The 63,775-nt window shown below is 47.9% G+C and overlaps 2 protein-coding genes and 1 pseudogene across 3 annotated transcripts; 2 read left to right on the forward strand and 1 right to left on the reverse strand.

Moving 5' to 3' along the window:
- Positions 1 to 962: 962 nt before the first annotated feature.
- REEP6 (receptor accessory protein 6) lies at positions 963 to 21,859 on the reverse strand. 2 transcript variants are annotated; one of them, XM_084826160.1, is made up of 6 exons: positions 21,679 to 21,859; positions 13,504 to 13,597; positions 13,161 to 13,223; positions 11,286 to 11,424; positions 9,721 to 9,889; positions 4,159 to 5,730 (listed from the first exon to the last, which is right to left on the reverse strand). In XM_084826160.1, the coding sequence occupies exons 1-6, from the start codon at positions 21,791 to 21,793 to the stop codon at positions 5,708 to 5,710; spliced, it is 603 nt and encodes a 200-aa protein (XP_084682286.1). In that variant the 5' UTR covers positions 21,794 to 21,859; the 3' UTR covers positions 4,159 to 5,707. The 2 variants fall into 2 exon arrangements, with proteins under 2 accessions (XP_084682287.1, XP_084682286.1); XM_084826161.1 differs by lacking the exon at positions 13,161 to 13,223 and having other exon boundaries at positions 963 to 5,730.
- A 4,897-nt stretch (positions 21,860 to 26,756) lies between these two features.
- On the forward strand, positions 26,757 to 53,935 carry PCSK4 (proprotein convertase subtilisin/kexin type 4). The gene is made up of 15 exons (XM_084826162.1): positions 26,757 to 27,124; positions 33,436 to 33,540; positions 35,583 to 35,678; positions 36,103 to 36,231; positions 36,847 to 36,923; positions 38,828 to 38,916; positions 39,482 to 39,654; positions 41,759 to 41,971; positions 45,580 to 45,680; positions 47,627 to 47,730; positions 48,726 to 48,843; positions 50,202 to 50,384; positions 51,404 to 51,528; positions 52,219 to 52,338; positions 53,309 to 53,935. Exons 1-15 carry the CDS (start codon positions 26,948 to 26,950, stop codon positions 53,794 to 53,796), a joined length of 2,298 nt encoding a protein of 765 aa, XP_084682288.1. The 5' UTR covers positions 26,757 to 26,947; the 3' UTR covers positions 53,797 to 53,935.
- Positions 38,551 to 38,648, forward strand: LOC146333559 (U2 spliceosomal RNA; annotated as a pseudogene).
- Positions 53,936 to 63,775: the final 9,840 nt, after the last annotated feature.

The following is a 63,775-nucleotide window of genomic DNA, read 5'->3' on the forward strand; positions in this document are numbered from 1 at the left end:
CTGCCCTCCGCTCCAACCCCAAAACAAAGAGTGCAATCCCATGCATGTTTAGACAGGGAAAAGTCCTAAAACTCCCAGCATGCCCCAACCTGGCTGGGGCATGCTGGGAGTTTTAGGACTTTTCCCTGTCTAAACATGCATGGGATTGCACCCTAAACCTCCTTTCTGAGGTAGTGGGGGTTGGCGTTGGCCCTATTAACTGTGGATGTTCCGAGAAGCAATTAAGTGTACAATTGGCTCCCCCTCAAGCCCCCTTGCCACACCCTGCCCCAGCTGTCTAACTTGACTGCTTTCCAGTGTATAAGACCCTGTGGGAGACGTCCTTTGGGGAAAACACATACCCAGTGCAGCGGCACTAATGGGATGTGATCGCCCCTCAGCTGACCCACTCCGCCAGGGCTGCCTTGTGTCCACACACCCCCCCTGCGCCCGTTCCATGCTCAGCATCTCAGTGCATCTGGTGCCAGAGTCCCAAGCTTGTCAAGGCCTTGCCAGGCGACCCAGGGAGTGGGGCTCCATGCCGTGTCCAGTTCTGCAGCTGCCCTCCCTTCGTAATAAGAGCTTTAATTAGGTCAAAGCTTGCCTTTCCTTCACGCCCGAACACATCTGCTTGGAACCGAGCCCACCCACAAACACCCCACCCCACCCACCCAAAATGCTGGGCCAAAAGATGGGGGTCTCCTCCTAAGCCTATGGGAAAGAGTGGCTGGGTGACCAGCCAGATGGGCGATTAATAAATTTAATAATAATAAATAAATAAATAATAAAAGGGCTGTAGTTCAGTGGCAGAGCACCTGCAGATGGGCCTGGGCTCGAATTCAGGTTCGAAGGGTCAGGTAGCAGGCAACGGGACAGACTCTTTCTCTGCCCCAAACCCTGCCAGTTAAAATAAATAACACTGGGGTCAACTGGGCCAACGGCTCCAGCTACCCAGTCTAAATCAGCCCCAGATACAGAACCATGAGTACTGAAAACTTGCTTTATTTGTTCATAATAGTAATCAGAGGAGGAGTAGCGGGTGCAGCAAAGGTAAACAAGTATCTTTTAAAGAAAGAGGGGCTATAGAGGGTCCTAACACTCAGTAAATCAATGTACTTAAGGTTACATTTTAAGAGAGAATGCAAGAGGCATGTTGCTTTAGATTTTATGTTCCAAGGAGGATGGTATATATTAATTGGTAAAACTGCCAAACTAATGGGACCAGGTTTGAACACCAGCTGGAAAGAAACCTTTTCCAAAGAAGGGCCTCCCTTGTACTCCTGTGAGTAAACCAAGGAACTCCTAGGGGGCTGACCCTGGCTTGCGCTGAGTACTTGGTCCCAGAGAGAACACTTGTCTCCGAGTTGCCACTCATTTGAGTGGCAACAAGATTCCGCTTGCCCTTAGCCTTCCCTTGAGGTAGCCCCTTCCCTGGAGCAGAATCAAACAGGAAATTTGTATTTGTGGATGGCCAGGTAGGGGAAAGACCCCTGCCCAAGGTCCCAAGGAGATACTGCCAATCGGAGAAAACACCGGGCTGGACAAACCAAAGCGCTGGTTCCTTTTAAAGCCACTGCATGCGTTCCTTTCCTGCTCAGGCCCCTTTCTCGCCAATCCTCCTTCGCCACCCATTGTGGCCGGATACATTTGAAATCGACAACAGGTTGGAAATTGACTTGATTCACCCATTCCTAGTTCCTGGCCTGCTCTGAACCGGAGGCGCCAAGATGCCTGCTTCCACCAAGCCAGATGCTCAAAAGTCAGGGCTTAGCAACATCACAAGGCCAGGCAGTACAGTCATCAGGGCCAGTAGCTCTCAAAAGTCCAAACTCTCATGCTTTGGGTTGGGTCTGGGCAGCAAAGGGGGAGCACTAGAGATGCAAAGGCTGGGAAACGTTATGCGGCGACCGGCTGCACCTGCAGCTGGAGGAGAGACCCTGAGACGGCTGGACATAATCAACTGGGAGTTCAGGAGTGGAAGTCGGGCCACCCCACCAGCCCTGCTGAAGGACTTAACTTTTTCCTTTTCCCTCCCCATTCCTCTTTCCTTGTGTGTCATGTCTTTTTAGACTATAAGTCTGTGAATGGCGACTGTCTTGTTTTACTGATTACACATAAGCCGCTCCTGGAGACTTTTGGGTAAAAAACTGTAAATAAATAAAACAAATAAAAGCAGCCTTTGATATGATCCAGCACAACTTTTCTCGTGTTCTTCTCTTAGACCAATCCCTCTTCTAACCTCCTTGCTTCTTTTGCATGCCCTGAACCAATAGCAGCCAGATATCCTCCTGAGGGGCCAGTCCCTCTGGCTCACCTGCCTGCCCGTCACAATGGCTGACAGGAGAATTATGCCCGCCCCAGCCACCACTATACCCCTAGGTACAATATTGCTTTTATTCAATTTCTCCCTGTCTCCGTCCTTTCCCTTCCTTCCAAAGAGACTCTTTCCATCCCTATTTGATCTTATTTTATTCTATTTCTTTCTTTATCTCTCTCTTCCTTCCTTCCGTTCTATCTCCTTCCTTCCTTCCTTCCTTCCTTCCTTCCTTCCTTCCTTCCTTCGAGACTCTTTCCATCTTTATTTGATCTTATTTTATACGATTTCTTTCTTTATCTTCCTTCCTTCCTTCCTTCCTTCCTTCCTTCCTTCCTTCCTTCCTTCCAAGAAATTCTTTCTGTCTTTATAGGATGTTGTATAATCCCAGGTGATTTAAAAATAAAAAAAAACATTAATTCTATAAGGTTATTAAATAACTCTTTTAAATAGCAGCAACCACAGACTGGAACTGACAGTCCAAAACCAAATGTGTGAAGATCACAAGCCCAGGGACGATGCTGAAAGCTATCCAGAACATCTGACATCCATGTGTGTGTGTTTTTAAAAACTCGCTGGAATTATCTCGTGGCATTTTGAAGTGGTTGACTTTCGCCGCACATCTTTTTCAAAGGGGAGGCTCAGGAGAGAAGTTCAAGAGGGGAGACTTTCCGGGATCCAGCAGAAAGTGCAAATTTCCCATCACTGCACCCCCACCCCAAGGAGCTGCGGCTGGTTACGCCATCCCAAAGAACCCATTAAAATCCAACAAGCGGCTTCTGTCAATATCCTGATCGAAACTGCCTCTTATATCTGAGGATTACTATATGCTGAGATGAACTGTGGCCAGTTCTTACATTGCCTTCTCAAGACAGGCCTACACACACCCATCGGGAGATACACAAGACAAGCGTTAAGCTGCTACAGCACAAAGATTTGGATTGTTGTCGGCCTGCTACTGCCCCTACGACCACCACCACCGCCCAGGAACTGCTCTGCAAACTTCCAGATTCACCATACAAAATGACACGCAGCTCTACCTCTCGTTTAAATCTTCACCAAGGTTGGCCATAGAATCCCTGTCCAAATGTCTGGAGACGGTGAGTGGCTGGATGGGGAGGAATAGGCTGAAGCTGAACCCTGACAAGACCGAGGTACTTTTGGTGGGAGACAAGAGGAGGCTGGGGGATGTTGACCTGGTGTTGAATGGGGTACGGCTACCCTTGAAAGACCAGGTCCGCAGCCTGGGGGTCATTTTGGACTCCCAGCTGTCCATGGAGGCTCAGGTGTCAGCTGTGAGCCGGACAGCGCTGTATCAACTCCATCTGATACGGCGGCTGCGCCCCTTCCTTCCCGACCATCTGCTCCCATCGGTAGTACATGCCCTGGTCTCCTCTCGTTTAGACTACTGTAATGCGCTCTACGTGGGGTTACCCTTGAAGACGGTTCGGAAGCTGCAGCTGGTACAGAACGCAGTGGCTCGCCTGATTAAAGGCAGCCGCCGGCGAGATCACATCACTCCAGTGCTGAAGGAGTTGCACTGGTTACCAGTTGTTTTCCGGGCCAAATTCAAGGTGTTGGTTTTGACCTTTAAAACCCTATATGGTTCCGGCCCAGCCTATCTTAAGGAGCGCCTCCAGCAGCACCAGACAGGCCGCTTAACAAGATCAGCCTCGGATGACCTTCTCTCTGTCCCATCAGCCAGGACAGCTAGACTGGTGGGGACGAGGGAGAGGGCCTTTTCTGTGGTGGCCCCCACTCTGTGGAACTCCCTCCCTAGGGAACTTCACATGCCCCCTCTTTAATGAGCTTCTGCCGTGCATTAAAAACGCTGTTGTTCAGGCAGGCATTTGGGATGGGTTAGGGTATTTTAGAAAATGTTTTTATTGTAGAATTTTATTGTTTTAAACTGTTTTTATTGTATGTTGCACATTGCCCAGAGTGGCTGGGTGACCAGCCAGATGGGCAATTAATAAATTTAATAATAAAAAACCCCTTCAATGTAACTGACACCTATACCCCCCTTCCCCAACCTGGTGCCCTCCAGATGTTTTGAACTACAACTCCCAGAATTCCTGACCATTGGCCATGCTGGCTGGAGGCTGATGGGAGTTGAAATCCAAAACATCTGGAGGGTAACAGGGTACAGGAGGCTGACTTCCACCCTTTAAGGTCATTCCTTCACTGGCCAGCTTCTGAAGCAGCAATCACCCTTCCAAGTTAAGATACAGGACGGTGGAAGCAGGACTCTCTCTACTCCTGACTGCATTTTCAGAGACCTAGAACGGGGTCTGGTTTTGTGCCATGGAGAGAGGATTAATCCCAACCCCAAGCAGAACAGCTGGGGGAAGAGGACAAGTTCTCGTTAACTTTTCACTTCCCATGGGAAAGTTGTAATATTTACAGGCATGATTTGGGGCGACTACAACTTCCATCACCACGACCATCGGTCCTGCTAGCTGGGGCTGATGGGAACTGCACTCCAAAAGGCCTGGAGGGCACCATGTTGGGAAAGGAATCCATTTGGCCCATTTGTACACCTATGTATCTTTCACCTATCAGCCGTTCAGAATTTCAGCTAACACCTTAGGGAAAGACAGTTCAAGGGAGTTTGAACAGACCTCCACCCCTTGCCCCCCGGGAACAGACAGTTCACTTGAATGTAAAAAATACGGACAGAAGAAGGAACGTGGATCAACTCAAAATAGCCAAATGGGAAAACAGGACAGACGTTAGAGGTCAATGCTTTGTCTCTTCCTTTAACCCCGCTTCTTTTTTGGGGGAAAGCATTCGAACTCTTCTACAGTCGGCGTTATCGAGCACTGTGGTCTAACCAAACTGTTTGTTCCTTAAACATAAAAAGATTCCATCGCCCTAGGCAGACTTTTACGGAGGGAACCGAATGCACCATTTGGAGCAATTTTCTCTCTTTTAAAAAGGCACACACATCAACACCTGCCCCCCCCCAAATATTTGTGTAGCTTTACCCTTACAAGTTGCACCCAGTATTCTTAACTGGTATTAACTGATATTGTGAGCTGCAACTGTGAACCGATTGAGGAGCTTTACTTCTTTTCAGATACAAAAAGCCAGTTATAGGAGACAAAGGTTCGGAAGTGGTGGGTGGGTGCTGCCCCTGCAGGACAGAAGCCCCAAATGCAAGATCTGGGGTTCCCTGCTGGAACACAGAAATAACACAAGGCCCTCGCAGGTTATTAGCAAATAGGCAACTAAATTACCGGGAGGGCTGGGAGCCAAACAAAAGTGGTGTGTTCTATGATAGGCGTGCAAAAAAAAGTCTCTCCGAAGCCTCCAGCTTGTGGTGGAAAAATGATAATCCAGAATGCGGGTTCTCTTTTTATTTATTTTCTCAGGAGTTAAAACGGCGGTTGCTCAGTCCTTGGTCTGTAGGGCTCATTTCATGGCTTCTGTGGATGCTGCAAAAACCAAGAGAAGGACGTTACATTAAAGGCGGGTGACAAAAAGGGTCACTCTCCTTCAGCAAAACTAGCTCAGAACGGGGCGAGGGTTTTCGTGCCCAACTGAGAGCCACGGAGCAGGATTTTCCGCCGTTGCACAGAGACAGTAAAAATAGGTTCTTTGCCCCCCAGGAAATCCCAGCTGAGGTCTTTGATTGGCAGGGAAGAGGGACGTCAGCCTAAGCTACTTAGAGCCAAAGTTAGAGAAGTATTAAGCTGGATCTCAACGGGGCTAACAGCTGGACTTGCCTGCTTGGGGAGAAGTGATTTTCTGTTGCCAGGTATGCAGAGGGTTTTAAGATCCATGTTTGCACCTGTCTGAGACACTCCAGATTGGGGAAGGGGCATAGCTGAGTGGCAGAGTACCTGTTTTGCATGGAGAAGGTTGTGGGTTCGAATCCCAGCACCTTTAGGGATGGGAAAGGCCTTAGTCTGAAATCCTGGAGAGGCACTACCAGTAAATATAGAGGTCCCCAAACTTTTTGGGTCATGGGCGCATTTGGAATTTTGAGAGAGTGTTGCAGGCACTTTCATAAAATGGATACCACAGGGATGGGGCTTGCTCCTGCATAAAATGGCTGCTATGGTGGACACGGCTGGTCACAAGATACCCACTTCCCCGAAGGCATGCTGGCAAGGCTAAAAGAAACATAACTCGCCCAAGAACCTAAGTACAAGGCAGAGATGGGGGTCTGAGCTCCAAAACTCAAAAGCGCTCATTTGAACCCAAGTAAAAAACATGCTGGAAGGCAGCCTTTCACTTTGGAGCAGGCCAACCTCCCAGTTTTTAAAAAACAAACACCTTAAGAAATAAAATAAAAATCAGAAGAGGAAGGGAACCTGGCGGGCACCAAGAAAGATCTCCATAAGCATCAAATTGAAGACCCCAGAATGGACCCATGCTTTAATTCTGTGTAAGGCAGCTCCCTATGTTCCTAGTTAAATCAACCCTTTCTTAAGATCCATGAGGACTGGAAGCTTACTTCATTCAGTGTCAAGATGCCAAGCTAGATGCGGCCATTGAGCTGATTTGGCACAAGGATGGGCTTGTTGGATACTGCAACTTTGGGAATGTGCAACTTTGGAAAAAGGAGCCCCGAACACACAGACAGCCAATGGTGCAGCTAGGTAATTTTAGTTGGCCATGTGCATGACCTCAGTTGTGAAGCATCCACCTAAAATGCCTCTCCCCCCATCCGGCCGTCAATCCATGCTTTAAAACTGCTTCTTCATGCCTGATAAGTTAGAACAAGACCATTTTCCAATCCTGATTGAAATCATCATCATCTGAGATGTACAGTTTTGTCTTTTAAACTCACTTAAATCATAGCACCATCGTGACTATGGGAATAAAATGTAACCTGCTTCTGTTGCTTCCCCCCCCACCCCAATTATCCCTTGGGTAAATAAGTCCACAAAACTTATTCGCCCCCATGCCTACTTGTGCATTTTAATACCCAGGGGCCAGGGAAGACCCATTTTCCAGTTTAGAGATCTTCTGTGCCCAGAGGGGAAGCATTTACTAGCAGCAACCAGGTGGCTGGCTACATACAAACCGGTTTTTCTCTCCCGGTGACACTCAAATTCACACAGGGGAGGACGGACCTTTGTTAGGAAAATGCATCTTGGGTTTCAGAGATCTGCATGGCTCAATGCTTGATCTGGGAGCCAGCCACCAAGCCCAGGAAGGTTCTTTGGTTGCTGGATACTTTATCCCTGGAACCCTATGGACATTTCAGATTGCAATTCCCAGTGTCCATGGCCATTGGCCAGGCTATCTGGGGCTGATGGGAGTTGAAGTCCAAGCCATCTGGAGGGCACCAGGTCAGGGAGAAGGCTGCTTTATCCCATCAAGATACCGTAATTGGTAGGTCTAGCAAGTTTCTCTCCCCTGCTCCATAGTCCCATAGTCATGTATTATAATTCAATTTGATGCAGACGGAAAGTGTGCTCTACGGTTAATGAATCCAACTTTTAAAAGCATTTGAAGGCTAAACAAATAAAGGGAATTGTCATATACTGAGCCAGACCTTGGTCCACTGAGCTTATTACCTGCACTGGCCATCAGCGGTTCTGCAGGGTTTCAAAGGGGGGTCTTTCCCCAGCCCTACCTGGAGATGGTGATAGATCTAGCCCTGATCTATGGCCCTTCCCTGAGCAAAGGTGCAAAAGCAGGAGAGCATCCAAATTAGACCCGCGAATAGAAGAGAAATGTCTCAGGATGCTGAACAAAGATTTTACTTGTTTAAAAGCCCAACGGATTTCAGCCTCTTTGTATTTCAAGGCCTTCTTCAGGGGGTTGTAAAAACACCTGCAGAAATCTTTCTAATAAATATCTGCTACTAAAATTCACTGGCGACTCAGAAAAGCATTCAGAAGGCTGCAGTTTACATTCTATCTGTCAGATAAGCTTTTCTGCAGATGTTTTCATAACCCCTTGAAAGCCTTGAAATACAAAGAGGCCGAAATGCGTTGGTCTTTTTAAAAACAACACACAAATACAATCTTTGTTGTTGTTGTTGTTCAGTCGTGTCCGACTCTTCGTGACCCCATGGACCAGAGCACACCAGGCCTTCCTGTCCTGCGCTCTCTCCCGGAGCGTGCTCAAGTCCATATTCATTGCGTCGGTGATGCTATCCAGCCATCTCATCCTCTGCTGTCCCCTTCTCCTTTTGCCTTCAGTCTTTCCCAGCATCAGGGTCTTTTCCAGGGAGTTTAGCATAATGAGGCCTTCCCTGAACATCATCTGTATGATGCTAAATTTCACAGATCTCAGGTTCTCTTTATGAAATTGATGGGCAGTGGGTTCAGGTGCTGCTCTTGGCTACGTCAGACACGGCACACACCGCTTGGACAGCCGAAATAGAAGGAACAACAATATCTGTGTCTTCTCAACCAAAATGATACTAGCTGCATCCTATGCTCCATTCTATCTGATAGTGTTACCCTATAATGTAAACTGCCCAGAGGAGATCTGTTATCGGTCAGTATAGAACTGTAGTAAATAGGATGACCCTTGAATTTTACATGTTCGGGGTGCCCTCTGCAGTTTTTGGGCTGGGCTATGCTAAACCCAACTATTTCCTTCACAGGGGAAGAGAAGGGGGTTACATACAGATGAGCAGAGTTGCAGTTGGAAGCCAAATGCAGATGAGGTCAGCTGTTGGCCAGAGACTGAAGAACTGAGGGAATGAAGGACAGAAGGAAGGGAGAGGAAAAATGAGAAAGATACAGAAGAAATAGTAAGTAGACTGCTGAGAAGAAAAAGAAACCAAACACCTTGGATCTTGCGAAGCACAAGAACAGCCAAAGAGAGAAAACCCCAGTTTTGAGGATGGTAGAGGAACGTATGTTTCAGGTGTCACACTGACCAATTCCCTCATATCAAGGGTGGGGAACCTCAGGCTTGGGGGGCCAAATCCAGCCCTTCGAGGTTTGCCAGATGGCCCCGGCCCCTAGCCCCACCCCCTTTCTTCCAGCCACCAATTGCTTGGTGGTTTCCTGGCTTTTGTGTAGTTGAAAGCCCTCTCCTATGGCTTCGTTACTGGCTAAAGGGCCTAAAGGCCTCTCGTTACTAAAGGCCTCTCCTATGGTTTCTTTACTGGCTAGAACATGCTGGTGTTCTTGGCCCCACCCCTTTTGCCTTTGGCCATGCCCACTGCTGAAATGCGGCCCCTGAGAGCTTCTCCAAAACTGACTTTGGCCCGTGGGCTGAACGGGGTTTGTCACCCCTGACCTAGAGGGGCGTAAAAGTTGCCCACTCCTTGCACTGGGCGCCGCATGGACATTGCTCCTGGGTTGCGCCATCTTGGGGTGGGGGGAGGCGGGAGCCCTGCGGGGTCCCTCACAAATGTTGCAGGCATGGCTGTGGCAGCTCAGCCATGTGCCACCAGACGATTGTGTTCACCAGCCACTCAGCGTGGCAAAAACTGTCCCATCCCGGCCTACCTTCCTTGGATGCCATCGAAGCCACGCCGATGGCTCGGCCGCCCAGGTCGTTCAGGACGCTGTCCACAGCCTGGTGGTGCTTGAGGAACCAGGGGCGGATGAAGCTGTGGTAGAGAACCTGGGAACCGTTCCACGAGATGGGAGCCATGCACCACACCAAGAAGATACACTGGGGAGGGTGGGAAACGTTGCCAATTGGGGTTAGTGTCAATGATGGAATCTTGAGGACTACTACCTTGACCAATTCCAGGACCTCACCAGTAAGACACGCTAATTAGAACAGCTGGATTTGGTCCTTCCCTTCCACAACTGGCACTCAAGAGGTAAGACTGCCACTGTCTCAGGCAGCTCCGTTTACAATCGCCATTGGGAGGATTTGCTCTCCGTACAAACACACATCGAGTTTCCATCCTGCAGACGCCCACTCCACTCTAAAACTGCCCACGCCTCTTCTTTTTTTTAAGGGATATGTATTTATTTTTATTATAACATGTATAAGGAAATATAATCAATGCTATAAACAAGGAGTCTTGCGGAACCTAAAAGACTAACACATTTCTTTATTCTGGCTTGAGCTTTCATGGATATTGACTGTAATGTTGCCCTCAAATTGGCCAGTCTATATACATGTGTGGTGGTGGAGGTGAGACGTAAATCAGGAATGTAAGCCCCAGTACAGCCCCTGCCCCCACCCCCAAAATACAGGGGGGTACCCAATGTTTTGCTTTTAAATATTTTTTTTTGTCTGGACAAGATACAGAGTGCCCCAAGGGGAAAATTAGCTTGCTTGCAAACAATTTTGATCCTTTCAGTGGTCCTTAGCACCTTTTGTTTTTAATGTTACTATTTTTTCCTGGTTTTGCCACCCATGGGGGTGGGACACAGCCTGCGGGAAAGGGCTGGCGGGGGGGGGGGGCAAAAATGGTCCCTGGCCCTCCTGAAGTTGCTCACCCCTGATGGAAACAATGATGTCAGAAGAGACTGAATCACTGTTTCAGTAATTTCACTGCTCCACTATTCACTGTTCACTGTTCCACCTCGCATTTAATTTATTAATGAGACTTCTATACCACTTAACATAATAAAATCCCTAAGCTGTATATAGATCGGCCCATTTGAGATGGATACGTCCTGCATCTGATGAAGCGTCCAGTGTGTACGAAAGCTGATGCCAGAAGAAAGAAATTTCTTCGTCTTTACAGTGTCACAAGAACCTTTGTTCTTTTGGCTACAACAGACGAACACGACTGCTCCCCTTCTGGGAAATATAAAGAATATAACATTCATACCACAAGAACCCCGGTAAGCGTCTACATTATCTACGAACGACTACTGCAGAATATCATTCCGAACAGGTAGCTAGTATGTCAGGCGAGTGAAGAAACAAACAGAACAATTATGCAGTTTATCAGAAAGGGGCAGTATTCACAGCTTTGTCAGATTGCAACAAGGAAAAGGTTTTATATCGATCAAGATCCATGCTGATGAAGTCAGTCAAAAGGCGCCAGGCAAGAGAAGAGGAAGCAGTCTACTGTCTCCTCTTCCTTTTTTTTTTTTTTTTTTACCTTGCCAGCATAATAGAAAGGGCACCAGAAGAGGAAGGTGTCGGAGAAGAACTCGGTAACACTGAAGAAGCCATAGACGACCCAGTAAGTTAACCAGGTGGTGTCGTCTTCTTTGTTGGAGCTCTCGATGGCTTTGATGCTGAAAGGGGGGGTGGGGGGACAGGGAGAAGGCAACAGCACAAGTCAGCCAGGCCACGGACAACCCCTCCCTCTCAACTACACTGTATTTTAAAATTTTGCTGGGTGCAGGGAAATCTTTGCTACGGTTTAGTCCGGCATCAAGAAAGCGGTCTCTGCAGGGGTGTCGTGGAGGCAGGGCTCGCAGGACCGCAATGCCGGGACATTTTCATTAGCAGGGCCACAACGGCATCTGCCACCCCCTTTCGACTTTGTTCCCTCGGAGCTCAGCTGCAATTCCCACGGTAGCTGGGAAGAAAATGGATTTTCCTGGAAGCAAGATGTTGCTCTCTGTTTTGATGCAGTATGGAGGTGGCTTGGTCTTGAATGGGCCATTCAGACCCATCTGCTTTACACAAGACCTGCTCCTGGTGGAGATGAAAATGGCTAGGGCTGGTTTGCTGATACGGATCAATACACCAAGAAGCACCGCCCACACACTCCCCACCCATCCCATCTCAACAGTGACACCATATCCTTACCTGGCTGGAGTTAGACCATATCCCCGTTGCACTCCTAATTATAATTGTCAACTGCTAAGAAATGTAGAGTCCCCTGTCCACAGCGGGATTTGCCCAAAGTCGCTTGGCTCCACCCGGAGACCCAGAGAGCCCCACCCCCAGATGCATGGAGCCCTGCCCCCCAGAACCAGGATGCCCTGTAACTTCACTCCCACATCCTAAAACAGCCTTCCCCAACCTGGCGCCCTCCAGATGGGTTGGACTACAACTCCTATGATCCCCAGGCAGCATGGCCAATGGGTGATGTTGCTTAACTTCAACAACGGGCTGAACAAGCGGAGATTAAATCCAGAAAAGGCAGGTGTTGTTGATCAGGAGAAATTCTGGCTTGGGGACTGAGATTCAACCTGTCCTGGGTGGGACTGCGCTCCCCCTACAAGATCAGGTTTGTAGACTGGGAGTGCTCCTGCATCCAGTGCTGTCCCTGAGTGTCTGATCTGGCTACAGTTGTCTTGGTGAGATCACTGTTGGACTACTGCAAGGTGTTCTATGTGGGGCTACCCTTGGAGAGCGTCTGGAAGCTTCAATTAGTGCGAAATGAGGCCGCTAACTGGCACACAGTATCAAGATCATAACATCCAAATACTGACAGATTGCCACTGTTTGTTAATTGTTCTCTGGGTTCAATTCAAGGTTTTGATTTGAACCTTTAAAGCTCTCAGCAGCTGAGGGCCTAGCTATCTCAGCAAGCGCCTATGTTGTTAGGATCCTGCTAGTTGCTAAGTTCAGCAGGAGAGGCCCTTTTGCGGACACTCCCACTTGCAGAGACCCGGTTGTGGGGCACGCAGGAAAGGGCTTTCTCCTGTGTCACCCCTGAACTCTGGAGCAGTTCTCTTTCTGCATCCAGGAAGGGTGTAAAGACACATCTTTTTAACCCTGCTTTTAAAAGCGCTGTTACAGTTTTAAATTTTTTTTTTCAAAATGTTTAAATTTTTATTCTATTATGGTTTTTATATTTTGAATATTTTGTAAACCACCTTGGTTAGTCCCAGAAAAATGGTATAGAAATATGATAAATCAACCAATAATAAACCAGTCAATCTGCCAATGGAGAGCCAGCGTGGTAGTGGTTAGAGTGTTGGACTGGGAGTTGGGAGATCCGGATTGTAGTCCCCACTCAGCCACGAAGCTCGCTGGGTGACTCTGGACCAGTCCCTGACCTCTCAGCCTAACCTACCTCACAGGGTTGTTGTGAGGATGAAATGGAGAGGAGGAGGGCCGAGTTAGCTGCCTTGGGTCCCTGGCGAGAGGAAAAAAATGCAGGATGTAAATGTAATAAATGATCAACATCATCTCACCCCCTGCCTCTCAGTACTATTGATTACTTTGGGAAGCCACGTCTGGAGCACGACCCACGTGCAACCTAACACAGCCCATCCCTACCACAGCTTCTTCCAACCTAGACGTGTTGGCTGACAATTCCCATTATCCTCAGCCAGCATGGACATGGAGGGCAGCAGGTTGGGAGAAGCTGTCCCAGGGGCAAAAAACATGCCTAGCTCTTGAAATGGGATACTTACGAGGCGTACGCTGGATAAATGAAGCCAATGAGATTACAAAGCAAGGAGGCACCGTATCCAAACATCAGGTAGAGCATCAGGGAAGTGATGGAACCTGGACACAGGGCAAAGCCAGACAAATGGTGAATGGGTACAAGTGTCCAAACCAGAGCTAACAGTCATTCTGTAATGTAGTGGGGTCGTTTTTAAATCAAGGTTGAGCACAGCCTGGAGAGGTGACATCAGTGTGGAATCTGTTGCTTTTGTTTGTCTTGAGGCCAGAACCACTTGCAAGATCTTTAATCTGACCAGGGTTTACTTAACTGTATCTTCACTTTCAAGAATGGAAGTGGCCTTGGAAAGGTTACAGCACTTTGCGTCTGAAATAACAACAACGGATGTGTGTCTGTCCATCCGCATCATAACTCCAAAACCATGAAACCTAAACACCTGAAACTTGGCATGCATACTAACGGGGCCTTCTGGGTGTGTTCCTCAGCATTTTGTTTTTAAAATATGTTAATTAATTTTAATGAGTTTAAATACGTTCATGTGGTTGAAACCTACAGTAACATTTTAAGCCACTAGGTGGCAAATTTACCTGACTAGCACATAGCTTTGCAGTTCCTACAGTATGGAGCCAGGGGAGATTAGTAGGTCGAGGGACAGAATTATATGCTTGCACCCCTTCCTGCTGTGAAGCAGTCCCCCCCCCCAGCGGAATAGAGTGGATAGATCCCTCCCCCAGGGGGCCATAGGGACACACCATGGCGGGGGCCATGCCTAGGGGTCCCAGCAGGCTTCACTCAGACAGGTCAGGCACAATGTGTCCAGCTCTCTGACAGCTGTGTAAGTTTAGAATGCCCACCGCCCCACAGCAGAGAACTTGTTATTGTCCCCAATTGTGTAAATATGAAAATATTTACTTAGCTTTATGCTCTGCAATGAGTGGCAATATTAGTTAAGCAACAACTATATCTACACAAATGTAATTACAACTGTGTATTCCAGCCAGAGAACACTGGTTCTTGGGCGGATTAAAAATATGTAAGAAAGACAATTAAATACAGACCAAAGACAATTAAATACAGACCAAAGACAATTAAATACAGACCAAATACAAATCTCTCTAACCCTAAAGCACCGTGAATTACAACTGCAATGTTTTCTCCTGCATTTGAAGTTTCTAAAACCTCAAGGTCTTTCCTTGCCACATATGAGGAAACTTGAGAATTGTGGTAAATTCATATCAAAAATGAACAGAAACAAAATCCTCACCCAACAGCACCAGCCAAATTCAACAGGCACAGCTATTCCTAGCATGGAGAGGACTGTATTGGACCTGCCTGCCACGTAGCCATTAAAGACGAAGAGCCCATCAGAAAAAAGAGATGTGGCAACCCTAATTCAGGTTGAATGCACAGGGATTCGAAGAGCGAAACACTCAAAGCCCTGAGGCTGGGTGGACAAATCAGTCTGTTGAGGGTTTCTCCCGTGTTCAGTTCTTAAAACGAAATAAAATTATAAGTTCTGGAATATAAAGTCAGCCACAGATTTTGGTCAGTTCTGATGAAAAATGAACTGAACTGAAATTCTCACCCACCACTCCCTTCAACTGCTTTCTCTCATCTTTCTCTTCCAACCATCTTTTCCCACCTTGCGTCAGCTCCAACCGCCTGTTTTTAAAATCTCACACCCAACTCCCTTCCACCCCTCTCCATTCTGTACCCCTCCCACCTTTCACAGCTCACACTTGGACACCTTGAAGGTGCAGGTATTAAGGCCCCCCCCCAATAAAAATAAATACACATCGCACAAAGAAAAGACCAAAACGAGGCACGACTTTGCATAAAATTTGCACATCTTAACTTATATGAAGAGATGCAAACGGAGAAGTAGCTCATTTTAAACAGAAATATAACTCACCCTTGGGGAAAGACTGAGAACAGGTGAGCTGTGTACCTATTCCATCTGCTCTCTGAGTGCTGCTAACCATTGATAGATAACTCCAAGGCCCCTACTCCCTCCTTACCTGGAAATCTGGCCCGCTTGAGGTCTCAATCCAAGCCCTCCTGTTCCCCAAATAGCCCATCCTATTTCCCCCTACTGTTGGGTAGTTTCATAGGTTTTGTGCAGGTTTTTCCCCCATGCTCAAAGGCTGAAATCCCTCTCCTAAGGCTTAGTGACCGGCAGTAGGAGCTTTAAGCTAAAATATGCTGGTATTTTTATTCCCGGCCACCACTGGAACGCAACCCCCAAGAGGTCCCATCTTGGGGGGCGGAGGGAGAATTAAGTTTGGATCCTCTTCATTGAATGTTGTTGGTTCTCTCACTCTGCAGCAAGAGCCTGGATTTTATTTCATTTATCAAATATCTGTTAACAGATATCGCCTTTGTGCGATGTAGTGGTTAGAGGGTTGGACTAGGCCTGGGGAGACCCGGGTTCGAGTCCCGCACTCAGCCATGGAGCTCACTGGGTGACTTTGGGCCAGTCACAGACTCTCAGCCTGACCTACCTCACAGGGTCGTTGTGAGGATAAAAGGCAGAGAAGGAGGACCATGTGAGCTGCCTTGGGTTGCTTGCAAAAGGGGGGATATCCTTACAACCCAATGAGGTAGGTTAGGCTGAGACTTAATTAATTAATTAAAAACTTGGATCACTTAACTTTTCCCAAACATGGTGCCCTCCAGATGTGCTCAGGCTCCTGTGGCTAGGGATGATGGAAACAGGAGTCCAAACATATCTGGAGGGTAACTCAGGAGTCTTCACATAGCCCAGCATGGAGAAGGCGAGACGTTTGCAAAACAGGATAGGAGGGAGGGAGCGCCAGCGTTTGCTACTCAGAGTTATGGAAAGAGCAGGAACATTAACTCGGAGACACGTCACGGGTCGGGGGGGAGGGGGAATCATTAAACATATGAAAGCCAAAGTCCAGGCCAACAGGCTGGTTGCAAAGGCCTTCTGAGCACAAGCCAGAGAAATCCTGAACACTGTGCTGCCTGTCGCTGTGTGACCATTACAGAGAGAGAGCGAGAGCGCACGCACAGTGCGTGCTTTCTGCAACACCGGGTTTTAAAAAATGACTAGAAAGCGAACCCTCTTTCACTTTTTCACCACTAACTCTATGCATGGGACTGAATCCAGAAGCTCATTCCCGTCCCCCCTGAGCAAGCCTTTGAATCCTTTCCAAAGGGGCGTGTCTTTCCACTACAGCTTCTAACCTGGTTTAATGGCCAATAAGAACATAAGAGGAGCCCTGCTGGATCAGACCAAGGGTCCATCTTGTCCAGCATTCTGTTCACACAGTGGCCAACGAGCTGCCCAGTGGAAACCCACAAGCGGGACAGGACTGTGACAGCACCGTCCTCCCCCATGCTCCCCAGTAAACAGCCTGTGAGACTGGAGGCAGCTTATAGCCTTCAAGACTAGTAACTGTTGATAGCCTGGTCCTCGAAGGCTTTGTCTAGCCCCCTTTTCAAGCCATCCAAGTTCGTGGCCATCACTACATCTTGTGGTAGCAAATTCCATAGTTTGACTATGAGGAAGGTCCTTCCTTTTATCTGCCTCCAATCTCCCACCATTCAGCTTCATAGGATGACCCCATAGGATGGGTTCTAGAATTATGAGGGAGAAAAACACTCCCTACCCACTTTCTCCACACCATGCATCATTCCATACACCTCTATCATGTCTCCCCTTACACGCCTTTGCTGTAAGCCAAACAGTCCCAGCTGTTGTAACCTTCCCTCCTAGGGGAGATGCTCCAGCCCCTTGATCAATTTAGTTGTCCTTTTCTGCCCTTTTCCCAGCTCTACAATCTCCTTTTTTAAAGTGCGGCGAGCAGAACAGAACACAGCATTCACACCCACGAGAGAATGCTGGGAATTTTAGCATGTCAAGGGCTGGAGATGCACCCCCCTGCCCCCCTCCCCCCGCCAAACAGCAAATCCTCACTAAAATCCCAAGTTACGTTCACAGTGAGATCCGATGGCATTTGCACTGGAGAAGGACAAGGCGGAAACTCCTCTTGGGTTATTACAACTCAACAACAACTGTTCTTTGACCACAGGCATAATAAACAGGTTGAAATGGGGTGGGGGGGTGAGGATTTGAGCTCACCGTAAGTATTACTGTAGTTCAGGAGTGGGAAACTTTGGGAAATCTGCGGGCCATTCCCACCCACCCCGGAGCTCACCATGGGCCATAGTTCTACAGGTGGCAAAAAAACAAACAAACCCGAATTGCCAGATTTTCGGTGGCGTATTGCTGCGGAATGCCATGATGGACCAATTTAGCATGCGACCCGTGAGTTGTGTTTTGCTTACGCCTGCACTCACTTGTGGGAAGATTTGGCTCCCATACTGCATTTTGGCCCGTGGATATTTGGCCTGAGCCTCCTATTCTGGTGTGGCCCTTGTTGAGGCTTTGCCGATTTCGCCACGGCTCTCCTTCCTGAACTGTTGCCCAAATTGTGTTGGATGCTCCTTAGGTGAGCCTCAGGGCCACTAACTAAGGATTTTGAACTTCCTTTACTACGGGTCTCAATTCCTCTTCTGTTCCATCGGCACCAAAGTTGTGACCATTATGTGCAATAACGTTGTCGCTTGTAGGTAAAGCGCTAAGGTAAAACCCCAAGGAAGGCAAAAAACATGACAACTCCTTTGCCAATCCAGTTACCATGGAGGGGCAAAAATCCTTCCCGGCCCCCAATAAGTTGACCAGCAGATGCTTGAGAAATCTTATTCACCAAGGGCAGGTGGGTAGATTGTGCTGCCCAACAGGCCAGAATGAGGCATCTCAGGAGATTTTGACATCGAAACCTCATGAGATTTCCACTCGTTTCTTTGGTGCCAGGCGGGAGCATCACTGCAAGTCGTGCCAATAACATTCCAACAAGGGATTCTCCAAACGGCCAGAAACAAACCAGGAGGCAAAAGCCGGGAGATCGAAGTGAAATACTTCAAAGAAAGAAAGGAACACGTCTAGAGGACAAGTTGGGAAAGGCCATGCAAGATCTCGTGAACGTATATGCCTGAAACGCCATTGCAACACGGTTCTTCTCTGTGGCAAACCTGATGTTCCAGTTTAGGATCGCCGGGCAAACCCCCCAGGCAAAGAAATTAATGCTGTACTCAGTTTTGTGTAGAGAGAATCCGAACAGAGCTGGGTCAGTTTCCAAGCAATGCCTTGTAGCTTTCTGAAGCTTGCTGTATGCTGTTGCAGGTTTGGGAACAGCTCCCAAGACCCATGGGGCATCCTAGCTAAAAGCATCAGGTTATATCAGGGGTTCCAAACCCCTGGCCCTCTAGGGGGTGCCAGAAGGCCACTCCCCCTTCCCCCCAATCACCCTTTTCTGGCTTTTTTGCAGTTTCCTCCCCTTTACAAAAGTTCCTTTGCTGTTCTAAGGCTGCCAGTCTCTAGGCCTTAGGAGATGCATTTCAACCTTTTAGAAAGAGGGGAAAATGGCACCAACGGCATGAAACCACCGAATGATTGGTGGTTGGAGGAAAGGGGCCGGGGGAACGGGGGCTGCGGGAAAGGGGGCCAGGTGGGACCCCCAAAATTTGGCTGCCAAGCCTGAGGTTCAACACCCCAATTCTAGACCCCCCTCATCAAAACTTTTGGTCAGCACAAAGCAAGACCCAATTTGCTTGCTTTCACTCCAAAAGTCCTTTTGCTCTCTGGCCGGAGTGGTTTTGTTTTTAGATAGGAAAGGGGTGGGCTGGTTAAAGATAGGGGAAGCAGTGGGAAAGATCAGGGCAGCAGGGAGAGATGACGACGACTGACATTTCTATACTGCCCCATAGCCAAAGCCCTCTGCGCGGTTTACAGAAGTTAAAACATTAAAATACAATATACAAAGTTTAAAAGCCATTTCCATAAAAGCACACAGACAATCTATAACTTAAAAACAACTTTGAACTGTCAGTCATAACTAAAGACACATCCAGGACTGATTAAAACACACGATGTGCCGCCAGATGCCTGGGAAAAGAGAGAGGTCTTAACCTGGTGCTGAAAAGATAATGTCTTTTAAGATAAGACATAAGAAAGGAGAAGATGACAACATAGCCCCATCTAGGAGAGCTCTTCCCCACTCTCTCTCATCATACTAGAATCACTGGGGCGTTAGATCCAGGACAAACAAAAGCAAGACAGCCGTCCTGCAAACAACACACCTGTGGAACTCACTGCTACAATGGTCACTGCTGAGATCAGCCTTCTCCAATAGGGGGCCCTACAAATGTGTTGGACTGCATCTCCCATCATTCGTGGCAGCATAGCTCAGAGAGTTTGGGGAAACTTATTTTCCAGCTTTAAGGGATACAGAAGAGAATGGGACTAGGATACAGGGGCGCTTTTTTGTGGGGGAGGGGAGGAGGCATGGGAGAAAAGTATTATGAATAAATAACCATCACTATTAATTCTATTAATTAATTCTACCAATTCTACCAATTCTAATTAATTAATTCTATTAATTAATTAAATCATACAAACATAATCATATAACCATTATTAATTCTACTAATTCTACCAATTCTACTAATTAATTATTTATGAATAAATAATAATTACTATTAATTCCACCAATTCAGCAAATTCCTAATTCAGCATAATCGTTGTTCTTAATTATTGGGGGTGGGGACAGAACCAACATTCTGGCAGGATGAAGACCCCAAAGCAGGAGAGAAACGTGTAGGGAAGAGGTCTAGCAAAATGAGCAACCCCTGCCCACCAGGCTTTGATGGATAGGGAGGGGGGGCAGAGAGAGACAGAACTCAATGGGGAGGGGTGTGTTTAGGGTGGGAGGACAGAAGAACCGCCAGAGACTTTTTCCACTGTGTCATATATGCCCACAGATACCCCACCACCCCGACAGGCATGGAAGTTGCTAATGGGCGTGCAAAAAGCCAACTTTTCTGATCGAGGTTCACAAAGGCCCAGTTAACGGGGACATTGTGGGGTTGGGGGAGAGACTGGGAAATACACACCCAGGACAAAGAGACACAGGGAATGGTGACAGGGGGTTATGGGAACAGCAACCTCCCTGGGGCCTGTGCTGGATGGGCTGCGGTTATTGGGGGGGGGGTGCGGGGAGAAAAGGGCAAGGCATTCCATACACGCTTGCAGGCATCCTGTTTTAACAGATCCCTCTGGAGGGTTAACGGCACGCTCATATGGGTGTCCAGCAGGCGGGGGGGGGGGGGCTGTACTTTGCCAGCCTCTGGGGCGTGGTGCTGCTCCCACACTTGCCAAACCTTGGATCTGTTGGTGGACGACATATAAGCTGGTGACTGGGGGAGGAAGGGAAGAGGCCTTCAGCCCAAGAGCCTATTTTCCCAACACCAGTAATGTATGCATAGAATCCCTCCACTTTATACACCCCCCCCAACATTACAGTAACACACACGTATAGGCTACAGGAGAGATTTGGGTAGGCAGGGCATAATATTGATATTACTGTTATTGTTAATACCACACCATTCCAGGACCAACCCCTCACCCCCATTTTTTGGGGGGGAAAAAAACCCAGAGTAGTCCCTGTCCCCTAGGTGCTTGCAGTCCAAAAATAGCAAGGATAAGAAGTAAGCTACTCTGACCGTGCGGGATGCGCTGGGGCTTATGGGCTCCCTCACCTCTCATCCAAAGGCTGAATCCAGACACATCTTTGCCAATCATATTTAGGGTTTTTTGAAATAATTATAACCAATAATTAATCATAACGATGAATAAAAGTAATAAATTAGTAACAACCATTTGCAATTCAACTTATACAACACCTTCCCCTGCAAAAAAGACTCAAGGCATCTTACGACAAGAATTGAAACATATTAAATAAGAACTACAACATGCTAAAACAGCTAACAAACCATTCACAACAAAAATAAAATAAAATTAACAACAGCAGAAAAACAACAGCAGCTGTAAAATTAATAGAAATTAAAAGCGGGCCTGCTTCTTAGTTCTGAACATTGCAGCTGCAACCCTAGACTCCCTTTACCCGGGGGTAAGCCCCATGAAACTCAGCGGGGCTTACTTCTGAGTAAGACATGCACTGAGGAGCCAGGGTCTGGCCAGGGGTGAGTCATCCAGCCACCCCAGGGCAGACAAACCATCATGGAGAAGGGTGCCTCTGAGCATAGGCAGAGTCCCCAAAGACATGCAAGGGGCGGGAGTCCCGAGAGGGCAACTCACCTGCGGCCAGGTAATACCGCTTGACGCCGGTGTGGGATTCCAGGCCGCCCAACAAGTCGCCCAGCCAGCCCGGCTGCTCCAAGAAGGCCTGGAAGCGGTGCTGGCAGGAGCCCATGGCGAGCGAACGCGGGGCGAAAGGGCGAAGCGGCGACTCGCCCGCGAGCTCCGTCCGCTTAGCGCTGAGGAGTGGGCGGGGCCGCCGGGCAGGTAGACTCCGCCTCCTGTGCCGCGGGGCCAATGAGGGCGGGGGGCGGGGCCGACAGGTGGCAACGAGGACGTCACAGCGGGGAGGAGGGAGAGGCGGACAGGTGTGCGTCCCGAGAGCATCTATAACGCCGCCTGCAGAGGTGGGGGAAACGTGTCTCTGAGCGCGTGCAGAGAGTCGGGGCATTTTCTCCAAGCACCTGAAAGCCAAAGTCTGCTGCTGCGGCTGCTGTTGTAATTGATGATGTGGGTCTTGTTTTAAAATAAAAATAAAATACTACGGCTGTTTTTGCTTTTTTAAGTTAGGGTTGTTTTTAATGTGGCTGCGATGGTATATTTTGTGTATGCGGTTTTGTGTTTTTTTAATACTGTTTTTTTTTTTTCATCCCAGGAAGGTGGGTATAAATGTCTATATAAATTCTTTGGGGTTTTTTTTTTTTAAGTCTCAGCTTGTTTTCTTATTAGGTTTTAATGTGGCTGGTATATTTTTTGTGTTAATTAAATTGCAACGGATTTTAGCTTAGGAAGATGGGGAATAAAAGACCAGATACATTCCTTTTAGTTTTTTAAAAATGGATAATATATCCATGTGTGTGTGTGTGTATAAACACACACACACAATTTAGTTCTTGGCTTTTTCTTTTTTCTGATTAAAGCTGCTGCCCTATGCGCCAGCCTGAGATGTGTAGACTACAACTCCCATCATTTCCAGCCAGGATGGCAGCCAAGTTGGCTGGGAATGATGCGACTTGTAGTCCAACACATCTCATGTCTCCCCGTTGGGAGATGCTGCTATACAGTTACCTGGAAGTATAAAACACAAGGACAGTCGTGTTGGTCCATTAGGAAAAAAAATCTCAAACCCACAGTGGGGCAAATACCTTTATTAGGACCAGTGAAAATGCCACAAAAGGGACTTACCGAGGAGTAAAGCCCATCAGACTCTGTAAGATTTACTTCTGAGTAAACCTGCTTAGAATGTCACTTGAACTGATGTTATGATTATTGCTTAATTTTTTAAAAAAATCTATTTCCACCTGCTCTCTGTTTAAGTGTGTCCATTATTTTTTTTAAAAATGGATTGAATCAATAAACTAAAGATGCCGTCTAATGCGATTTGATGTAGAGTAAGCCCCACTGAAGTGAGATTTCATTCTGAGTGGTTTTTTTTTTAAGAAGCTGCATAACATTGGACTTCAGGACTGCAGTCCATGTCCACAGTTACTTGGGAGTAAGCCGCACTGAGCTCAGTCGGATTTGCTTCTTAATAAACATGTGCTGCTTAAACTACAGGGCTACAATTCTGTGAACAGGTAAGCCAAATTGGGCTCAGTGGGTCTTAAAAAAGGTAAAGGTGTCCCCAACCAGTTGTGTCCGACTCTAGGGTGTGGTGCTCAACTCCATTTCTAAGCTGAAGAGCCAGCGCTGTCCGAAGATGCTTCCGTGGTCATGTGGCCGGCATGACTGAACACCGAGGTGCACGGAATGCTGTTACCTTTCCCGCCGAGGCGGTACCTATTTATCTACTTGCAATTTCTTGCTTTCGAACTGCTAGGTTGGCAGGAGCTGGGACTGAAGACGGGAGCTCACTCCGTCACGCGGCACTCGGGTCTCGAACTGCTGTCCTGCCGACCTTCCGGTGTCTCCTCAGAAGTAAGCCTCACTGAGTTCAGTGGGTTTACTTCCAGGAAAGGGTGCATCGGATTGCAGCCTTAATCATGAAGTGATGCTGTGGCTCAGAACTGGCTGTGTATGTGTGTGTAATTAAGCAGCAGTGACCAAAACCTCCTCTACCTGTACCCCGCCCAAAACCTTCCTAATCCCAAGAGTGTGTGCAGTGAGCCTCAGCCATTCTGTTTATGATTAGAAACCAGTGGGGCCTACAACAGAATGCTGCAGCGCAAGGTGCTCCAGGGTTTCAGCCAGCTGGCCATGCCCTTTCACACAAGACTCCATTCCAAAGGACCCGCCCTCTGTAACGCTCTTCCAAGGGTGGTTCTAGAGGCAGAAACTGTGGCAAGTTTCCAACACCTCTGGAAAACACATTTGCTCACACAGGCTTTCCCTGACCTGGAAAGGATTATTCTATTTTATCATGGTTTTGTCACGTTTTAAATATTTGTTATTTTTGCTTGGGCTTTGGGGTTTTCCCTCTGCCCCACCTAAAGATTTTGTTATAATTTTGCAAACGTCGGGATTCCCCCCCCCCCCCGGAAGTCTGCTGATACCTCCCTCTTGTGCATGGCTACATAAACAATGGCACACATGCCTGGCAGTAGTGGGAATGATTAGCCACTCATTTCAAGGAGTATTGGACTAATATTTGATGAGAACAAAGGTAGTCTCTCTCCCAAATGGAATCAAGCCAAATACTGACATGATTGTTCAGAGTCTCTCCCACAAGAGACTTTCCCGACCCCATTACACAAGATACTTTTAAATTTAACTGGATATGCTTGAGGACTGAATCTAGGGTCTTCTGCATTCTTTGCCACTGATGTGCTCTACATATGTTTCATTCTCAGGCAGAGAATGGGCAGGCCGTGGACTTGGGATTCTACAAGTGAGTGACCAGCCTTTCCCTAATATTAATCACATCACATGATCTCTGGTGCTTTGAACTGGATTTCCAGAAATGCCCGCTGCCCTCTCAGCTGCAATTCTAAACTAAGGCCCAGTCCTCTGATATGTGTACGTGTCTTCGAGTGTGTGCATACACAGGGAATGAAATCAATTTCTGACATGAGATATTTATTAAAAAATCTTTTTATTCGCCCAGGCATTTTTATTTTTCAGTTTGTTTGTTTTAATCTGGTACTGTATTTTTTTTATTATTATTATTATCTGCTGCTAGCTTCTGTTTGATTATTTTATTGCTGTATTGTAGTTTTAAACTTCCAAACATTTATATTGTACTTTATCATCTGTATTTTATTGTTGCATATTGTATGGTTTTAATTGTTGTGAACTGCCCAGAGAGTTCGGCTATTGGGCGGTATAAACATGTAATAAATAAAATAAAATAAATGTTCTCTGGTTTTAACGCTGCCTCGAATACCATTTTTCTTGGTAGAAAGGCAAAGCGCAAACTGCATAAAGAAATAAATGTTTTGGAAGCACCCTACTGTTGGTGTTTATTCAACGGTGAGTAACAAGTACTCTGCACATGGTCAGAAGCTCATGTTATGATTGTCTTGCTCATGTTATGATTGTAAACCAACTTTTGCATTAAAAAAATAAAAATAAAACTGGAAGAGTGGTATAGTTTTTTTTAAAAAAATCAATCATTTAAGTAAAGTATTTTTAGCCCGCTCTTCAGCCAAAAAGGTTCCCAGAGTAGCTTATGTATAATCACTAATACAAGACAGAACCTGCCTGCAGGTTTACAATCTAAAAAGACATGACATACAAGGAAAAAGGAATCAGAAGGGAAGAGGAAGAAAAATGGAAGTCCTTCAGCAAGGTTGGTGCCATAGCCCTGCGTCCCTTTATTATTTCATATTATGTCTCAACGCTGGCCTTGAAAAATGTCAGACTGGGGAGACCCAGGTTCAACTCCCCACTCAGCGCTAAAGTCACTGGGTGGCAGGGCCAACCATTTAGCTTTAGCCTAACCTACCTCACAGGTTTGTTGTGCGGATAAAATGAGGGGTGATGATGGCAATTCTGCACGCCACCTTGAGCTCCTTAGACAAAAGGGAGAGCTACATAATAGAATAGAATATAATATAACATAAACATAACATAACAAACGTAATATAATATAACATAATATAACATAACATGATATAACATAAACATAACATAATATAACATAATATAACATAAACATAACATAACATAACAAACATAATATAACATAAACATAACATAACATAACAAACATAATATAATATAACATAACAAACATAATATAATATAACATAATATAACATAACATAATATAACATAAACATAACATAACAAACATAATATAATATAATATAATATAACATAATATAATATAACATAATATAACATAACATAACAAACATAATATAACATAATATAACATAAACAACAAACATAACATAACATAATATAACATAACATAATATAACATAACATAATATAACATAACATAATATAACATAAACATAACATAACATACGTAATATAACATAACATAACATAACAAACATAATATAACATAACATAATATAATATAAACATAACATAACATACGTAATATAATATAACATAACATAATATAACATAACATAACAAACATAATATAACATAATATAACATAAACATAACATAACATAACAAACATAATATAATATAACATAATATAACATAATATAATATAACATAATATAATATAACATAATATAACATAATATAATATAACATAATATAACATAACATAATATAACATAAACATAACATAACAAACATAATATAACATAACATAATATAATATAAACATAACATAACATACGTAATATAATATAACATAATATAACATAACATAACAAACATAATATAACATAATATAATATAAACATAACATAACATGGAAAGATAAATCAAGAGACTGGGTGTGCATATGCATTTATTAAAATTGTACCGCCTGGAGCGTTTCAAGGCTATAAATGCAACAAAATTTTACTTTGCAAAACAAAAGGGGAAAGAAAAGTTGAAGCGGGTTTGTCGTTTTAAATAAACAAAGATGTTCCGCCTCCAATTAACCACAGCTCTAAATCCCCCTTACAACAGAAAACTACAATTCCCAGGAGGCCTTGTGGCCCAGCCCTCGCTCCCCCATCGGGAAACCCGCGCACAGCCCCACGGGACGCGTAGTTCCCCTCCCGCGCCGGCTTCCCGTCGCCATGGCGACCCGCGCGCCTCCGAGCGCGCGGCGCGGGAGAAGCCGCTCTTGCCCGCTCGAGGGTGGGCGTGGCGTGAAAATCGAGGCCCAGGCTTGGGCGCGCGGTGCTAGGCCGCGCTCGGGTATAAGGGCCGGGGCCTGCGGGGCCGGGCTCCTTCCCCTCCCCGCCGCGCCGCTTGCCTGGGGCACGCCATGAAGGGGGCGGTGGCCGCGGAGCTCTGGCTCCTGCTGCAGCTGCTCTGGTGCGGACCCTCCCGCGGCCGCGCAGGGCTGCGTATCTACCTGAGCAGCTGGGCGGTGCGCGTCCCCGCGGGGGCGCAGGAGGCGCAGCGCCTGGCACGCAGGCACGGGCTGCTCTACCTGGGCCAGGTGAGGGAGGGATGGGGCGCGGAGGGCGAAGGCGACTCTTCCCCCGGAGCGAGAGGTGCGCGGCTGAGCCCCCGCACCTGTTGGGGCGTGTGGGAAGGAATATAGGCCCGGTCTAGCGGAGACTGGGGCCCCTTTTCCTTCCTTCCTTCCTTCCTTCCTTCCCTGAAAAAAAGCCTGACCGAGGAGCCTCTGAGCATATGCAGAGTGCCTTGCATAAGGACAGGGCAAGGAACGCCTGGAGGGACCAGACCCCCCCTTCCTTCCTTCCTTCCTTCCTTCCCTGAAAAAAAGCCTGACCGAGGAGCCTCTGAGCATATGCAGAGTGCCTTGCATAAGGACAGGGCAAGGAACGCCTGGAGGGACCAGACCCCCCCCTTCCTTCCTTTCCTGAAAAAAAGCCTGACCGAGGAGCCTCTGAGCATATGCAGAGTGCCTTGCATAAGGACAGGGCAAGGAACGCCTGGAGGGACCAGACCCCCCCCTTCCTTCCTTCCTTCCCTGAAAAAAAGCCTGACCGAGGAGCCTCTGAGCATATGCAGAGTGCCTTGCATAAGGACAGGGCAAGGAACGCCTGGAGGGACCAGACCCCCCCTTCCTTCCTTCCTTCCTTCCCTGAAAAAAAGCCTGACCGAGGAGCCTCTGAGCATACGCAGAGTGCCTTGCATAAGGACAGGGCAAGGAACGCCTGGAGGGACCAGACCCCCCCCTTCCTTCCTTCCTTCCTTCCCTGAAAAAAAGCCTGACCGAGGAGCCTCTGAGCATACGCAGAGTGCCTTGCATAAGGACAGGGCAAGGAACGCCTGGAGGGACCAGACCTTCCTTCCTTCCTTCCTTTCCTGAAAAAAAGCCTGACCGAGGAGCCTCTGAGCATATGCAGAGTGCCTTGCATAAGGACAGGGCAAGGAACGCCTGGAGGGACCAGACCCCCCCTTCCTTCCTTCCTTCCTTCCTTCCTTCCCTGAAAAAAAGCCTGACCGAGGAGCCTCTGAGCATATGCAGAGTGCCTTGCATAAGGACAGGGCAAGGAACGCCTGGAGGGACCAGACCCCCCCCTTCCTTCCTTTCCTGAAAAAAAGCCTGACCGAGGAGCCTCTGAGCATATGCAGAGTGCCTTGCATAAGGACAGGGCAAGGAATGCCTGGAGGGACCAGACCCCCCCCTTCCTTCCTTTCCTGAAAAAAAGCCTGACCGAGGAGCCTCTGAGCATATGCAGAGTGCCTTGCATAAGGACAGGGCAAGGAACGCCTGGAGGGACCAGACCCCCCCCTTCCTTCCTTCCTTCCCTGAAAAAAAGCCTGACCGAGGAGCCTCTGAGCATATGCAGAGTGCCTTGCATAAGGACAGGGCAAGGAACGCCTGGAGGGACCAGACCCCCCTTCCTTCCTTCCTTCCTTCCCTGAAAAAAAGCCTGACTGAGGAGCCTCTGAGCATATGCAGAGTGCCTTGCATAAGGACAGGGCAAGGAACGCCTGGAGGGACCAGACCCCCCCCCAAAGCCCGTCTAGCTTTCCCCGGGTTCTCCTTCCCCCGATCCGGTGCCCTCGAGGTGTGTGGGACTACAACACCAGTCATCCCCAGCTGGGCATGGGCATCTGGGACTCGGAGATACACTGCCTCTGAAGGTGGAATCTCTCTTCCGCTATTCCGGGTGCAGGCATTTCTTAGCCGCCTTTGAGACGGTGGTCTTCTCAGGGCTACTAGCTTGTGCCCGTATTAGCCAGCCCGTAGGCAGGTTGGAGAGGCCATGGCCACCCGCTTGTTGTATATCTTTGACTGCTACTCGGAGGAAGAGTCCATGGGGTTCCCATTTAGCCATCGTGGCTACTAGCCATGGATAAACCTCTCTTCCTTGGATTTGTCTGATCCCCTCTTCATCGTGTATCTGTCTTTAAAGCTGTAGAAAAGTATGCGTTCCCCCCCCCCTCCCTTTTCTTTATTTTGAAATAGAGTTATGAATGTGGACAAGGAGGAGCTTTTCTGTGATCAGAAAAAGCACTTATATTGCATGGCCGGTGCTTTACAGAGCGCTGTGTCGGTCTTATCTTGTGAGCCGGCTTGAGAAACTTGTTGTATCCCAAAAGGTGACTTAAAAATATCTGTCTGTCTATAATTACAAATCGTAAGCTTCTCCAGAAAGCAGGGAAGTAAAGAAAACACTGTCCACATCTTTTTTTTTTCTTTTTAAAATTTTGATTTCCTTCTGTCTTTGCACCCTCCTGCTTTGAGGCAGTGGTGCAGTGAGATAATTGGACCCTGGCGTTAAAGTGGGGACTCCCCTGGTAATGTGTGTTCTTTCACTTGCTTCAAAATGCATCAAAACACTGTGTTTGGGGGGCTCTCCTTCTTGTCCTGCTGAGTGGGGCCTGGACAACTGCCCCAAAGTCCTACCCTGATAGCACCACCACCTATAAATTGACAGGTGGGTGAAATTCTGGCTAGACCAGTCAAACCTTCCTTGGGTTTACATCCCTAAAATGATGAATGAGGGGATTTTTTAAAACCCTTTTTCAAATGAGTACTGAAAGGCAAAGTGTTCCTGAGCACTTGCAGACTGCCCTTCCTTCTGGGAGGGTAATAACTTTTTAGAAATGACCTGCTCCTGGGGCATGCACGGAGTGTCCTTCCCCTCTGCCAGAGGAACTAAGTTGGAAAAGAAACCTGTCTAAGGATGGTTAAAAAATTGGCAGGTTGGCAGACCTACTGGGAATGGAGGCAAAGACTGGGTGAATACTAAATTGTGAAGGTAGGGGAGCAATCCAACGCATAAAAAGGTAAAGGTGTCCCCAACCAGTTGTGTCCGACTCTAGGGTACGGCGCTCATCCCCGTTTCTAAGCCGAAGAGCCAGCGCTGTCCGAAGACGCTTCCGTGGCCATGTGGCCGGCATGACTGAACACCGAGGTGCACGGAACGCTGTTACCTTTCCCGCCAAGGCGGTACCTATGTATCTACTTGCACTTGCTTGCTTTCGAACTGCTAGCATGTTTAGGCAGAAAAAAAGTCCTATACCTCTCAGCATTCCCCAGTCATGCTGGGGAATGCTGGTGGGTTGTAGGACTTTTTTTCTGTCCAAACATGCATAGGATTGTGCCCTAGATGTGGTATCAGGGATCTGGGTTAGATAAGTTTGTGTGTAGCCTTTTCCATTCCAATTACTTGCGTGTCGCTTTTACATCTGGAAAGGTTTGCTTGTAGTGTAAAAGAGGAACAATTGTCCTCCCTCAGAGAGGTCCAGCCTCTTGTTTATCTGCATCAAGTACTCACTTTGGAGTGCCCCATTCGAAGGAGACAAGCGAAGACTGGAGATTTATCCCTCAGAGACCAACAACTGATTTTTTTTTTATCTTATTTTTTTTGAGAGTGAGGAATAACTCCTGCTTCTGCCTTGAGATGCATTGAATGACCTGATCATTCCTTGGGGTGGATGATCTGTCCTGCAGTGGAGGCTGATCAGTAAGAGGCAAACTCGGAGCAATGTGTGACGTAGGTTGCATCCTCCATTTGTCGATGGTGCTGTGGCTACGCAGCAGGGGTGGGCAGATTTCACGCTTGTGAGACCTCCTGTGTGTGTATGTTTTAACTTAGGGTTGTTGTTTTTTAACTTACACCATCCATCAAATGGAGCCAGGTGCAAAATAATGCCTCAGGCAGGCAAACATATGCGAAGAATTAAGGAATGGGGTACCTCCAAGTGCACGTTGGAAGCTCTGGTGTGGGCTGGTCCATGAAGTCACAAAGAGTCGGAAGCGACTGACCGAATAAACAACAACCAGAACCAAACTTGCAGCAAAAATCCACGCCTGGTTTCCCCCTGCAAATGTTCCTTTCAGCAATTTAATTTAGAGGGGAGTTAGGATTGAGGGGCGTGGGGGGGGATGTGGTGTTTTTTTAAAAGTTGTTGCTATTGTTAAGTCCTTGGGAGTCGGGAACCTTTGCTGATCAACTGCAAAAAATCACCCAGAGACCTACCTTCTGCCACCCCTGCCCTATAGGATCTTTTTTATTCAGGGGTGAGGAACCTCTTTCAGCGCAAGGGCCAAATTCAGTTTCAAAGAAGCTCTCGGGGGCCACATTCCGGTGGTGGGCAGGGCTGAAGGCAAAAGAGGTGGGACCAAAAATATAAAAATGACATGCATATTGTAGCTTCAACCTCTTACTGCCAGTAACGAAGTCTTAGGAGAGCAAGGTTTTAGAATTGGGGGCGGGTGGAAGAGGTACTGTGCAAAAGCGAGGAAACCACCAAATGATTGGTGGTTGGGGAAGGGGTGGGGCCAGGGGGAAGGGCACATGACACTTTGGGGACCTCAGGAGGGCCAGATTTGGCCTGCAAACCTGAGGTTCCCCACCCCTCCTTTTAATGGTTGAATTATGGATTTTGTGCAGTATGCAGATAGCAGAGCTGCGCTTGTATAATGCCAACCGGGTGCCTTATTCCTTTAAAAGATTTATATCTGATCTACCTCCATCAAACCAGGGAGGGCAGCTTCTGGTTATTAAGATCGTACACATTAAAAATACATCCTGCCAAGAAGGCTCCTAAAAGCAGATCGATACGACTGAGCCAGCTCCCAGTGGAGGGACTCAAAAGCTACTCATAAGCCAGTTGCCTCTGGTTTTTAATGTTTAAGTTGGCTATGAATTTCAAAGCAATAGGTTCCCAAGCTCTGCTCCTGTGGTGGGAGGTAGGGGCTTTTATGAGGTGGGACAGCTGATTAAGAGTAGGGGGCCCAGTTGTTCTTGGTGTGGGTGAAGATTTTATTTATTTATTCATTGCACTTTGATGCCGTCAAGTGCCCCTTTTCTGTTTTTGTATAGTGTAGCAATCTCAGAACTGCAACTCATGCAGAGAGACTCCAGGGAGTTGCAGTGGCTGCTTCCTGAGAGAAAAGCTTGGATTCTTCCTGTGGAGAATTTGGCACTGCTCCGATCTGTCGCTTGGATTTCCCTTTTTGCTGCCCCCCTTCTCTTTCCCTGCCTTTTAAAATGATGCATCTTCACCTTGAGCTGAGTTTTCTTCCTCATCTTTTTTTTTTTTTCATTCCGTAGCCAAGCTGGTCCAGATTGCTGTGGCCAGACTGTTGACTGGGGCTGGTTACAAGTGTTGGAAAGTCTGGTGTGACTTACAGCAGAGTTACTTTATATGGCGAAAGCATGGCAACACAGCAGTTAGTTTTGGAGGCGATAAATGCAGGCTAGAGCCAGCTTAGTTGAAATCAACTTTATTAATGCTTTTATACATATTGTCAGGGAAGGCTGTTTCACACTGTTTTAACTACAAGCACTCCCTAAAACTGGGCAGGCGAGTGCAAGTAAGCAAAGGCATGACACATTGTTGTTTGCTTCCTCTCTTGAGAGACCACATGTTGCTTGTTGCGGAGGCTAGAGGAAGGAGGAAGGGGAAGGGGAGGGAGCAGGAAATAGGAACTAATCAAGCTACAGGACATTCTCTATCACCCCCTAGTCTCTGGATGCATGCAGAGTTTGTATCCAACAACAGGGAGCATGTAACTCCCTTGTTGCAACAGCTTCACTGGCTACTGGTCTGTTTCTGGCCACAATTCAAAGGGCTGAATATGACCTATAAAGCCCTGTATGGCTTGGGACCAGGCTACATGAAAGACTGCCTTCTCCCATATGGGCCTGCCCAGTTCTGAAGATCTTCTGGAGACACCCTTCTTTTGAGACCGCCACCATCAGAGGTATGTTTGGTGACAACCCAGGGCCTTTTTGGTGGCCGCTCCCTGTCTGTGGAAGTCCCTCCCAAGGGAGGCTAGGTTCGCTCCCTCTTTGCTGTCCTTCTGCCAGCAGGCAAAGACCGTTTCTTCAAGCAGGTCTTTGGTGTGTAAGCGGGTCTGTTGAACTGGATGCTGTTTTTCCTCTGTTGTGATTTTAATTGTGTTTTAATGGATTTGCTCATTATTGTTGTTATTGAGTTTTATTAGTGATTGTACACTACCTTGAGTGCCATTTTTGGTAGAAAGGCAGGGTACAAATCAAATAAATAAATGAACAAGGAACAACTTTTCCCTAAAACTGAATCTCTGATATGATTCCCGTGGGTGTCAACATCCTCACGGACACCTCTCCTGGCACCTGCTAGGCTCCCTCCTCTTCTGATTTTTATTTTATTTAAGTTTTTTAAAATAAAACAAATCAAGTTTAAAATAATAATTGAACAGCCGTTCGATAAACGGGCAAGGCACTCCATGGCAGCCATTTTGTGAAAGCACCCACAACACTCAAAATTCCAAGCATGCCACTGACCCAAAATGTTTCCTCTGAAACCTCATGTTCCTTTCTTCCATTCCTGCAGGTCATTGACGGGGAACCTTATTACCACCTGAAACACAGAGGCGTGGTGGAGAGATCTCTGAGCAGGCACTGGGGTTGGCATGTTCGTCTGAAGAAAGAGCCACGGGTAAGGTCGTGGAACTGTAGAGTTGAAGAGGGGTTCCCTTCAAGGCTATCTAGTCTAACCCCCTGCTTAGTGCAGGGCAAACCAGACTGCAGGCCAGCCTCTTGTGTGAAGACCTCCAGCGAGAGCAAGCCCACCGTGCCTCTAAGTCGTTGATCCCACTGTCGCATTGTTCCTACTATCAGGAAGGTTCTCCTAGTGCTAAAATCTACCTCCTGCCTCTTAAGCCCATTCGATTCAGTCTTGCTGTCCTCTGTGGTGGCAGCAGAGAATAGGACTTTGCCCTCTTCTGTGTGACAAGATGACCCTTCCAGGATGTGAAGACAGTCAACATTTCCCGCCTTGGTCTTCTGTTCTCGGGGCTGCACAATACCCAGTTCCTTCAACCTTACCTCACAGGGATTGTTTTATTTATTATTTGTTTGCAATATTTTTATCCCTCTTCTCAGCCAAAAAAGGCTCCCAGAGTGACCTATCATGTAATCGTTAAAAGAAGACAAGCCTTGCTCGCAGGCTTACAACCTAAAAAGGCAGGACACATGAGAAAAAAGGAATGGGGAGGGAAGAGGAAGAAAAAGTTAAGTCTTTGGGTGGATGGAATGGCCCTGGTTCTCACTCTCATCGCTCACTGTTTCCCATAAGCTCTCCATTGCCCTCCTTTGAACCTATCCCTTCTTAAAGTGCAGCACCAAGATGTAGCAAAAAAAAGAGGCGCAATCCTATGCATATTTAGACAGAGATTTTATGCTGGTGTTTGTTGTTTTGTCATTTGTTGTTTTTTAGAATGTTTGCTGCTGTTTCCAGTTTTATTATGTTTTTACGGTTTTTAACATTGCGTTTGTTTTTATTATGTGTTTTATTGTTTCATGCTGCCCTGGGAGGGCTCCTGCCCTGAATGGCAGCCAAGAAATATTTTAAATAATAATGTCCTACAATGCCCAGCATTCCCCAGCCAACATGGACTTATTTCTGTCTAAACACACATAGGATTGCACATTTAAGGCAGCCACCCTTCAACAGATTCATGGAGGAGATGTCATGTTGATGGCTCTTTGCCTTGACAGTTTAGTAGAACCTCCAGCAGAAGAAAGCAGGATCAATGGTAGAGCTCCTGTTTTCCATGCTGAAGGCCCCAGGTTCAGTCGCCAGCATTTCCAGATGGGGCTGAGAAAGGTCCCTGTCTGATGGACCAAGAGTCTGACATGGTGGAAGGCAGCATCCTACGCTCCTATTTATTTTTAGAATCATGAGGACTAGAATCTTGATTTTATTTTCTAGGGGATGGCCCATAGCTAGGGATGTCGGAGAAATCCTTGAGTTTTCCTAGATTCAGTCCCCCAGACTTCGTTCCGGTTCCAGCTGTGGCGAATGACTCGGTCAGTCTGCAGTGAGTCAGGGCGGTTCATGGATTTTCTGGGCATGTTGAATATTTTCTTTCCGCAGGTCCTGCAATTTGCACACATTTGATAATAATTTGCTGAAATTTCTCCGCCATTTGCGTAAACTGCAGAACCTACAGAAAAAGAACGTGCAAAACAGTTCCTGGTGTTCAGGGGGAAAACCTGCAGCTTGGCTTGCAAACACAAATCAAGTCGTACACACCGTGGAACTCCATCGACCCAAAAAAAACCACCAGATTTCCCAGTGATGGAATCACTACCCATAGCTCAGTGACAGGGCCCCGGCTTTGCATGCAGAAGCTCCCAGCTTTAATCCCCAGCATCTCCAGGTAGGGCTAGGAAAGAATCCTGCCTGAACCCCTTGAGAGCTGCTGCTGCCAGTCAGTGTCGACAATACTGGGCTAAGTGAACCAACCATCTGACTCAGGTGTAAGGCAGTTTCCAATGTTCCTGTAGGAGCATAACATTGTGAACAGTGGTCACTGCATCAGGTAAAGCAGGCTTCCAGAACCCGGTTGCTCTCTGAAAGTGTTGGACTACACACCTGGAGGGCACTGGATCCGGGAACACAGGATGGAGAGCGAGGGACGCGATCCTGAACATGCTTAAGATGAAAAAAAAAGCACCCGTGTCTTTTGTCTTTAGATCCCCTGGTTTGAGCAGCAGACACTGAAGAGGCGACGGAGGAGAGCGATTTCCGTGGTCCCTACTGACCCGTGGTTCCACAAACAGTGGTATATGGTGAGTGATGCAAGGGAAGAAAATCCTGGGACAGGGAAAAGGTGGGGAGCAGGTGGGGTGTTGCTGTAGGAATGGGTAGGCAAGGAGGTCAGAGCGCCTGAGATTGAATAGGTTTAGTCACGGCCTGCCTGATGGTGCATGGAGAAATGGAGTCGATTTGCTGGGCTGCCTGGTTGGCTGGCTCCACCCACCACTACCGCAGCTAGAAGAGAGTGGACTCCTTCAGGTAAATGGCCATGCTCCTTTCTGCCAAAGCTCCACCCCTTAAAGCAACCGCCCCTACCCTGATCCCTCCAGGTGTCTTGGACAGCTTGTCTCCTGAAGGTCCAAGTCAGCTTTATAATTTTCCAGAATTTTTCAACTCTTAAAATGACGGAGAAGGGAGAAACAAAAGCTTCCTACAGTCTTTTTCTTTCGGTTTCAGAACAATGACGTGCTTCCAGACCTCAACGTCCTCACTGTGTGGAACCAGGGGTATACGGGCTCGGGGGTGGTTGTGAGTGTTCTGGACGATGGGATTGAGAGAGACCACCCCGACCTCGTGGCAAACTACGTACGTAGAATTAGGACCCGGTATCTATGGGGGGAGGGGCCGAAAACCTGCAGAGCAGGGTTGCTGAACCTCTTTCATCCTGAGGGCAGAATTCCATTTCGGAGCAGTTCTTGGGGGCCGCATTCCAGTGGTGGGTGGGGCCAAAGGAAAAGGGGTGGGGCCAAATGTAGATGATGGAGAAAAATGGGTTCTCTGTTGCTCCAGAGGGCAGGACTCGAACCAACAGGTTCAAATGACAGGAAAGAGGGTTTCAAACATTAGAAAGAACTTCCTGACAATATGACGTCCTCTACTGAGGACGCTGTAGCTATGGATTTCATGAATGGGCAGGGGATTGGACTGGATGACCTTCGAGGACACTTCCAGCCCTAGAATTCTACGATCTCACGTTATCTACTTCGCATCCCTTATATGTTCTTCAGTTTTGTCTTTGCAGCCCTCGGGCTGTCAGCTTGGTCTTTAAACAACAGCAGCACAAGCCATCTCAGGGAAATGGGAGATTTGTTAGTTTCCCCCAAAGTCGTTTCTATACTTGTGCTGCGAACAGAATTCTCTGAACCACTTCTAGAAGGGGGCACCGGTCGCAGGTTCCCGATCCATGTCTTTTTCTTTCAGGATCCCGTGGCAAGTTACGACTTCAATGACAACGACCCGGATCCGCAGCCACGCTACAACGCTTGGGATGAGAATAGGTGAGGTTTTTCTTTATCAAAAATGCTCGGAGCCTTGGGGCACCTTCAAGCAGACTTCCACAGCCTGGTGCCCTCCACCAGGGGACTACAACTCCCAGCATGCCCCAGCCAGTCTGCCGTAGAGATTTAACAGTTGCATAGTGCAATTCTATATATCAGGGTCAAGCAACCTAAGGGCCATGGGCCAAATCCGGGCTTCTGGAGTTCCCCAGATGGGCTCGCTCTCTTTCCCCCGATTGCTGATCATTTGGTGGCTTTCCAGCTTCTACACACTTTTTCCCATGCTAAAAGACTGAAAGCCTCTCCGAAAGCTTTGTTACTAACAGCTTTAAGCGAAAATATACGGATATTTTTGTCCCCACCCACCCCTGGAATGCAGTCCCTGAGAGGTTCTCCGACATTGAATTTGTCCCTTGGGCTGACAGGAGCTCAGCACTGCTGCAATATATGTCTTAAGCTCCTGGGAGTCCAGTGGGACTTATTCCCTGGGACGTATGTACAGAACTGCAGCTTTATTAGCACAGAAGCTCTTGTGGACTTGAAACCAATCTGGAAGTTACCGGGACATGGATATGTACAGCCAAACTCTCTGTCCTGAAGGGCAGCCCTTGCCCTGAGAAATAGGAAGACAAAACTGTTGCACCATTAGTTTCTCTAGGATGGGGGCGGGGGGGAACGTCCTGCTTGCTGGATCTGCTTTTTTCCCCCTTCTTTCCACCATGAAGTCCACTATCTGGGGCCAGGTGCAAAATAGAGACTCAGATATCCACTAAGAATTAAGGAGCCGAAGACACGCTCAACCCTGGAACTTGTGATCGGTAACCAGAACCAAACTCACAAGGCCTTTTGCCCCCAAATCCGCTCTTTGTTTCCCTGCTACAACCGTTCTTTTCAGCCAGCTAATTTAGCTGGGGGGGAGAAAGCTTTTTAGTTGTTGCTTTTGGGAGTCAGAAATCTTTGCCCGCTCGACTACACATCACCTACCAGTAGGTAGGTAGGTAGGTAGATCTACCAGTAGAAATAGATGGTACCTTCTCTCCCAGCTTTCCTGTAGGGACTACAACACCGCAAACCGATATTACCCCCTCAACTAGGGTGGGGAACCTCTTTCAGCCTGACAGCTGAATTCTGTTTCAGAGAAGCTCTTGGGGGCCACATTCCAGGGGTGGGTGGAGCCAAAGGCAAAAGGGGGTGGAGCCCAGCCACAAAAAATATTGGTATATTGGTGCTTAAAGCTTCTATTACCAGCAGCTAAGCCTTAGCAGAGGCATTTCCCTGCCATAAAGACCACCTATTAAGAATGTTGAAACTAAGAATTGGTGTCTGGAGATTTTCCTCCATCCAAATCCATTTTCCTTTTGTGTCACGCCTTTTTAGATTGCAAGACTGGGGGGCAGGGGCCATCTCATTATTAATCTTTGGAAGTCGCTCTGGGAGGATTTTTTGGCTGACGAGCGGGGTAACGATGCTGCCAATAAATACTAAATTTTGAACGATTAAAATCGGGGGAGGAGGTGAACTGCACAAAAGCTAGGAAGCCATCAAATAATCAGTGATTACTGTTAGGTACTTATTATTACGGGGAAGGGGTGTGTTGCCTTCAGGGAACCATAGAGGGACTGATTTGCCGCCTTGTTGGCCTTTTGGCTAAGATCAAGTGCAGTATCTGTTCTTATCAGTTTAATAGATGCGCCCCTAGGGCCTAGATGTACTCGAGGACAAGTCTGGGCATGGGTTTTGGCCACCCCCGGTGATGGCTGGCATCCCCTGGCAGAGGCCCATCTCAATTTTGGCAGCCCTGAGGGCAAAATCCAGGGTCTGGTTCCAAAGACGTAGGGGCACCTCAGTAGTCACTGTCCTGTTGTGAACGTCCCCAACATCTGTTCTTCTGTCTTTCCTTCCAGGCATGGCACGCGTTGTGCTGGGGAGGTGGCCGCCACAGCCAACAATGACATTTGTGGGGCCGGCGTCGCTTACAGGGCGAAAATTGGAGGCAAGTCCATTCTTTTTTTCTTTTTTTTTCCCTTCCCCCTTTTTTTCTGGCCAGTTATGTAAGTGGGGAACACGTAGCAGGTGTGTTCAGGGGAATGGCTAGAGCAAGGCAGAAAGCAGCTGATGGTAGACTGATGGCCCATGTTGTATCTCCAAGCGGATTCTAGAATCCTGATGAGGAAAGGCTCCAGATTCCGAATGGGGCAATGTTACGCAAGCAGGTCAGTTCATCTGAGCAAGCTTCATAGGGGGTGCTTCTTCTTTCTTTTCTTTTTGCATTAAAAAGAAAGAAAGAAAAAGAGCCCCCTAAGTAATTTAAGGGTTGCAGACTAGGAGATGGACAGATCTCCCCTATCGGGGACACAATCCACCAGGGAGCTCCCTTGCATGGGCCTCACTGAAAGGATGGTGACCAGCTTCTGGGAGTGCAGATGGGGCTGGATTGTACCAGTCTGAGGCTCTGCTGAAGGCAGCAATGACTTGTGGGGATCACCGGAAGGGTTTGAGAAGGGGAACGCAGCTTTGGAAACTGGCACAGCGACCCCCCTCTCTTTTTTTCCTCGCAGGGGTGAGGATGCTGGATGGTACTGTGACTGATATTGTAGAGGCCCAGTCCTTGAGTCTCCACCCCCAGCACGTTGACATCTACAGCGCCAGCTGGGGCCCGGAGGATGATGGGAAAACGGTGGATGGCCCTGGGATACTAGCCATGGAGGCCTTCCGCAAGGGGGTAGCCAATGTAAGCTCGGCTTTGCCCACCATTTTGGAGGACCGACAGGAGGGTAGTCTTAAGAACCTCAGAGGAGCCCTGCTGGATCAGACCAAGGGTCCGTCTAGTTCAGCATTCTGTTCACACAGCAGCTAACCAGCTGTCAAATGGGAACCCACAAGCAGGACATGAGTGCAACAGCACCCTCCTACCCATGATCCCCAGCAACTGCTGTACATAGGCTCACTGACTCTGGTACTGGAGGTGGCACATAGCCATCAAGACTAGTAGCCACTGATAGGCTTCTCCTCCATGAATTTGTCTAACCCCCTTTTAAAGCCATCCAAATTGGTGGCCACCACTGCATCTTGTGGTAGCAAATTCTTTACTTTAACTACATGCTGTGTGAAGAAGCCCTTCCTTTTCTCTGTCCTGAATCTCCCACCAATCAGCTTCATGGGATGACCCCACTGGGTTCTAGTATTTTGAGAGAGGGGGAAAAATGTTTCCCTCTCCACATTCTCCACACAAGGCATGATTTTGTAGTCCTCTCTTGTCTCCCCTGACCCTCCTTTTTCCCAAGCTGAACAATCCCAGCTGTTTTAATCCTCCCTCATCGGGGAGAAACTCCAGCCTCTGGATCATTATGCCGCATGTGGGTCTTGGACCTTCTGTTCTGACCCCCGCCTCCCAATCAGTGTGACAGCTTTGGTTCCAGCTCCTGCTTTTAAGGTCAAATTATACAAATCTTTGTCGGCAAGGTGATGTCTCTGCTTCTTACTATGCTGTCTAGGTTTGCCATAGCTTTCCTCCCAAGGAGCAAGCGTCTTTTAATTTCAGGGCTACACTCACCGTCTGCAGTGATCTTGGAGCCCAAGAAAATATAATCTGTCACTGCTTCCATTTCTTCCCCTTCTATATGCCAGGAAGTGATGGGGCCAGATGCCATGATCTTCGTTTTTGTAATGTTGAGTTTCAAACCAGCTTTTGCACTCTCCACTTCCACCCTCAGCAAGAGGGTCTTTAGATCCTCTTCGTTTTCTGCCATTAGGGTGGTATTGTCTGCGTATCTGCGGTTGTTGATAATTCTCCCGGCAATCTTAATTCCGACCTGTGATTCATGCAACCCGGTGTTTCTCATGATGTACTCTGCATATAAATTAAATAAGCAGGGCGACAATATGCAGCCTTGTCGTACTTCTTTCCCAATTTTGAACCACTCGGTTGTTCCATGTCTGGTTCTTACTGTTGCTTCTTGGCCCTCGTACAGGTTTCTCAGGAGACAGGTAAGGTGGTCTGGTACTCCCATCTCTTTAAGAATTTGCCACAGTTTGTTGTGATCCACACAATCAGGTGCTATGGTCCATGGGGTCACGAAGAGTCGTACACGACTTAACGACTGAACAACAACAACAACAAAGTTCGACCTAATGAACATTTGGCTTGAAATTGGGGTGGAAATGGAGGCGGAAACAATTTTCCAGTGTTTCAAGACAGGAAGTTGACAGTTACGGGTGTGTGTGTGTGTGTGTGTGTGTGTGTTTTAACCCTTTTAAATGTAATACTGCTACCACCACAAGCGACAGAGCTCACCTCGGAAGCTGCCATTCTACACTGTCCCACCGTGCACTTTGGAATGGCGCTACATCATGATGTAGTATTGTGCCAAGTGGCTTGGTGGCAGGGGGGATAGTTAGCAGGATTCGGCCCAGACACCAGGTAATGGGGGAGTGTCCATTAAGGTGGCGACCGAAAAGAGTTTTTTTTGGGGGGGGAATGTGGAAGCACCACCGTGGCCACATTCTCTTCCCTGACTTCCACAAACGTGCCCCCAATCCTTCCAGGAAAATTCACCACCTAGGTCTTTTAAAAAAGGATTGGGCAAATCCATGGAGGATCAGGCTATCGGAGCTACTGGTCATGATGGCTGTGTTTAACCTCCAGTGTCAGAGGCAGTATACTGGGGAACATGAGCGGGAGGGTGCTCTTGCCCTCACGTCCAGCTTTTGGGCTTCCCAAAAGAATGCAGGGGAGGCTATATTGGGAGCTGAGTAGAGCTCTGAAATATTGCATCTGCTGGATGCCCCCCCAAATCTGTGGCCGGATCTGATCTTCGTCATTACCTCCCCCCCAGGGTCGTGGAGGGCTGGGCTCCCTCTTCATCTGGGCCTCGGGGAATGGCGGCCTGCGCCACGACAACTGCAATTGCGACGGCTACACAAACAGCATCTACACCTTATCCGTGGGCAGCACCACGCAGAGCGGCCGGGTACCATGGTACAACGAGGCGTGTGCCTCCACCCTCACCGCCACCTACAGCAGCGGGGCGAAGGGCGAGAAGCAGATTGTGAGTAGGGATGTTGGAGAAATCCATTTGGCAGGTGGAGTTCAGTGAGCTTTCCTAGGCTAAGCCCACCCACTTGCTCCAGACTTCGTTTTGGTTCCCGCTGTGGTGCCTGACTCGATCTGCAGTGAGTTGGGCCAGTTTGTGGTTTTTGTGGGGATTTTGCACATTTTGAGGTGGTGGGAAGCTTTTGTAATTTGCATGAATTTCGGAGCAATTTGCATGGATGACAGCCGAATTTGCATGAATTGCACAGATGACAGTGGCAATTTGCGCAAATTGCAGGACCTCCCCCCGCAAATGGGTAAAAAAATTCCTGGAGTTTGGGGAATAGCCCACAACTTGGGTACAAGTCATACACACCGCAGAACAATGTCAAACCAAAACATGAATGGATTTCCCAGCTACGGATTTCCTTGATTGTGAGACCCTTTTGCTTGTTTTTAGGAGGGCATCAGGAGAAACTCGCTGGATTAGGCCAAAGTCCTCTCTAGGCCAGCATCCTATTTTCCCATGGTGGCCAACCAGATACCTCAATGGAAACCCACAGGCAGGGTGTACAGCTGATCACCCCCCAATATTCCTTGTCCCAGCATTGAGTAATCTGAGGTAGACTACTCCTGTGTGTGGAGCTTCCGTTTGACTATATCATGGCCAATTGGTGTTCATAGACCTCCATCAGAAGAAAATGGAGGTACTGGGTTCATCATGTGGTGCTGGAGGAAAATTCTGAGAGTCCCTTGGACTGCAAGAAGATCAAACCAGTCCATACTCCAGGAAATACAGCCAGACTGCTCACTTGAGGGAAGGATATTAAAGGCAAAACTGAAGTACTGTGGCCACATCATGAGAAGACAGGACACCCTGGGGAAGATGCTGATGCTAGGGACAGTGGAAGGCAAAAGGAAGAGGGGCCGACCAAGGGCAAGGTGGATGGATGATGTTCTGGAGGTGACGGACTCGACCTTGGGGGAGCTGGGGGTGGCGATGGCCGACAGGAAGCTCTGGCGTGGGCTGGTCCATGAAGTCACGAAGAGTCGGAAGCGACTGACCGAATAAACAACAACAACAACAATGTATTTAGGATGTCTTGATACCAGCTGCTGGGGAACACCAGCTGGGCAGAGATGTTCCACTCACATCTTGCAGGACTTGATAGGCCTTTGGTCTCATCCAGTGTGGCGCTGTGTTCTTATGCAGCAGTGCAGAACCTCTTTCAGCCCAAGGGCCAATTTCCATTTCAGGGAAGCTCTCGGGGGCCACATTCCAGGGTGGAGGGGAACACAGGCAAAATGGGGGAGGGGAGGCTCCAAAATACCAGAGATACCAGCATATTGTAGTTTAAAGCTCTTCCTTCCAGTAGCCTTAGGAGAAGCATTTCAACCTTTTAGAATGGGGGAGAAATCTGCACAAAAACCAGGAAAGCACCAAATGACCAATGGTTGGGGGAAAAGGGGTGGGGCCAGGAGAAGGGTGTGTAGCCACCTGGGGAGCCCTGGAGGGCCGGCCTTGGGTCTTCTGTTCTTATGTTCTGCCCTTGTTCTTATGTAATGCAATAGTGGCACCTGCAGGTGACTAAAGGAATAACCACACAGTGATCTCCTTCAGTGCACTTGAGGGTGGTTCAATTAACTTTCCAAATATGGACCCATAGAGACGGATTTTGCATGCTTCACTTTAAACCCTTTGGATCCTCCTACAGTTGGCATGTAAAGACTGAGATACATTTTTTTTAACATGCTTGGTTCAGCATCTAAATAGACTGTGGCCACACAGGAAGGTGGATTTACCGTTTATTGTGTCCTGCGTGAACAGATACATTGTATCTGAAGTGCTTTTAAATCCTTTATTCCTCCTTATTTTCCCTTACTGAGTTGTTTACATTCAAGAATGGCTTCTCTTTTTTAGTACAGTTTAACCTCCCTGCAGGGGGCACATGTCGGTTTCACCAAAGCACTTTTCCCTCACTACTCTCTGGTGAAACTCACCACATCGGTGAAATTGACAAGAGTGCTCTCTCCCATGCCTCCTGAAAAGCAAAGTTCCAGGGGTGGCCAGAAAGTAGATCTGTATCAACTGGTAGATCCCTGGGTGACTTGTAGTTGCCACAGAGAGGAAGGCCAGCATCTCTTCTCCATCATCCCAGCATGTAGGACACAGAATAATGTGCTCAAGTTGCAGGAAGCCAGATTCCGGCTGACCATCAGGAAAAACTTCCCGACAGTTAGAGCAATACAATAATGGAGCCCATTCCCTAGGGAGGTGGTGGGCTCTCCCACACTGGAGGCATTCAAGATGAGGCTGGACAGCCACCTGTCAGGGATGCTCTGACTTGGATTCCTGCATTGAGCAGGGGGTTGGACTCGATGGCCTTGTAGGCCCCTTGCAACCCTACTATTCTGTGATTCTGTACCAGCAAGGATTTGTGACTCCCAATGGCTTAATAGTAACAGTAAAATAAGACTCTCCCCCCACCTCCAACTGTATATAATCCTGCTGAAATGAAGAGTGGATATTTTGTGTGGGAGGACAATGAATCCTGTTCAGTTGTGGTACTCAAAACCAATTCCTGGGCTCAGAACTCTTCAGCTGGACAGAGTCGAGAAAGGCAAATGTTTGTCTCGATAGCACTCTGCAAATAGATTTTCAAACAAATCCTTGTGGTATTTGTTATGTATTCCTCCCCCCCAACACACACTCCTTTCCCAGCTCTTCCATATAACAGTACTGAGGAAAAATGTCTCTTCCCTGAATTTTGTATGCTTACTCCAGGAAGAGACGTGGCAGAAGGAGGGAGGAGGCCGTGGCACGTCGTCGCTGAGCTTATGCAGGGTGGAGGAAGGTTGGAGGTTTTAGTGGAAGATTTATAGTTGAGCACTGAGGACTAGATGCTTGGATTTGATGTGGAGGATGACACCAAATGGGTTCCTGGCCTTAAAGGAAAGGGTGACATGAACGTAGTGATGGGAGAAAGAGGAATAGGTGCCCTTTAGATTAATAATGGCACCTCTCCTTGTAGAGCTGGGGAGAACGTAGAAAAGGGCAACTAAAATGATCCAGGGGCTGGAGCAACTCCCCTGTGAGGGAAGGTTATAGGAGCTGGAATTGTTTATCTGGGAAAAAAGGCAAGTGAAAGGAGACATGATAGAAGTGTACAAAATTAGGCATGGTGTGGAGAATGTGGATGGGGAGACATTTTTCTCCCTTTCTTGTAATATTAGGACCCAATGGGGCCATCCCATGACAGTGGGAGATTCAGGATGGATCAAAGGAAGAAGTTCTCCTTCACAGAGGGCAGAGTGAAACTACGGAACTCTTACCACAGGATGCAGTGATGGCCCCCATCTGGGTGGCTTTAGAAGGGGGTTGGACACATTCCTGGAGGAGAAGGCTATCTATGGCTACCAGTCCTGATGGCCATGTGCCACCTCCAGTGTCAGAGGCAGTGAGCCTAGTTGCTGGGGAACATGGGTGGGAGGGTGCTGTCGCACTCCTGTCCTGCTTGTGGGTTCCTGGTCAACAGCTGGTCAGCCACTGTGTGAACAGAATGCTGGGCTGGATGGACCCCTGGTCTGGTCCAGCAGGGCTCTTCCTATGTTCTTATGTTCCAGGTGACAACAGACTTGCGGCACACCTGTACCGGTGGGCATACGGGCACCTCTGCCTCGGCCCCCCTAGTAGCCGGCATGATCGCACTCGCCTTGGAGGCCAAGTAAGAACAGGAGATCATTGAGTGTTTAAACAGCAGCGGTCGCCTTTTCTTAGGATCTTGCACCGCTTTTTTTTTCTTTTTTGGTACTATAAAAAGAACAGGTTCCTAGTCCTCACTGTGGTGAAGAGGCTGGAAAACAGTCTAGCAGGGCTGGGTTTGTTTGTTTTTGGGCAAAGGTACTGGAGCTATGGATGGTGCTGGAGTTCCACTCCCTCCCAACTGGTAGACCTGCCCAGCCAATTTCTCTCCTTTGTTACTTCTCGTTGTTTAATCCGTTTAAATACTGCTTACCCTATAAAAAGATAACTCTCAGCAGTTTACAGAAAGAGATTAAAATACCTAATTACAAATACAAATACTCACCATTTAAAATGTTTAAAGCCAAAGCTAAAAAGCACAATAACTTACTCATTTTACGGGCTGTATCTAATGGCGGTGTTGTGCTAGTGGAAAATGCTACTGTTCCTGCAAGGAGGGCACCTGATTTTCATTGATCCCATGCCTCTGAAAAGCTGTTCTTGAGAGGTACAGGGTCCCCTTTGGAACAGTGTGGGATATGCTACAGAATGCTGCTGTAAGTGAAAGTGGGGTGGGTGGGAGGGATTGGTTTAAAAAAAAAAACCACCCAGCCCTCCCTTTGCATGAGTAGAAATGCTTTTATCAACTTAGGCTGGTATACCAACTATGCCCTTATCTGGACAGAGATAGCCTAGCTACAGTTACCCATGCTCTGGTAACTTCTTGTCTGGATTACTGCAATGTGTTATATGTGGAGCTGCCTTTGAAAATGGTCCGGAAACTTCAGCTGGTCCAAAATAGGGCAGCAAGACTGTTAACAGGGACTGGCCGATGTAATCATATTATGCCAGTATTCTTTCATCTACACTGGCTGCCAGTCCATTTCCGGGCCTGATTAAAGTGCTAGTATTAATATTCAAAGCCCTAAACAGCTTGGGGCCAGGTTATCTGAAGGATCGCCTCCTCCCATATGTACATGCCCATACCTTAAGATCATCTTTAGGGGTCCCTCTACGGGAGCCCCTGCCAAGAGAAGTGAGGCAGGTGGCTACCAGGAAGAGAGCCTTTTCTGCTGAGGCACCCTGGCTGTGGAATGAGCTCCCTAGAGATGTTCACCTGGCGCCTACATTGTGCTCTTTCTGGCATCAGGTGAAGATGCCAGAAAGAGCACAATGTAGCTCTTTCAGGTGAAGATGCTTAATTTTTTTTTCCTTAGGCATTTTAGCACTCCAGTCTTTTAGCTCTGCTGTTTTAAATCTGTATTTTAAACCTCTGCATCGCTACTAGGTTTGATTCTGGTTGTACGTTTATATTGTAGCTTTAAGCTTTTATATTTCATATTGTTTTATGCAGCACCCTGTGGTTTTAATGTTTGTGAACCGCCCAGAGACCTTTCGCTGTTGAGAGGTATAGAAATGTGATAAATAAATAGTTCAAAGCCACCGTTGGGTGCAACCTGATATCTTTGGTTGTTAGCCACTTTGGAAGCTTCTTCTAAAAGGCAGGATAGAAAAGGTAATTTTCTTTTCGATCAGCCCTTTTCTCTGCTCTCTGGTGAAACTGCTTAGGCTTTCCCCTGCCCCTGTCACCTTCACTGGAGAGCAGAGTGGCAGCAGCGGCAAAGGATCTGGCAACTAGATGGTTACCTGGGAGGAACTTAGTGGCAGAGCTGTATGAACCTGCCTCCAGGTTGGTTAGGTAGTTAGTTATTGGTCACCCTCCCTAGCAGCTTCTTCCGCTTTGCTTTGCAAGGGCTGCTAGGAGGTAGAGTCCAGGCACCATACAAGGGTTCCCATGCAGGTTTCATTTGAGGTTCAAGGGGGGTGGGCTTGAAGAGCCAGAGAGGCCTGAGTGCTTGCAAGTTTTGCTATACCAGACCCACAAACAGTCTTCTCATCCCACCCCTTTCCCTTTTTTTGACCCCCCAGCCCCACCCTGACCTGGCGTGACATGCAGCATCTTGTGGTTAGAGCCTCAAGCCCTGCCCACTTGCAGGCAGACGACTGGGCTGTCAACGGTGTCGGGCGCAAAGGTGAGGCTGGAGCTAGCTGTCCTGAAGAGGGGAGGGCTGTATTGCTTTGAGGTGGTAGAGGCTGAGCCTACATGGACCTGATACTCAAAGTGGTTGGCCAGTTTTAATCGGATCTTCTTGTCCACTGTCATGCATCCAACCCTCCACCCTGGAACTATCCCCGATCCTTTTTACAAACATATCTGGGGAAGAGTTTTACAGGGTCGGTTTCCTGGGGAGGACAGAGTACTGGAGGATTAAGGCATGTGGGGTATTTTTTAGAGTCCCCTTCTTTGCAAGTATACAGGCACACAGAATAGCAATGCTAGTAGTGTCTTTCCCCCCACAAGGCAACAGCACACTCCCCAGTCAGTCCCCCACAAGGCAACAGCACACTCCTGCAAATCCCCAAATCAGCTATTTGCCAGCTTTCTCTCCAAAAACTGTTTCTACCATTTTCTTGCCTTGTATCACCCAGGAAGAGTGCAGGACCGAAAACCTACACACCGATATTCAGGATTTGTGGTTAGCAGCCAAAACATGAAAGTGGGAAGCAGTATGGCTCAATCAATTTTAAGCAAATTGTGTGTTTGTGTATGTACGTGTGTGGCAAAGATGACACAGACTGACCCTTACTGTCAACAAATAATAGGTGATGGATGACATTCAATGGATTTTGGAGAAAATATTTTTATATATCTTTGGTGGTCAGCTCTAAAGGGTATTTATTTAAAATATTTTTATCCGACTGCTCTGCCAAAAAAGGAATAAATTGCACATAATCAGTAAAACAAGACAGTCCCTGACCACAGGCTTACAATCTAAAAAGATACAACACACAAGGAAAAAGGGAAGAGGGGGGTAGATGGAGAAAAAATTAAATCTTTTCAGCAGGGTTGGTGGAATAGCCTCACTTCCCTTTCTCATTTCCCTCAGATTATAGTAAAAATTCACTGTTCTGTGTGTGTGTGTGTGTGTGTGTGTGTGTGTTTGTGTGTTTGTTTGTTTTCTTTCAGTGAGTCACTACTATGGGTACGGGCTCTTAGATGCTGGAGAGCTGGTGGATCTGGCCAAGAAGTGGAACAGGACGCAGCCTCAGAGGAAGTGTTATGTCCAAGTTGTTCACAAGCCGATGTAAGAGACAGGTGGATGTGGGTCTGTGCATGCACACAGAAACACACACGCACCCCCAGACGAACAAAAGCACTTCCTCCTCTTTCACATAGTGCCGAATTAAGCAATACAATCTATTGCCATGAGAAGATGGCTTTCAAGTTTGGGGGTCGACTACGTCATGGAGGAGATATCCATCAGCTATTTGCCATGACAGATACACGGAGCCTCCATGTTCGGGCACAGTCTACCTGTGAATAGCAGCTGTTGGAGAGCAGCACCTGGGGATAAACCTTGTGTTTCATTGTGCCTTGGAATCAACTGGCTGTTCGTGGTCGACGCTGGACGAGACGGGCCTCGCAACGCTCGTCTTTACATCCTTATAAAGCAGGGCTACACAACCTCTTTCAGCCTGAGGGCCAGATTCTGTTTCAGAGGAGCTCTCCGGGGCTGCTTTCCGGTGGTGGGAGGGACCAAACACAGAAGGGGTGGAGCCAAAACACAAAACTATACCAGCCTATTTTAGCTCAAAGCTCTTGCTGCCAGGATCTAAGCTTTAATAGAAGCATTTCAGCTTTTTAGAATGGAGTGGCCGGGGGGGGGGGACTGCACAAAAGCTGAGAAACCAGCAAATGATTGGTGGTTGGGGGAAAGGGGATGTGGCCAAGGAAAGGAAGGGTGTGTGGCCATCTGGGCTGTCTACGGTTAAACCCCTGGCCTAGCTTCCTTTGGAGGAGAGGATGCTTGAGACTTAAGGTCTTGGTCATCTTTTGTCTTATTTATCAATATATAAGTAGAGCATAGAGAAAGCAAGTAGGTGCTTCCTCAGTGAACATCAGATTCCATAGCCTCCCTGAAGCCTCCAGCTAGCCACTCTGAGCTCACTCTCAAAAACACTCAGCCTCCACAATCTGGCTCTTAAGTGGTTTCTCTGCCCTGCCTGGAGCTGTAGAGTGTCCAAACTCTGATGGGCATTGCAGTCCAAAGGCTGGTGAGAGAGGGAGAGAGTGTCCAGCTATCCAAGAACATTCACGTTCCTTCAATCAAAGCCACTCATCTGTTGGCTGTTTTGTGGCAATCCCAGAAGTCCCAAAGGGCTGATATGGCTCCCTTTGCGCTTTAAAAATGATGCATTTTTACGATAGTTTTTTTTTAAAAAACACTTGTATTGGGCCTTAAGCAGAGTTGAGGTTTGACAAGACCCCTCCCCTGGTGGGGGTGGGTGGGAAGGGTCATGGCATGCACAAACTTTGGCCATCACACGAGCCCAGCCAAAATTTGTGGGCCATAGCACCCCACTGGAGAAAAACACATGCTGCGTACTAGTTCTGTTTTTAGGTCCTTCTGTGCGAGCTGTCCTTCTCCCCGCTTTCTGGCAGGACCATCAGCTCCAGGCTTTCCATCTCAGAAAATGTCACCTCCGCCTGCCTTGGGAAGACCCAGAGCATCCGTGGACTGGAGCATGTCCAGGTCCAACTCTCTCTCCGTTACAGCCGGAGAGGAGATCTCGCCATCTCGTTGACCAGTCCGATGGGGACCAAGTCAACCCTGGTGGCTGTCAGGTTTGTTACATTCCTGGTTGTGTGGGCAGTGTGTGCATTTGCATAAGGGATGTCAGAGGAATCCATTTGGGTGCTGGAGCTTGATGAGTTTCCCCCAGTTTGTTTCCCCCACGCCAGACTTCGGTCTGTTTTCTGCTACAGAGCCTGACTTGATCTACACCAAGTCAGACCAGTTTGTGTATGTTCTGTATTTCTGTTTAAATTTTCTGTTTTGCACAATGCCACAACCCAACAGGTCATCCCATGAAGCTGATGGGTGGGAGATTCAGGACAGATCAAAGAAAATACTTTTTTGCACAGCGCAGAATTAAAGTATGGAATTTGCCACCAGGAGATGAAGTGATGGCCAGTAATTTGGACCCTTTAGGTTCTAGAATTGTGAGAGAAGGAGAAAAATGTTTCTGCCTTCTCCATACCATGCTTGATTTTATATGCTTGTCATTCACCCCCGGCTCCCTTCCTTGCCTTTTTTCTAAGCGAAGAAGGCCCAGACAATATAACCTTTCCTCAGAGCGGAGTTTCGGCAGCCCCTCAATCACTGGGGTTGCCCTTTTGGGAGCCTTGCATCACAAACACTCAGTGGTGTAGTGGTCAGTTTGGAGGTGCAGGCACACAGCACAACAGTCCTCACAGCCACCCCCCATGGGGAGTCCAAAAAGGCAGGCAGCTTTGTGGATCCATGCCAGCAAACCAATTCTAGGAGTTTTCATCTCCATCAGGAGCAGGTCTTTTGTCAAGCGAACGGGTCTTAATTGCCCATTGGAGACCAAGCCACCACAAAATACTTCGCATTACAGCAGGGAGCAATCCGTTGTGGCTGGGAAAATCCATTTCCCCCTAGCCAACAGTGAAGATTGCAGCTAAGCTCAGAGGGATGTCTGAGGGGGGTGGGAAATGATGCCAGCATCCTTGCTAGTAAAAAAAGTTCCGGCACCCTGCAAACCCTGTGTGCACTACAGCACCGCTAACTGTTTTAAGAGCATGTGTTTTAAAAGCAGCCCCATGGCTTTGCCCACTAGACCTTATGACACCAGCAATGAGGGCTACAAGGACTGGTCTTTCATGTCCACGCACTATTGGGATGAGGATCCACAGGGCACCTGGACTCTTCTTCTGGAGAACAAAGGGGATGCGTATAACACTGGTAAGCCGAGCGGCTTCCTCTGCCCATCTCATGGGGTGTCTGGCTGTCTCCTTGTGCCTCTTTCCTTCAATGATTTCTCCAATGTCTTCTCTGCAACCTTAAGGTCTAGAAACCTGAATAGACTTGTTTAAACATGGGATGTCACAGTCATAGTTCTAACGTCTTCTGTCAGGGTTGTCAGTTGCTCACCCCTGTCTCCTGTAGAGGCAGGAAAAGAGGGACGCAGAGCCTGAACGTCCTGGTAATAATTTGCAAGTTGCCACCGTCCACAAGTCTTCATAGACTCACAATGGCATTACTTTATGCCGTCCCGGTGTACTGGACTACAACTTCCACAATCCCCTTGCCTGCTCGGAAACCACCAAACTATCACTGGTTGGGGGGAAGGGGGCGTGGCCATCTGGAGAACCCCAGAGCATGGCTGGCTGGGCAATGCCGGGAGCTGCAGGACTTCTTTCTATCTAAACATGCATAGGATTTCACCCTAAAGTCTTTTTAGCTCACTCAGCCAAAAAATGCTCCCAGAGCAGCTTGCAATCTTGCAGTAAACAAGACGTCCCCTGCCCATAGGCTGACAACCAAAGAAAGAAAGAAAGACACGACACGACACGCAAGAAAAAAAGGGATGGGGAGAGAAGAGGAAAAAAATGAAGTAGACTTAGTTTGGCCTTCTTCCGCCCCCCTCTGAAGGGTTCCTTGACAGCTTCGTGTTAAAACTGTACGGGACGGAGGAGGACATGGCGGCGAGAGAGGCCGCGACCTCGGTGGTGAGCGAGTGCCTGAGGCGAGATGCCGATGGGACATGCCAAGGTGGGTTGGTAGTGGCTTGTGTCAGTCTTGCTTACCACAGGCAGGCAAAGATTGTGGGACTCCTTGCTGCTGGATGTTGCAAGGGCCTGAAACAAAAAGGGCTTAAAAAGAGAAAGGGATTGCATCAGGGTGCGAAACCTCAGGCCGAGGGCCACATCTGGCCCTCCTCAAATTCCATTCCGGCCCTCTGAAATTCCCCTAGAAGGCCCCACCCCCTTTGTCCTGACCATCCATCACCCTGGCTTTTCTGCAGCTCCCTCCCATTAGAACATAAGAAAAGCCACGCTGGATCAGACCAAGGGCCCATCCATTCCAGCATTCTGTTTACACAGAGGCCGACCAGCTGTCGACCAGAAAACCATCAGCAGGACACGGGTTCAACAGCACCCTCCCGCCCATGTTCCCCAGCAAGTGGTGTACATAAGCTCATTGCCTCTGGAACTGGAGGTGGCCCATAGACATCAGGACTAGCAGCCACTGACAGCCTTCTCCATTCTAAAAGGCTGAAATGTCTTAGTGCCTGGCAGTAAGAACATCAACATACAATACGTTGGCGTCTTTTGTATTTTTAGCTCCACCCCTTTTGCCTTTGGCCCCGCCCATCACTGGGACACAGCCCCTGCAGCTTCTGTGAAATCGGATTCGACCCCCTGGCTGGAAGAGGCTGCTCACCTCTGGATTAGGTTAATATTCAGAGGCTAGAAATACCTCCTGAACGAAACCTGGATCCTTTGTAGCCTTTGGGCTTGGAGAAGGAGAAGCCAACTGTGCATATGTGTGTGAGAGGGTCAGTCGAGGGTTGTGAACTCCCGAGCGCAACGGTGCAGTTAATTTTAGGCACTGGACGCAACGGTCCTTCTTTTCAGTTGGTTTTAGACTCACGGCAAGGGAGCCGTCCCTGTCTCCCAGCCCATCCAGTTGTGTTGTGCCTGGCTCCCGCTAACCTCTCTCCCTTCCTCCCTTTTCCCAGAATGCAGCAGCCCATTCTACGCCTTCCAGCGCCTCTGCCTCTCCTATTGCCCACCCAGGTACTACGCTACCTTCCGGCCCGCCCTCGGGCGTGACGGGACCATCCGGGCCTGTGCCGCCTGTGACCCATCTTGCTACACCTGCCAGGGGGGCACGGCCCACAACTGCACTGCCTGCCTGCCCTTCAGCACCTACGCCGCCCACACCCACGTCTGTTCGCAGCATCCGTCCTACGCCTTCCTGCCCCGGGGGTTTGCCTGGGGCCAGCAGGAGCTCCTCACCCTCGTCCTGGTCGCTGTGCTCTGCGTGGGGCCCATTCTCTGCTGCCTACTTTATGTACTCTGCCGCTGGGCACCCCTTGGGGTCAAGTGGCAGAAGCACGCGGGACCTCAGGCTGATGCTGGGGCTGCGGGCCTGGAACTGTTGTGCCTCCACCAGGTGGGCACTGGGGAGGGCTTGAAGGAGCACTCACAGAGGCCTGCGTCGTGACACCTGGCCAACAAGGCCGCATCCTGAAATACTTGAAACGCAGCTCTGAGTACTAATAAAAATTCTTCTCTGTTTCCACAAGCGAATCCTGGTGTGCCTGTGCGTGCAAATAAACGCTTGACCAAGCTGCTCTCTCCTCGCCCTGTCTCCTTTTTGCATTTCAAGCTCGCCAAGTTTCTAGTCCTCATGGTTCTAAAGAAATGGCTGATTTTGATAGGAACATAGAAAGCTGTCTTATATCGAGCCAGGCCAGTGGTCCGTCTTGCCCAGTATAGACCAGTAGCGGTTCTCCAGGGTTTGAGTCAGGGGTCTGTCTCAGAGCTACTTGGAGACGCTAGGGATTCTATCCCTGATTTATGCCCCTTCTGTGAACATGTATCATCATCTCTACCAGGGATGCAGAACCAATTTCAGCTTTGGGGAAGCTCTTGGCTGTATTCCAGTGGTGGGCGGAACTGAAGGCAAAGGGGGCAGGAACAAAGGCAAAAGGGGCATGATCAAAATGCAAAAAAACCCCACCAAACCCCCAGCATATTTTAGATTAGAGCTCTTTCTGCCAGTCATACGAGAGACATTTCAACCTTTTCAAAATGGGAAAACTGCACAAAATCCAGAAGACCATCAAATGATTGGTGGTTGGGGGGGAAAGGGGTGTGGCCACTTGGGGAACCCCAGAGGCCTGGATCAGGGCCCCAGGGGGGCAGCCTGAGGTTCTGCACCCCTGCTGTACTCAGTTTCCTGGGAGTAAGCCTCATCAAACTCAATGGGGCCTACTTTTTGAGTAGACAGGTAGGAAAGCATTCCAAATCGATCTGTTTGGGACTGAGGTTGCATATTAGATATCGGAGAAATCCACAACGGAATCAAATGATTTCCAATTTCTATGAATGTAACCCATGCATTCCTCAGCAGACCAGCTTTTCCTGGATTCCATGGACTTGCGGATTGTTTTTTGTTTTGTTTTTTACTTTCCAGAATTTCACCCACATTTAATCTTAGAAAAATAAAATAAAAAATCACTGGCTGAAAATGCACTTTTCATCATAAGCTAAAGCATGAAATGTATTGGAGGGATTTGTGCAAGTGCAAATTTGAGAAATTGGAAAACATCTGATTCTGTTAAGAGTGGGTGACAGAACGAAAGACACTTGACAAACTGAAATGTAGATGGAATGGATTGTACAACATCTGTACTTCCGTATTCGAGATGAACCAAAGTTAAGATTGGAAAAATGAGAAACAGAGAGAGAACAAAACTGACAATTTCATCCATCTCTAATCTTAAGAGCCTTGCTGGGTCAGACCAAAGGTACATCTAGCTCAGCATCCTGTTTCCAGCAGTGACAACCAGATGCTCCCCCCCCCCTCCGCACCATCCCTGGGAAACCTATAAGTATGGCCTGAAAGCAACAGTGCTGTCATTGCGTGCCCCTCCCACCCTCAGAACCTAGCGTTCTGAGTTATCTTTTCAAAAGTACATCCACTGGAAGATTACCAGTTTCCCCTATGAATTTCTTTTGGCTGGGCAGAAGTGACATTTCAGTTTACCAACCCCCATCCCTTCACTTCTGAATCCAAAGCCCAAACCGTGACCATGTTGGGCCCTGCAAGGTGTTTTGCAAAATCCAGATTGTTCCAAACCCCGCAAACAATTTCCTGGTGTTTCCATTCCATGCTGGGAAAGTGTTTAAAAAAACACACTTTGCCCTGCACCTTTTATATGACGTTTTATCAGTCAGATATTCAGTGTATTATCTAAAACAGCCTTCCCAACCCAGTGCTGGGAATGGTAGTCCACCACACCTGGAGGCCACCAGGTTGGAGACAGCTGTTCTTAGGATAAAGCAACCATTGTGTCCTAGAAGACATGCGACCTAAGCCTTTACAGGAGTACTTAGAAGAAAGTCCTGACGTGTTTAATGTTTCTTCCTCTTAAATAAATATGTATCAGGTTGCACCCTTAGCAGTATATAGTGCTTTTCCCTGTGGAATCCCATTTTTAGGATGTGATCTAAAACACCAGCTTCTCCCAACCAGGTGTGCTCCAAGTGTTGTGGACTTCAAGCCTCATCAGCCCCAGCCAGCCTAGTCAGGAGTGCTAAGTGCTGCAGTCCAAAACATCTAACGGGCACCAGGTTTGGGAGCACTGATTTGTGACAATTCTGCAAAGTAGGCCCTGTTCTTTTATCCCTTGGAGTGTGCAGGGCCAAAGCTAAAAATGGGGGGGTCTCCTTTTCTCTTTCTGCCACCCCCTTTTCTCTCTGCTGGAAGGTGGAATGGATAGCTCTTGTGGGTGTTTCAACAGATCACTTGTGGAGGAGCTTTTGAAATTAGCCCAAGGGCCAGAGCTTGCCCAACTTTCCATCCATCGCTGAGAAATCTGGTTCTTTTTTTGACTTTGGAACCAAATTCTGCATTAGATGATATTATCTCGACATTTCTACAAGAACCAAATGGTGGGAGATTTGAAAACTCAGCTCTTGGGCTCCATTTTTTTTTAAGGTCTCCTTTCTTGCTTGCAATCTGCTCCCACCTCTTTCACTGTCGCCTGTTTGTGTTCCTGCTGCCACTTTCTCTTTGATGATTTTTCAGATGCACCTGGGGTGGCTACCATTTGCAACAGCCTTGTAAATAAGCCCACAAGAATCACTAGTTTGCAAAAACATTTATGAGGGTCTGAGGAAAGATTGTTTTATTGTGTGCTCTTTGGTTTTAATTTTTGTGAACAGCCCAGAGAGCTTCGGCTATTGGGCAGTATAGAAATGAAATGGAATAAAATAAATAAATAAATAAATAAATAAATAGCTGCTGTTGATGGAGTCCGACCATTTAGCTCAACACTGTCCGGCTCTCCAGATGTTTTGGCCTACCTAGCCACGATAGCCAATGGTGACGGGTGACAGGGGGGGAGCTGTAGTTGTGCAGCACCTGGAAAGCCAGAAATGGCCCATCCCAGAAGCAGATGGACCGACGATCCACTCATGTCATCCATGAAGGCAGCTTTGCATCTGCATCTGCAGCAGCTGTGCTACATCCTCCACTGTGTCTTGGGGATAGGAGAAGAGACCCACACAGATCTATGGTTTGGGGTGGCAGAGGCAGAGTCTTTCTCCCAAGCTCTCCAGACAGGGTGGACAATCTGGTGTCCTGTGGACATTTTGCACAGCATGGCCAATGGAATGGGATCCTGGGAGATGTGGTCCAAAACATCAGAAGGGTACCATGTTGCCTTCTCGGGCAGGAGAATCTGGCTTCTCTGAGGCTGAAAAAGGAGGATTTTTCTATGCTCATTGGTAAAACTCCAGAATATCTTTAGATGGCCACTTAGATCTTTAGATGCCCCATCTTTAGATCCCTATCTAAAAATCTTTAAATGCCCATCAAGTGGGCAGAAGGTAGATTTCCAGAAAATCTTTAGATGCCCCCTAAAGATCCCCTTCTAAAGATGCCCACGTTTATATCTTCAGATGCCCATATTTAGATCTTTAGATGCCCGTTGGATGGGCAGAAGGTAGATCTCCAGAAGACATTTAGATATTTAGGTGCCCATCGTGTAGGCAGGAAGTAGATCTCCAGATGTTTTGGACTTCAATTCCCAGCATTCCTGACCATTGATCATGCTGGCATGGCCTCCTGGGAGTTGAAATCCAAAATATGTGGAGGCCTCTCTTCTGCCTACCTTTGGTCTACACTGGTTGGGAGCTGAGGGTCACCAGGCACAGCTGATGGAGACATCCATCTTTCATTGTCTCACCTTCCAATGGAAAAGAGCCCCACAAGGATTGGGATGAGGCGCAGGTGCTCCTGGGGGAGGAAAGTAGCCGACGCCACCATGTTGAGGCTGAAGAGGACAAACTGGTCCACGGAGCCAGCGACAAACAACTGGTGGAGCTGGATGGACTGAGAGTGAGCGTCCAGAGGGCCTAAGGTGCTGGAGCACAGGGCAGAGACAGCCTTCGACGTGATGCCTGAAGGATGGGAAGAGAGCATCAATTCCTGCAGACGGCCTAGTTTGGGGACTCCCATTTGCATTTGGCTGGAAGGTGTCTGGACCTGGGCAGACACCTGGTTGATCTACGATTACTCTATCCCTGTAACTTATCCTTTGTATAATGTGTTATTTGGGCCAGATTTTAGAAAGGCATTTAGAGAAGTCTGGCCATGAATATGTAAACCATCTTTCTGCAACTTGGTGTGCTCCAGATGTGTTGGACTGCAACTCCCATAATTCTCAGTCACAATGGCTGCCACCCCATCATGCACTTACACTCTCTCTCTGCCACCCATCGCCCTCCCCATTTCTCTGTGGCATGCCATCGTGCTCTCTCCTCCCCCTCTCTGGGCCACCCCATCTCCCTCCCCCCTTCTGCCACCCTTCTCTCTGTGACCTTATCTCCCCTTCTCTCTACCACCCTCTCTCTTTGCCACCCCAGCTATCTCTTTCTTTTACACTCTCTGTGCCACCCCATCTCCCTCCCTCTCCTGCCACCCCTTTTCTCTGCCACCCCATCTACCTCTCTCTCTGCCACCTCATCTCTCTCTCTGCCACTCATCTCTCTGTGCCACACATCTCCCTCCCTCTCTGCCACCCCATCTTCCTCTCTCTCTGCCACCCCTTTTTCTCTCTCACCCTCTCCCCCCTCTGTGCCACCCCATCTCTCTCTCTCTCTGCGCCACCACATCTTCCTCCCTCTCTCTCCCTGCCACCCCATCTCCCTGCCACCTCTTCTTCCTCTCGCTCTCTTGGCCACCCCCTCTCCCCCTCTCTCTCGGCCACCCCCTCTCTTTCTGTCTACCTCCCCATCTCCCTCCCTCTGTCTTTGCCACCCACCTCATCTCTCTCCCTTCCTCTCTGTCTCTGCCACCCACCCGATCTCCTCCCACTCCCTGCCACACACTTCATCCATCTCTCTCTCGCTGTCACTCCCTCTCCCTCTCTGCCACCCCATCTCTGCAGGCCACATGAAGTTAGGCCTTGGTCCGAAGGTTCTCCACCTGTGCTCAGCTTCCACTGTACACATGCAATGATAAAACACTGAGCGTATGTGCGTGTGAGGGAAAACAATCTTGATGTGATCATTCATACAGTTGTATCAAGATTCTTTTGGCATGGTGCTTTACCCTTGTGTGAGAGCACGTGGGCACATCAGTAAAACACACCACACACACACACAAAAAGATTTGGTCATATCATTGCTTTTTGGCAGTGTTTCAGTGCTGTGTGTGCACCGGCACCCACATGCTTGAGGCGGGGGAAGGCATCAAAGGAATCACAGTTTGCGTCCAGCAAAGCACACTCCACTTCCAGGATTAGTGCAAAAAATCTTGGTGCAAGACACCCTGCGTGGGCCTCCTCCTTCAATGAGTCTCCCTTCTCAGCACCACTGCCACCAGCCACTCTTTTCCCGCATCCTCTTTCTCATCGCTTGCTTGCTTGCTAGAGATCCAGGGAGGAAGGAGGCCCTGGCACCTCCTGCTCCCGCTTCTCACCACCCCTATTGTCTGAGCCAGAGCGTGGGGTGGACAAGCAGGTCGCAAAGGTGTAGAGGAGGAGCAAGTCCAGGAGGGTCTTGTCAGTGGGCCCCTGTTGGGGTGTGGGACCATGGCAAGTGCCCAGCCAGGCCGACACTTCACACTGGCCCTGAGTCCAAGTTGTTGCTAACAACAGCCAGAGCTAAAGGTCACCCCCCACACTAAATTAGGGTCTTCTATTGGAGAAAGCTTGTTGGGTAACCAGGTGGGGAACTTCGTGCGTGAGAAAAGGCCATGAGCTCAGTTCTGGTAATGAGAACAAGTTCAAGGGCTCAGCATATGCTCAGAGGCACCTTCGTCCTTCATGCTAAGTCTATAGAAGTCCTCCACGAGGTTCTAGTAAACACACACACACACACACACACTCCATCAAACCTGAATTCTGCAGAATGGGGGCTGCGGGTAGCACAGCCTGGTGGTCTCCATCTGTTTTGGAATGTAGCTCCCATCAGCCTCAGGCAGCATGGGCAATGGTCAAGAACGCTGGGAGTTGCAGACCAAAACATCTGGATATTACCAGTTCGGAGACAGCTAGTGGAAGTGTGTTGGATTCGGACCCTACCTGTAGCTCGGCAATAGAGCCCCTGCTTTGTATGCAGAAGGTTCCAGGTTTGAGCCCCAGTATCTCCAGGAAAAAAACCCTGTCTGAAACCATGGAGAGATGCTGGCAGTTAGTGGAGACAATATTGAGCTACATAGTTGCCTTGGTAGAAAGAAGGCAACCTCCTTTCTTTCTGTTTAAATCAGCCCAGAACCTTGAGGACTGGAAACTTCCTTTAACTGGAAGAAGCATAGCTCAATGGAAAAGCCTCTGCTTCGCACACAGAAGGTCCCAGGTTCAATCCCCGGCTGCTCCAAGTTGGGCTGGAAAAGCCTCCCAAGTCTGGAATATTATAGAGCCATTGCTGCCTGTCAGTGGACACAAGACCAGTGGCCCATGTGGTATAGGAGCCCCTCCTGTGTCCTCACCCACTTGCCTGGGAGTAAACCCCAGTGATCTCAGTGGGACTGATGTCAGAATTAGAAAAACTTATCATTAAAAATCATCATCATTATCATCCTTCCCTCGAGGCAGATGCGGGTGGTTCCATCACTAGATCTCAACATGCCAGGGGGTGGGATTGTCATTTAACATATCCATCCAGGGTCCCAATCTGGTTATACACCTCTCCAGTGCCTGGAGCAAGAAGGAGTGGACTACGTCACAAGGCTGAATCCTTGGAAATCCTCTTGAGCATTTTCTTTCTCTTTTTTGGTCTCCCTCCAAGGCAATGGAGAATTTCATCTCCCAGGATGAGATACTGTGAAATGGTCCCGTCCCCCCTCTGCCCATTTTCTCCACTTGCAACTGCGGGTCTAGTTTCAGTCTTCTTGATGGGAAGCCTACAGGACATGTCCCGTCCTTTGTTTGCCTGCAGTATGAATTAACGCTACGGCGTTAATGGAGGAAAAATGCAGATTAGCACATTTGTGCAAGTGCAATATATTTTCCCAATTCTTGAGACAATTCTGCCTTCCCGCCCCCAGAAAATAATTGGGAAAATAGCTCTCCCTGTTCCTGTTTCACCACCTGCTCACAGGATGGGCCTTTTCATTCAGGCCTAGAGCGTGTAAATGCTCCCTTTATATTAAAATGCTTCCATTTGACAGGTCTCTGGGACTCCAGACTCTGGCTTCATCCATTGGCCAGAGAACCAAGGACCATTGGGAGCCTGCAACCCCCCTGCCCCAAGCCTCCCAGGAAGAATATCATGGCAAGGGAGGGGGGGACCACCCTGACACCATCCATTGGCCAGAGAAGGAACAGCTTCAGGAACCTTGTTTCACCCTTCCCAGCCAGAAAGAACACCAATAACAATGTTGACACTAAAAACGGGTGCTTGAATTTTGCGTTTTTCCTCCTCCCAATTCCTTTTTCTTTTGTGTCATGTCTTTTAGATTGTAAGCCTGAGAACAGGGGATGTCTCATTATTAATCTTTGTGAGTTGCTCAAGATGCTTTTTTTTTTGGCTGAAGAGCAGGCTAAAATCCTGTAAAGAAATAAGTAAATAAATATTACAGCAGAGCACTGCATAAACACCCTTATGTTTGTATTCCTAAACCCTGAAATACAGTTTGGCTAGTGGCCATTTTTGGTGTGAGCCAACTCTCTTTTAAGATTCTCTGGGATGTGGGGCTGGTCCTAGTACAGCACATCTTTAGCGGGGGCATGGGGCATACCTAAATGAATGTTTAATAAGAACAACATCGTGACCTTGTCAGCAGAAGAAATAATCTTCAATTTTGCCTTCATGGAAAGCCAACAGCTCCTCCCAGTGGTATGTTTTCAGAAAGACTCATATTAGTTTGCTAGCAAAATAAGTAAATCAAACCAGTCTGACTGGGAAGCAGCCAGAAGAGCTGTGCTGTGTGTATTTTCTCCCAGGTACACTCCCTGGACACAGTGCACCCTTTGCAATGTTTGGTTACATACATTTGCCAAGAGTAACATGTAGCCTCTTCCTGTCATGTAGCAGTATATGGTAGCCAACATGCAGCGGCATCTGGTGTTTGAGGGGGGAAACCCCATCCTGTTGACATGCAACAGCAGTCAGGACTTGACAGTATATCTGATGGTTGACATACAGCAGCAGTCAGCATTTGACAGTTTTGTAAACAGCATGTTGTACATTTTGTGTGACATCTTTTGTGTTTACTTTTGTGTGGGCATGTTTAGCCTTGAGAAGACTGAGGGGAGACAGGATAGCGCTATTCAAGTACTTGAAAGGCTGTCACAGAGAGGAAGGCCAGCATCTCTTCTCGATCATCCCAGGGTGCAGGACACGGAATAATGGGCTCAAGTTACAGGAAGCCAGATTCCAGCTGAACATCAGGAGAAACTTCCCGACTGTTAGAGCAATACAACAACGGAACCCATTACCTAGGGAGGCGGTGGGCTCTCCCACACTGGAGGCATTCAAGACAAGGCTGGACAGCCATCTCCCAGGGATGCTCTGACTTGGATTCCTGCATTGAGCAAGCAGTTGGACTCGATGGCCTTGCAGGCCCCTTCCAACCCTACTGTTCTATGATCATAAAACTTTATGATTCTATGATCTCTCTGCCTGTGTGCCCATGCTCACACATTTCTTAATACAGCTGAATTTTGAAATATTTTGAACCCAAAATACATTCCTGGGGCTCTGTGTGTGTTTCACTGAGCCCTAGAATTTCAGGTTTAACAGTAAAACCTAAAGCTGTGCAGCGACCCCTCCCTCCAACCTGCTTCAGACCACTTTGGCCCTATCCTGATCTGCTTCAAAACTGGACTGCTTCAGTCTGAATCACCCAGAACCACTTTGGGATTCAGACCAAAGTGGTACACAGCCCTACTAAAATCCTATGCACGTTTACTCCAAATCAAGACCCACTGTGTTCAGTGGGGTTTACTCCCAGGAAAGCATGCCTAGGATTACAGCCTTCACCTACAGAGCCAGCCCACTGTATTTTGGTGCCTGAGATGGGACATTTAGATGGCAACTGCTCCTCAGTAATTAACACAGGGCCGAGTCCAGTGGGACATTCTCCTGTACAAACCTCACTGAAATGAATGGAAAATGCTTTTTACTCTGGCCACTCCAGGAAATGGGATGGTGACTTTGACAGACCATGGTTCTGACCTTTTTGTCTTGTTAGGAAAAAAGCAGTCTATTGATGAACCACACAGGTAAATGGAATTCCAAGGTCCAGAAAAGGTATACTTCAGAATACGGATGTACAGATTTAGTTCAATCTGTTCTGTGTTTTGGGGATGATCAGGCCTCTTTTGTTCTGTCTTCTATTGACAGAATCAGATATATTTAAGCATAATTTTGTTCTGCTTGCGGTAATTCACATTAGCACTCATTCACATAAGCACTAATCCACATTTGTTAATGTGAATTAGTGCTAATGCCCTATAACTAATGCGGATTAGCACATTTGTACAAGTGCTCGTTAACACTAATGTTCTAATGCACATTAGTGCTAACGCAAATTAGCACAAATCCGCCCCCCCCCCGGTGAAAAAAAACAGTCTATAAGTCCATGGAATCTGCACAACTCTTAAAAAGCTACAGGTCAGACTCACAGAAATCAGATCTCATTTGAATCTGTTGCGGATTTCTTTGACATCCCTACCTTAGATTAGGCTAGGGACGAACAAGTGTGCCTTTATCACGCTTATCTTGTGGTCCTCCCATTTGGGGATCTGGCTGTCCATTGCTGGAAACAGGATACTGGGTTGGATGGACCCATCTTGTTCTGATCCAGCAGAGCTCTCATGTTTAATGCACTTTGTGGAGGAGGACCAGACATGGACAAATCTGTCAATTTGGGTTCCTGTCAGTTTTGCCCTTTTCGATCTGTCATTGCTTCTCACTTCTGCATCAGTCAGATAGATAGATAGAAAGAAAGATAGATTTCTAAA

This window comes from Heloderma suspectum, chromosome Z, assembly GCF_057233095.1.
Source record: "Heloderma suspectum isolate Gila_16-S chromosome Z, 16-S_ref, whole genome shotgun sequence".
NCBI classification, from domain to species: Eukaryota; Metazoa; Chordata; class Lepidosauria; order Squamata; family Helodermatidae; genus Heloderma; species Heloderma suspectum.

Coding starts and splice junctions, on each gene's coding strand:
- REEP6 (XM_084826160.1), bottom strand. CDS start 21,793: ATGGGCTCCTGCCAGCACCGCTTCCAGGCCTTCTTGGAGCAGCCGGGC. Junction 13,598..21,678: donor GCGGTATTACCTGGCCGCAG/GTGAGTTGCCCT, acceptor CCCTGTGTCCAG/GTTCCATCACTTCCCTGATG. Junction 5,731..9,720: donor TTCGATGGCATCCAAGGAAG/GTAGGCCGGGAT, acceptor TGGTTTTTGCAG/CATCCACAGAAGCCATGAAA.
- PCSK4 (XM_084826162.1), top strand. CDS start 26,948: ATGAAGGGGGCGGTGGCCGCGGAGCTCTGGCTCCTGCTGCAGCTGCTC. Junction 38,917..39,481: donor TTACAGGGCGAAAATTGGAG/GCAAGTCCATTC, acceptor TTTTCCTCGCAG/GGGTGAGGATGCTGGATGGT. Junction 48,844..50,201: donor CAAGTTGTTCACAAGCCGAT/GTAAGAGACAGG, acceptor GCTTTCTGGCAG/GACCATCAGCTCCAGGCTTT.